This window comes from Camellia sinensis, chromosome 6 (assembly GCF_055761805.1).
Source record: "Camellia sinensis isolate YWXY chromosome 6, ASM5576180v1, whole genome shotgun sequence".
NCBI classification, from domain to species: domain Eukaryota; kingdom Viridiplantae; phylum Streptophyta; class Magnoliopsida; order Ericales; family Theaceae; genus Camellia; species Camellia sinensis.
The window spans coordinates 185,197,248-185,268,837 of record NC_138966.1 but is presented as its reverse complement, the minus strand read 5'-3'; the positions used below and the strand labels follow the sequence as shown (position 1 = coordinate 185,268,837).

General features: G+C 33.4%; 6 protein-coding genes across 8 annotated transcripts in view; 4 read left to right on the top strand and 2 right to left on the bottom strand.

Annotated features, from left to right (window-relative positions):
- Positions 1-5,807: 5,807 nt before the first annotated feature.
- On the top strand, positions 5,808-8,198 carry ARD4 (RmlC-like cupins superfamily protein). Its single transcript, XM_082875653.1, has 6 exons — positions 5,808-6,017; positions 6,106-6,193; positions 6,269-6,363; positions 6,474-6,713; positions 7,573-7,807; positions 8,060-8,198. The coding sequence occupies exons 1-5, from the start codon at positions 6,006-6,008 to the stop codon at positions 7,687-7,689; spliced, it is 552 nt and encodes a 183-aa protein (XP_082731779.1). The 5' UTR covers positions 5,808-6,005; the 3' UTR covers positions 7,690-7,807; positions 8,060-8,198.
- A 3,027-nt stretch (positions 8,199-11,225) lies between these two features.
- Positions 11,226-16,442, bottom strand: LOC145793905 (uncharacterized). The gene is made up of 8 exons (XM_082876799.1): positions 16,084-16,442; positions 15,895-15,994; positions 15,755-15,818; positions 12,225-12,254; positions 11,885-12,135; positions 11,598-11,804; positions 11,429-11,518; positions 11,226-11,333 (listed from the first exon to the last, which is right to left on the bottom strand). The coding sequence occupies exons 1-8, from the start codon at positions 16,440-16,442 to the stop codon at positions 11,226-11,228; spliced, it is 1,209 nt and encodes a 402-aa protein (XP_082732925.1).
- A 16,431-nt stretch (positions 16,443-32,873) lies between these two features.
- On the top strand, positions 32,874-37,558 carry LOC114315683 (acireductone dioxygenase 2). 2 transcript variants are annotated; one of them, XM_028262302.2, is made up of 7 exons: positions 32,874-33,131; positions 34,200-34,311; positions 34,405-34,499; positions 34,692-34,806; positions 34,889-35,013; positions 35,499-35,569; positions 35,691-36,128. In XM_028262302.2, exons 1-7 carry the CDS (start codon positions 33,114-33,116, stop codon positions 35,755-35,757), a joined length of 603 nt encoding a protein of 200 aa, XP_028118103.1. In that variant the 5' UTR covers positions 32,874-33,113; the 3' UTR covers positions 35,758-36,128. The 2 variants fall into 2 exon arrangements, with proteins under 2 accessions (XP_028118103.1, XP_028118104.1); XM_028262303.2 differs by lacking the exon at positions 35,691-36,128 and adding an exon at positions 37,315-37,558 and having other exon boundaries at positions 32,894-33,131.
- Positions 37,559-40,009: 2,451 nt separating this feature from the next.
- On the top strand, positions 40,010-42,745 carry LOC114315662 (heat stress transcription factor A-6b-like). The gene is made up of 2 exons (XM_028262273.2): positions 40,010-40,979; positions 41,511-42,745. The coding sequence occupies exons 1-2, from the start codon at positions 40,707-40,709 to the stop codon at positions 42,258-42,260; spliced, it is 1,023 nt and encodes a 340-aa protein (XP_028118074.2). The 5' UTR covers positions 40,010-40,706; the 3' UTR covers positions 42,261-42,745.
- A 6,809-nt stretch (positions 42,746-49,554) lies between these two features.
- Positions 49,555-63,833, top strand: LOC114315684 (uncharacterized). 2 transcript variants are annotated; one of them, XM_082875651.1, is made up of 18 exons: positions 49,555-50,123; positions 52,449-52,688; positions 55,284-55,347; positions 55,444-55,573; positions 55,667-55,811; positions 56,096-56,341; positions 56,425-56,509; positions 57,619-57,721; positions 58,009-58,134; positions 58,211-58,324; positions 59,555-59,673; positions 59,803-59,887; positions 59,989-60,081; positions 60,184-60,273; positions 60,361-60,480; positions 60,559-60,650; positions 61,074-61,131; positions 63,555-63,833. In XM_082875651.1, the coding sequence occupies exons 1-18, from the start codon at positions 49,931-49,933 to the stop codon at positions 63,633-63,635; spliced, it is 2,184 nt and encodes a 727-aa protein (XP_082731777.1). In that variant the 5' UTR covers positions 49,555-49,930; the 3' UTR covers positions 63,636-63,833. The 2 variants fall into 2 exon arrangements, with proteins under 2 accessions (XP_082731777.1, XP_082731778.1); XM_082875652.1 differs by having other exon boundaries at positions 49,672-50,123; positions 52,454-52,688.
- A 4,603-nt stretch (positions 63,834-68,436) lies between these two features.
- Positions 68,437-71,590, bottom strand: part of LOC145793904 (putative aldo-keto reductase 1) — an 8,726-nt gene continuing 5,572 nt past the window's right edge. The window contains exons 2-6 of the mRNA XM_082876798.1: positions 69,968-70,072; positions 69,401-69,571; positions 68,799-69,020; positions 68,605-68,679; positions 68,437-68,466 (exon numbers count right to left, since the gene is read on the bottom strand). Coding sequence (XP_082732924.1) covers positions 68,437-68,466; positions 68,605-68,679; positions 68,799-69,020; positions 69,401-69,571; positions 69,968-70,072 — 603 coding nt within the window. The remainder of the gene's footprint in view (positions 68,467-68,604; positions 68,680-68,798; positions 69,021-69,400; positions 69,572-69,967; positions 70,073-71,590) is intronic.

Genomic DNA, 71,590 nt, shown 5'->3' with positions numbered 1-71,590 from the left:
AAGATGATGATGATGAAAGTGAGAAAATGGGTTGACCATGGGGTTTAACATATGGCTAGTTACTGTTCGAGAAAGCTCATGCCCATAGGTGAGAATTATTTTTCTCCAACCACAGAGACAGAGAGCAAGGAAGGTACCCTGAATGAAACAGAAAAGGAATAGATGTATAAATGAAACTGAACTTACCATTAAATTTCACATTTGGCTGGACAAACTCTGGCCAGGTCATAGCAAATTGGATCAGTTAATAATATACATATTAACTGGAACCTGGATCTGGCTTAGACCCAAAATAATTAGGTTCTTTTCTCAGTATCTCAGCTTCTCTAGCTATCTGGATATCTGAAGGCCAAAAATTTTAATGTATAACTTTCCAAATAAAGCGAGGGAGTAATGCTAAGACTATTATAACCAAGATGGAGAGCCAATATGCAGATGACTTTGCCAGATGGTATAATAATCAATGACAGATACCAAGTTTAACATAGTAAGATCATTAAAAGCTTTTCCAGCTGTCCTAATTCAAAACTACTTCATGAAAAACCAGCAATAAAAAAAATAAAAACATTAGATGTAATATATGTCTTTCCTTAGATGGACAATAATATGGAAGTTTGACAAAATTCAACTAACTTTGCAACTTAAGACTTCAATATTCTTTTCCTCCCCTCTTTTCTTATCTTGGTTATGAAAAAGTTCTACACCCGAGATTATGAAACCACCTTAAAGCTCAAATGAACCAGAACTGAAATCTTTAACTGCAACTTCAGTCATTTTGCTTCTTACTGTCAAATCATTCTCAAGCGACAAAACAAATCTAAAAAAAGAAGAAAGTAGGTATAGACAATGAAAAGGACATGCCAAATATTGTAATTAAAACACATTATTCTAAAGAACGCAAACAAGCATGCATATTCAAGAGAGGAGGCAGAGATGATCAGGTTAAAGCTTGCACCTTGAAACAGGTGGGCGGTAGACATGAAGGAGGGTATCAATCTCCCAAAGAGAACTTCCTGTACACATGTTGTCAATTGTTAGGCATTTTTTTCTTCTGAAAGACATAAAATGCTAACAAGAAAAGAAGAAGAACAATCAAGAAGAATGAAAATCTATACATTAATCATATAGGATATTTGCAGACTGATGAAGGCAAGACAGTTTCCAACTAAATAGTGAAATCAAACGAATAACATGGTATAAAAGGTACAAATTTGTAGGCACATAATTATCAATAAGTAGGACTCCTGGATTTTATGTAATGAAAATTCATGATTGATACTTTCTTGAACAGCTTGGAAATGTGGTCATTTGAAATGATGGGTTCTGCTATCTGGTCTTCTTCCTAATCCTCAGTTAGAAACCTCGGTGCTATCTATCTGGTTAGGATTGCGTAATTTTCTTTTTGGAACTTTAGTGGGTTTCTTGAATTAAATCTTAAAAATTATCATCCATTACTAATATAAGTTTAATCCACAGCCTCAACACAGCTTCAACAGTTTGGATGATCCCATATGGACTCAGTAATGTAGTGAGGTCTGTTATACTTGTTTGAATTTTGTGGCTTCCCTTATTCATACTAAGGTTTCAAATTTTGGGCAATTTCTCAAATTTTTCGGTATTGTTTGTCACCATAGATTCATACTCTCTATTTCCCTCAAACAACACAAGGGTCTCAAATGAACTCGGGGCAGGGCACCCACAAACTGCACGTTTGGCAGTGTGTGTCGTCATGGTCATGGCCATTATTGAGAGCGTTTTGGTAGGAGCAATCCTTGTTCATCTTGTACCTCTATTCTCCTCTTCTTCAATGTGCAAGCAACCATGTAACTATGTGAGGCAGGCTTCACTACAAATTCCATTCATGTGAATAACCATGTAACCATGTAACTATGTGACGCAGGCTTCATTACACTCACAATTTTATTGTTTATAGGGGAGGGAAATTGTAGACCAGATTAGAAATAACAAAACTGTACATAATGTTATGAAAGAATAACTAAGAAAACAAAAGGTTGATGCCTGAATTTGAAAATTACTAACACTATTAACAAGTATGCAGAATAAGTAACAGAAATGTCTTTTGCCTCCAGAGTTCGAGCCAACTTTTCTACAGTGATGTAAGTAAAATAATTGTACCAATAAGGAATTATAGTATCCATCAACAAAATTTCATTTGGAAACTTATATATTTATAGGTACAATATTCCCCTAAAATTTATCCCAGACAATAATTAAATGCAAACACCAACACTGCAACTGCATGTATTACCCATCAAGTCCTCAAATGAATACACACACATAGATGTAATAGCAATTAAGATGTCTTGAACTGAACGCCAAACTAGGCCAGCAAATTTTTGTTGTGTCCATTTGTTCTAATATATTTTCAATCATATAATATTGAGAAGTAGAAAATCTGAAGACATTCGTACAACTAAATATACATTAGAATAAAGAGATTTGGAGACTGAATCTTAATGCTTCATTGTCTTCCAAAAGATTATTACATTCACAACTATTACTATTATTACTCCTATTAACACCCGTTTGACAAAAAATCCCAATGAGAATGGATCCATTAATAAGTGAAATATTTGCAACTCCAATTACATTAACATCTATTAAAAAGAAAAGAAAAGGCATTGTACAAAAATATGAAAAATGGAAAAAGAACCAAGTAAACGGCTTCTAAGCATATAAGCTACAAAATAGACATTGTCAATAAGTCAAAACTTGATAACAAAAAAAACATCACTTGCTTCACATGAACTCAATTCACTTGTTTTTTTTCCCTTGAGAACAAAGTAAACGAACCAAGTAAACGACTTCTAAGCATATAAAAAAAAAACACCATTTGAGGTGTAGTTGTTCAACACAATTGAAAAACTTGGCTCAAATTCTTAGGCTATTACATTATTCCCCTGCACATTTTTCATTTGTGCTTTTTTGTTTGTAATTTTATAGTTGTAATGTTATCATTTTAATTCTTCTAATTTATTTATTTATTTTTCTGTCTAAAAGTCATCACATATGCATCCATCTTTTCTGAATTACTAGGCTCCAGTTTTGGTTGTGGCTTGTAACAGTGCTAATTATCTTAAAAGGGCTCTCAAATGTATTCTAAAGTATGCTTAATATTTGTGAGCATTTTCTAGTGCTCCTGATTAATTTGCTCATTTTCCAATAAATAAATTTAAGGGTAAATTAACAATATCTCCTTACAATTTGCCTAATTACATATTAGGTTCTGTTTTTTATTTAATAATTACATCTTTTACTGTTGGTGAATGAGGGCTATTTCACAAGTACTTCCTACAAATTATCCCTTTCTTTCATTCCAGATCTGGTAAATTTCTAATTTCACAAGTTCTTCCTACAATTTGCCTAATTTACAGTTGGTAAATTTCTTTCATTTCAAATCTCAAACAAATATTTTTGAATGAGAAATCTTAGATCTAAAACATGTGTTTTTGAATAAGAAATCTCAAATCTCAAACATATTTTTGAATGAGAAATCTCAGATCTGAAACATATGTTTTTGGAAAAGAAATCGCAAATCTCAAATCTTAAACATATGTAAACCCTAGGAGAACAATCGACGGAAAGAAGAGCTTGAGAGAGAGAGAGAGAGAGAGAGAGAGCAAGAGAGAGAGAATACGAAATTGAGATTGTAGACGGTGGTGCTTACCTTAGTCAACGATGCAGATGTGGTGGCGGTGGAGCTTCGAAATCGAGAGAGAGAGAGAACTTCGAAATCGAAATCACTCTGAGATTGGATCTGAGATGAAATCGAGCTGAAGAAGGTTGAATCGTAATCTCTGAGACTGAAGGGTTTGGAGAGAGAGCGAGCGATCGGGTGAATGAGAGATTTGCGGGATTGGTTTCTCTGAGACTGAAGGTTTCCCAGATTCAAAATGAGGCTTGAAGAGAGAGAGAGAGAGAGAGCAGGGTCCTGATTCTCAGAGACTATAAGAGTGAGAGCGAGGAAAAACATATTATTCTAACACATGTGAAGGCGTTCAAAAAACGACTTCAATTCCTTAAACGGTACCGTTTTAGTCAAAATAAAATGCGACGTTTATAAAACGCCGTTAAATGTTAAAAACAGTGACGTTTAAAAAAACGCCGTTAAATAAACGTCGTTAAATACTATATTTCCTGTAGTGGTAACACAACCATTTAGACAAAGTGCCTTCCAACATAGTTCTTAATTGTATAAATGTCACTTTGATATTATTATTTCGGTGAAGAATTCTGTTTAAAACATTTTTAACAAAATAAAACGAAGAAGCAAACTTGTTCATGGGTTTGGGTTAAAAGAGTTTTGAACCCAGCAAGGATGGCCATAGTTGCTATGGGCTAATGTTATTCAGCTGAAGTTGTTCAAAAACATGAGCCCAAAATGAGCTAAATATATTCAAGGCCCAAATCTGTGTAGTAAATTTTGTAGATCGTCACCAAATTTTTTTTTTTTTGGTGTACAATTAGGTGTAATATTATGAGAAAATTATTTATAAGTCCTATTAAGGAGACTTATGCTACATATGTTCATATTAAAAAATTTATGTTCCCACAAGCCCTGTGGGAAGTTTGTTGATACATTTACCCTCAATATTAATTGTTAATATCATAAATAATAGTAAAACCATATATAGGAAATTGAATGTTACCAAAAACGTAACATAACGTGACACCTATATAAACGTAACATGACACCTACATAAACGTACGTTACGCTACGTACACGCGTTACGCTACGTTTATGTAGGTGTCATGTTACGTTTATGTAGGTGTCACGTTACGTTACGTTTATATAGGTGTCACGTTAGAGCATCTCCAATGCACTAGGCATATAATACTTGTTAGTTAAAATGCCTAGTGTGATTCACTTTTTTCAATTCCAATGCACTAGGCATATGATTAGGCATTTTGGCTCAACTCATATTCACTAGCTACATGTAGCTAGCCTTCAACGCTAGGCAAAAATGTATTCAATCATTAGGATTATTTCTCTCCATCTTTGTTGTTGACGTGACATTCTATAAAATTAATAGTATTTGGATAAATAGATAAAACAAAGAGTATGGTTGGAGTAAAAACATAAAACAGTTGATAGGCAAAATAAAATATATACTTTATAGTAATATTTAGATAGGTAAAATGCCTACTACGGTTGGAGATGCTCATGTAAGTGTCACATCACGTTACGTTTATGTAGGATATTGTGAAATACATTCTTATCTAAATAGGACTTGAGACTCTGTAAAAAATTACATATGACTTAACCTACTATAAGTGTTTGAAAAATGACTTATAAATAAGTGTGTCTAAACTTGTTTGAAAAGGTAAAATTCATTAAATTAATACATTGTTGATATTTTATAAAATGTATAAAATGTTTGATACCTAAATTTAAATAAATAAATAAATAAATTGTATTAACGCTTCACTTTTAACTCTAGTTTGACAAGTGAATTAGATTTGTAGTTTGATATTTTATAAAATGTATAAAATGTTTGATACCTAAATTTAAATAAATAAATAAATAATTGTATTAACGCTTCACTTTTAACTCTAGTTTGACAAGTGAATTAGATTTGTAGTCAAACTAGAAAAACACTAAAAGGTAAAATAGATTAATTAAGTCAATAAAATAAAAAGTCATATTAAATTTATAATTATATTAATTTTTCTCTTAAAAAAAAAAAAGTTAAAAAGTGTGTTCCAAAGAGAATTAATTTAGTCAAATTAAATTAATTCAAAAATCAGACTAAAAAAATAAAGAAGATATTTTACCAGAGGAGAGAGAGATAGGCATACAAAGAAACACATGCCACAAAATAGCAATTGAAATGAGCCGTACACGTGGTAAATCCCGAATCACAAACTGATTTTTGTGCAGCACCATCGAGATTAATAAGGTCCCTCCTTGACGTTTAATCAGCTTGCGCTCTTCTACACTCCAAATTCAGCTCAAGTTCTTGGAGGACTGCGTGTTTACTCTCATGGCGATTGAGGTCACTACTCCCTCTCTCAATCGATCAAAATTTTACTTCACAGTTTTATGTGTTACTAATAAATAAAATAAAAATCTATGTATAATAGGCATGGTTCATGGAAGAGAACGATGAGGATCGGAGGCTCCCTCATCATCGCAACCCTAAAGAGTTCGTTTCACTCCACCACTTAGCAGGTCTCTCTCTCTCTCTCTTTATCTCTCTCTCTCTAAGCGCATATACATCTGTCTGATGAATTAATTGTGGCACAGACCTGGGCGTGCTATACTGGCATTTAAACCCAAAGCACTACGAAAACGACGAGGAATTGAAGAAGATCAGAGAAGACAGAGGCTACAGTTACACAGTAGTACTCCCTTACTATTCAATTATTCCCCAAAATTTCCGATTCAGGACATGAATGAATTAGTAATATGCATATTGCTTTTTGTGTTGTTGTTTTGGTTTGAATTGAAGGATATGTTGGACCTGTGTCCTGAGAAAATGGAGAATTACGAAGAGAAGCTGAGGAACTTCTACACGGAGCACATCCATGGAGACGAAGAGATTCGGTACTGCTTGGAGGGGAGTGGGTATTTCGATGTGAGGGACAAGAACGACCGTTGGATTCGCATCTGGATTAAGGCCGGCGATCTCATTGTCTTGCCCGCTGGAATTTACCATCGCTTCACTCTCGATACCTCTAACTACGTCAAGGTCAAAAAAATAAAATAAAAAATACATAAACATTTGATTAAAAAAAAAAACATATGATTATCATAAAAAATTATTAAGTTATTATAACATATAATTTGTGTGTGCGTGTTTTTTTTAAATTTGTTAATATTTAATAATAAAAAATTGCTACTGATCCCTGAATGGATAATTGTTAGCCTTGATATATGTAAAAATGTAAAAAAATATTTAAAAATTACATTGAGATTCCTAATAATTTGGCACTATTTTTTAACTTAATGACAACTTAGTGAAATGTTTCATTTGTAGTAAGACCATTTTTGATGACGTCACTAGTAGATAATAAATATATAAATAAGATTTAATTATATTTTTTATTTTTAAAATATGAATATTGTGTTATTTTTTATTTTTGATGACCACTTTTAATATACATAATTTTTTTTAAAAACTTAGTGAAGTGAAAATGTTTTTAAGTTTAATTATTTAGTTTTTGATCGATCATAAGTGAATTTTGATTTAGTGCTTGTTTGTCATACATTAAAAAAGTTTTTTTTTTATATATATATACACTTATTTAGGTCACATCAATCAACATTTATCAATACTTCGTCTTTACTTTTCTACTTATTTTTTTATATATTTTTTTTTATAAAAATTTAAAAAATATACTTATTTAGAACATTCAAAACTACTCATTAGTTAAGGTCAAATGGTTTGATCAAAATCGTTAATTGATATAAAAAAAATTATCATTCAATTATAATTTCAGAAAATTATTACAAATTTATAAATAAAAAAATTATGATTCTAATCATTGATATTTATAAAATTTATGGTTATTTTTAAAAAATTTCCTTGATTATATTTATGGGTGCAGCTGATGAGGTTGTTTGTGGGAGAGCCGGTGTGGACGGCGTACAATCGTCCGCAGGAGGATCACCCGGCGAGGAAGAACTACATTGTGAAGATTGGGGTCCCACTTCAAGCTCATTGAATTTCGGGCCCACTGATGAGTGTATCGTTAGTATTTGTATTTAGGGTCTTGTATGTTGTGCGTTTAATGTCTTAAAATGCTATTCCTAAAAAAATAAAAATAAAAATAACATGTCTTAGCCTCCGTTTGGGAAGTGGGTTGGCTTTTTGGCTTTTTGACTTTTTTGGCTATTTTAGCCTGGGCTAAAAAGCTTGGTTTGGGAAGGGCTTTTTGGCTTTTTGGCTTTTTTGACTTTTTTTGTGAGAGAAGAATGTAATGATTATAGGTTGGATGTGATGTTTTGTTTGTTATGGCTAAAATAGCCTATTTTGTTTTTTGTGGCTAAAATAGCCAAAAAAGCCTGAAAAAGCCCTTGCCAAACACAGGCTTAATGTTATGTATGGTTCATGGAAGCATGATTAAAAGTTAACTTTTTATTTTATTTTTTATTTTTTATTTGTATAATACAGCCATATAACTCTTGCATGTTGTATGTGGATAAATAAAATTATTTTTAGTTGCTAGCATCAGTACTAAGGCCTCATTTGGGAACCTTCTTTTTTAATCAAAAAGTCAAAAAGTTATTAAATTAGTCAAAAAGTCAACAACCCATACCAAAAAGTGAAAGATTTTTTTCTCTCTTTACTTTTTGTACATCTTTTCGTAAAAAATTAAAAAGTCATTCCAAACATACTAGTTTTTTTAGTTCATATCACTACAAAATTTTTTTTTTTTTGCGACGGCAAAACGCCGTCGTAAATAATCCAAACGCCGTCTCAAAAGCTATTTGCGACGGTAAATTTTTTTTTTTTGCGACGGCAAGTGGGGGTCGCAACAAGGGGGGTTGCAAAAGACCTTTAGCGACGGCACTTGCTGTCGCTATTGTTTTTGCGACGGGAATATTTCTTTTTTGCGACGGCAAATATCTGTCGCCGATAGTGGATGAAGATCTGGGCTTTTTTGCGACGGCACAAGCTTTCCGTCGCTAATGAGATTTTGCCGACGGCAAAATTCCGTCGCAAAAAATGCCGCCGCAAAAAATGTGGCGTTTATGACTATTGGCGACGGAAATTTCACCGTCGCTAAAGCCTTGTTTCTCAAATAAATTCTACACCTTTTGCGATGGTATGGCTGCCGTCGCAAAAAAGCCTGGCACAGCCTTTTTTTTTTTTTTTTTTTTTTTTGCGACAGGGTGTTCTGCCGTCTCAAAAAAAATTACAAAAAAAAAAAAAAATCCCTATTTTACAATTATTTAAAATATAAAAATAACCTGTAATGTTGGCAAATGATATAATAATATAAATACATAAATAAAATAACTAACGTTGGCAAATGAAAAATAGCTTAAAAAAAATCAAAAAATGACATAATAATATAAATCTATACATAAACAAAAGTTGGCAAATGATAAAAATTCCTAATCTTGGTCACATAATACATACATAATGTTGGTCACAAATTTAAATAACATAAATCAAAATCAAAACCAAAAGTTTTCGTCTTGATTCATTCGCGAGTTACAAAAACAGAAGTTGGTCATAATCTTTACGCGCCCACATTCCACGCGAAGCAAACTGCTACTCAGGAAATATCTGAAAAAAACAAAATAAAAATAATTAATAACAATATAATGGTGGTAATATTTTAATTACAGAAAAATATAAAAAAATTAACTACCATATAATTAGAAAGATAGTTTAGTGAAATCCGGCTCAAACTCCCAAACCGGGAACCCGATTCGAGCCCCGTCTTCTCCCACAAGTCTCTCGTGCCTAGGCGGTCGTGTGTGCCAAGTTTCGTGCTAAACCGACGCCGTTTGGTGATTTTGGGGCGTTAACTCCTCGAATTCAAGTTTTTTAAAGAACTAGTTTGCCTAAAGTGAAATCCGGCTCAAACTCCCAAACCGGGAACCCGATTCGAGCCCCGTCTTCTCCCACAAGTCTCTCGTGCCTAGGCGGTCGTGTGTGCCAAGTTTCGTGCTAAACCGACGCCGTTTGGTGATTTTGGGGCGTTAACTCCTCGAATTCAAGTTTCTTAAGGAACTAGTTTGCCTAAAGTGAAATCCGGCTCTAACTCTCAAACCGGGAACCCGATTCGAGCCCCGTCTTCTCCCACAAGTCTCTCGTGCCTAGGCGGTCGTGTGTGCCAAGTTTCGTGCTAAACCGACGTTGTTTGGTGATTTTGGGGCGTTAACTCCTCGAATTCAAGTTTCTTAAGGAACTAGTTTGCCTAAAGTGAAATCCGGCTCTAACTCCCAAACCGAGAACCCGATTCGAGCCCCGTCTTCTCCCACAAGTCTCTCGTGCCTAGGCGGTCGTGTGTGCCAAGTTTCGTGCTAAACCGACGTCGTTTGGTGATTTTGGGGCGTTAACTCCTCGAATTCAAGTTTCTTAAGGAATTAGTTTGCCTAAAGTGAAATCTGGCTCTAACTCCCAAACCGGGAACCCGATTCGAGCCCCGTCTTCTCCCACAAGTCTCTCGTGCCTAGGCGGTCGTGTGTGCCAAGTTTCGTGCTAAACCAACGCCGTTTGGTGATTTTGGGGCGTTAACTCCTCGAATTCAAGTTTCTTAAGGAACTAGTTTGCCTAAAGTGAAATCCGGCTCAAACTCCCAAACCGGGAACCCGATTCGAGCCCCGTCTTCTTCCACAAGTCTCTCGTGCCTAGTCAGTCGTGTGTGCCAAGTTTCGTGCTAAACCGACGCCGTTTGGTGATTTTGGGGCGTTAACTCCTCGAGTTCAAGTTTCTTAAGGAACTAGTTTGCCTAAAGTGAAATCCGACTCTAACTCCCAAACCGGGAACCCGATTCGAGCCCCGTCTTCTCCCACAAGTCTCTCGTGCCTAGGCGGTCGTGTGTGCCAAGTTTCATGCTAAACCGATGCCGTTTGGTGATTTTGGGGTGTTAACTCAAAATTATGCAAAGATACATTTTAGCTTAGAATGCAAAGATACATTTTATACCTGATCTTCTGGTGGTGGTGTATATGGATTCTCGTCTTCTGCAGATTCCCTAAATGCCCGGTGGCCACTCGATGCATCAGGAACCTATGATAGTCAATACATAGTGTGGTAATCATATTCGAATTTTATACATAATCTTGTGTGAAAATTGAACTATCAAACAATTTAATTTATATCGAACCTGTCTGTTGGGATCCACACTTGCCCCCTATGACACTAAGGCCATCATCTCAGCTCTCATCTGCTATAAATGTGTAGAGAACTCTGCTCGCAGCTCCTCCCTCAACTCATCCCTTAGCTCTGCACGAACCTTCTGCGTGATCTGATCAATAGTCGATGGCTGGGGTGTTGATTGTGATGGCCCAGCACCATCTTTATACACCGCTCTCCGAGGCACAATTCGCCCGTATGTGCGACAATATCCATGTCCGTCATGACCTATCAACTCATGGAAAATGGCATTCCTAGCCTCCAAAGTCCGACCATCCTCAGGTAGCATAGAGAGTTGACGATTAAACTCATCCTGTATTGAATAAGACATACAAGTATATGCCAAATTAAGATGGTTGACACACAAAAAATAAACTTTAAATACAATCAAAGGTGTTTGGAAACTACCAAGGTTTGAATAACCTTTGGGTCATCTACTCTACGTGTCATAAGCCAAACATTCATCTTATCAGTAGACTCCTCCTTACTGGTCATCTGCAATTTTTTAGAAATATGAAAATTAGAATGTAAATAATTTGTAAATATACAATGTTTATTTATATACAAAAATAAAACAATAAAATGTAAACCTCATGCCGTATCTGAGAGAAAGTAGTACGCCCTGTGGTATGAGCTATGCCGTGAGCTCGCCGATTTTTAGCGTTCCTACTTGCGATTTTCTATAACAGGTTCGACAAATGTGAGTATGTAAATATGATTTGTATGTTTACATATCATAAATATAACTTATTTGTATACCTCAGCATCGGAAGTACGCCAATACTCCACAAGTTCTTCCCACTGGCTTGGCACAATGTGCATAGGAACATCATCCTTCAGATTAGGATCAGAACTTCTAGGCTTGAAATACTTAGCCTTAAGCTTGTTCTTGTGATCCTTCCATATGCTGTTGCAGTTTTTCATGCAGATTGGCTTGTACTCCTCTGGACATATATTCAAATTGTCCTATAAAACACAATTTCAAAGTTTAAATAATAATAACACAATTTTGGAATTCGAATTTGTGGACAAAAATATACTTTTACCTTCACATCCTTCCAGATAGCATCAATAATATCATCAGGCACATTGTTCCAGTCAAGAAAAGTAAGAGGAACAATGTTACCATTCCGCACAATAATGCCAAGTTGAGTAGTTAACTTAGCCACGTTATCCCCTATTGGGCAGTAATTTCCATCAAATTGTATGTCTAGCTTTTTACCAGTACCCCACTCTTTAATGCCCTTGGCACATCCTCTACCACGCCTAGTCGAGGTTGATGAAGAACTAACATGACCTGTGAGATACAATAACAATAAACAATATGCAATGGTAATAAACAAATGCAAATTTAAATAATGTGAATACAAATCATATCAAATAAACCTGAGGTGGGCTGTGAAGAAGTCGAAGGGTCTGTAAAATACAATGAGAATAAACAAGTTATATATTGTGACACCCCTGTTCCGTAGTATGTTAATTGGTCCTTAACATGATGTGATTATGTATTTTGATATGATTTTGTGTTCCACTATGTGAAAATATGTGGTTTGAAATTTTATCTGTTCATCGTAGGAATATCTGTTTGAGTAGTCTGTTTTGGAAATTTAATTGAGGGCCTTATCGGCCACGGAACCCGAAATTGATTACGCCATTGTGGTTGGCATAATTTTTAGGGCCTACGGTGAAATTTAATTGAAATTTGATTCTGGTCAATTTAAACTGATTAAATTGAGAAATTAAGTACCCCATTATTTTATATTAAAATATTTGTTAGTGGGGCTTGTTGTATATTTGTATTGCACTCTCCTTTAGCTCTCTTAAAACTCAAAATCTGAGTTAGACAATTGAGAGGGAGAGAGAGGCCGGCCATGGAGAGAAAAAGGGAGAGATTTGTGTAATTTGGGCTCAAGACTTGGGAATTTGAAGATCTAGCTCAAGATTTGGCTAGAGCTTGAGTGTTGAAGCTCTTAGGTAAGTGATTTCATGAACTCTTACTTGTAATTTGTAAGTTCAAGGGTTGTTTGTGATCAAGAACATGTAATGAGTTGATTTTTGTTGAGATTGAAGTCTTAGAACTCATGCATGTAAGAAATTACTTTGAAGTTGCATGTTTGAGCTTGAAACACATGATTCATGTGGAGTTTTGGGTAAAGCTCATATTGTAGTCGCCATTTGTACCATCTAAGTTGAGAATGATGAGCATCTCCCACATGCATGTACAAATCATGGGAGTATAAGTCTTGAATGTTGAATTTGAGCATGTTGATGATGGGTTTGAGACAATTTGGGACATGCATGTAGATAATTCATGTAATTGAGCTTCCTAATGTTGTAATCTGCATTAGTAGCATGTTAGCATGTGTAAATGTGTAATTTGAACCATTGCATGCAAGAAATGTAGATGGAAAACTGATTTGGAGCTCAAGAACACGATCTGGGAAACCCAGATTTTTGAGGTCCGCTCGAGCGGGGTAATGGCCGCTCGAGCGGGAAAATCGTGCTCCCAGCATTTTTGCAGAGTTGGATGCCCGCTCGAGCGGGACATTTCACGCTCGAGCGTGGATTTTTGTAGACGGACCTTCAGCTCGAGCGCATCTTTTGTGCAACCAGTACCTTGCAGGCCTTAAGGGTCCGCTCGAGCGGAGAATCTTACGCTCGAGCGGGGACCCTGTTTCCTGGAATTTTGTTCATGCATTCTGTGATTCGTTTTCCGTTCTCTTTCACTTGTAAGCACTCTTAGGCATGTGTTAAGCATTGTAAATGAGTTAATGAGATAAGAACAAAGCCTAAAGAGGAATATGTGAATTAAAGAACGGATTGAACTGTTAGTGACCCTTTTGTATTCATGAAATGTGTAGGGTCAAGCTCCAGGGCGCATCCACAAGCCGATCACTGTGAGTAATATCAATATTTGAAAACTTGTCAATACCCAATTGTTGTTCCCCTATAAATATTATGAGTTGTTAATTGGGATTGTGGACAAAAGTCTGACAAGAATAAATAAATGAATGGGCCAAAGGCCGTTTGACATGAATGAATGGGCCAAAGGCCGTTTGACATGAATGAATGGGCCCAAGGCCGTTTGACATGAATGAATGGGCCAAAGGCCGTTTGACATGAATGAATGGGCCAAAGGCCGTTTGACATGAATGAATGGGCCAAAGGCCGTTTGACATGAATGAATGGGCCGAAGGCCGTTTTGCCATGAATGGAAACCCGGATGGGCCAAAGGCCAGAATGTTTGGAACTACAGCTACTTGACTTGCATTACGTATAGTTATATATATGTTGCTGTTAAACAGAAGTATGAATTGGGCCCAAGGCCGTTTGGAGCATGTTGATCTACATATTGTTATGTAACTGTTATATTTGATATTATTCACTGGGCTATCGCTCACGCTCATTCATGTATTTGTAGGCGAGCCAAGGGAAGTCCAAACCCAGCCCCAGTGAAGTCTGCTAGGAACAACAGGAGTTTTGGGAGAGTCAGCCTTGTGCCTCGCGCATGAGACCATCCTTGCCCTTTTACTATGTACCTATGTTTTGTCTTGTTGGCAAGGACCCAGTGCATGTCTGTACATAGTCTGTTATAGGTTGACTCGTTTTGGACGATCCTGTCTGTAATGAATTTTATGAAGCTGTACTTTTGATGTGAGTTATTAACATATCTGAGTATGGTTTGTTTGATGTGCATATAAGCACGGCTCTATGGACAAAGTTTTTAATTTTGCTTCCGTTTGGCCCCCATTAACTCTGTTAAAATACATTTAGAACAGTTTGAGGCCGTAGGTAATCTCATGATTACGGGCCGGTTACGTCCTTAACCCACGGGGGCGGGTTCGGGTCGTGACATATATAATGAGCATAAATAAATGTATGTTTAAATAATTTTCATACAAATCAAAGCAAATTTATATACCTGCGGATGGCTCATAAGCTGATGATGATAGTTGTTGTGGTGGCACTGATGGTGGACGCACCGATGGTAGGCGTGGAGGCTGAGTACATGGTAGCTGCTGTGGTGCCACTAAAGGCCCTTCCGATAGTGGCCAATGTGATGCCTCCTCTGATGGTGGTGCTACTGATGTCCTGTTATGTAGCACATCAGACATCATGCGCCGGGGATGATCAGGCTTCCTCTTCCTTCCCATAATAATCTGCAAGCAATATAACATTAATTGACATTAGAAACATAGACAATGGTTTGTTATCAACTATAATATGACATTAATTGAACTAATACAATTACAAAGACAAAGTAAATTAAGAAATTGATGATTAACTACAACCTTGGCTTTAATTGAATTATTAATGTTTCCACCACTATCAGCCTATTTGAACATCAACTGTTTCCCCTTCTGCGGCTTCCCTCACCCAACCAACTTCTTCATCACGAAGCATTATATTTTCTTCCAATTGTTGGCTCATGTATGGCTCGATTTGTGGATCAGTCGAACTCATATCAAATAAACCTCTTTGAGACATCTTCACCACGACTTGCCAGTCCGGTTGTAACGGGTCTGCAACATACCAAACTTGCTCTGCTTGGGATGCCAAGATGAAAGGTTCATTGGTAATTCGATCATCTCGGTACAACAAATGATTGAAGTTCACCAACGTGAAATTGAAGACATCTTCTTTCTTTCCGTGAATGTTGTCAATCCAATCACACTTAAACAACACATGTTTCTTCTCATTGGAATATCGAATCTCAACAATATCTGTCAATTGTCCATAATAGTACACAGACCCCACACGAGGATTCTTGTCTTTTCGACTAGCATAACTTATGGTATCTGCCTTCAAAGCTACACCACAATTTTGTGTGGCTCGACGATCATCCATGGCCTTTACTCAATACCGAAACCCATTCAGTATATACCCGTTGAACCTCCTTGCCAAGTTATGAAGACAATTTGCCAATAGAATAATCTCTTCAGAAAATATGACATCAGTAGTCCTTCGCAAAGTTTGGACCTATTTTACACGAAAATGTAAAATTTAAAATGTAGTTCAACTTAAGTAACTAGAATCTATAGAGTTAAATACATACATGTTCCTTGAACCAAATGTGAAAAGTTTCAAAATGTTCACGCCGAAGCTGATGATCGTCAACACGAGGCATTTTGAGCTTAAGTACTTCAAGGTGTTCGCTGTGTAAATTGAAATTTTAGCAATACAAAAATTTTTGTAGAAAATTCAATAAAACATAATAAAATATTGAGTGAGTGACTTAACCTACTTTATGAATGGTTGAACCGCGCTTGTATTGAATAAGATGTACCGATGAGCTTGTACCCAAGAAGTATTATCAAGATAAAAGCTTGTGTTTTCACCAATAGCATGACCCAAATTATCAGCACCACTATAGTTCCTCATGGGTCGACTAGATTTGGTTTCCACATCATTGAGATATTGTGCACAAAAATTCATGCATTCTTCCATAAGATATCCTTTAGCAATTGATCCTTCAGGATGAGCTCTATTACGCACGTATTGCTTCAAAGTAAGAAGATACCTCTCAATTGGATACATCCATCGAAACTGAATCGCTCCATCCAATAAGGCTTCATCAGCTAGATGTATAGGCAAGTGCTTCATTATATCAAAAAAACTCGGAGGAAATATTTTCTCTAGATGACAAAGTGTTATAGCGATACGATCTTGAATATATTGCAAATCCGTCGCACGATTCACTTTTGAAGACAATTGTCTAAAGAAATTGCTCAATTCAATCAAGGGTTCAATTACATTCTTCGGTAACGATCTTCGAATAGCCAATGGAATAAGTTGTTGCATCAGAATATGACTATCGTGGCTCTTAAGACCCCTAATACTTCTATCATGTGAGCGCACACGACGTAATATATTGGATGAATACCCGTCGGGAACTCTTACTTCCTTCAACACTTTCAAGAACAAATCTTTCTCATCCTTGGTCATCGTGAATTGTGCTGCTGGTAAATAGGCTTTATTCGACCCTCTTAACTGCAAATGTAGGGGTTTTCTAATATTCATATCTTGTAAATCACGCCGAGCATTAACGCCATCCTTCGATTTTCCTGCAACCCCTAATATTGTCCACAACACATTGTCACAAACATTCTTCTCTATATGCATCACATCGAGGTTGTGTCTTATTAGATTGTGCTCCCAATATGGCAATTCATAAAAGATACTCTTTTTCTTCCAACTGTGGGTGCGATGTCCAGCTTTCTCCTTCTCTACCTGTCTCCTATGCCTCTCCTTAAGGTCATCCCTCTTGTATTGGGTTAAAATACCCTCAGATTCTAATTGTAGCAACATCTCAGTTCCAAACAACAATTTAGGTTTGAGTCGGACTTCCCGAGTACCATCAAATGATACTTTATCCTTCCGGAATTTATGGCCAGTAGGTAAAAATCTGCGATGACTCAAGTATGATTGTTTCCTACTATGCTTCAACCAACACGATGTAGTTTCCTTATTGCAACAAGGGCATGCATATTCGCCTTTAGTGCTCCATCTTGACAAGTTTGCGTATACAGGAAAAGCACTAATTGTCCACAGTAAAGTTGCATGCATTTGAAACATTTGATTTTTTGATGCATCAAATGTTGACACACCCTCATTCCATAGTTCTTTCAACTCCTCAATCAATGGTTGCATGTACACATCAATCTTGTCACCAGGTCCTTTTGGGCCGTCAATAAGCACGGCTAAAATTAGAAATGGTTGCTTCATGCACATCCATAGCGGCAAGTTGTATGGAACGAGCACAACAGGCCAAGTGCTATGAACTATGTTCATCGTTCTGAATGGGTTAAAACCATCAGATGCTAAGCCAAGCCTTACACTTCGGCAATCATTACTAAAGTCAATATTCCAACGGTCAAAATCTTTCCATGCAAGGGAGTCAGCAGGATGCCTGAAGACACCATCATCAGTTCGTTCCTCTGCATGCCATCTCATTAGCTTGGCCGTCTTGGATGACATAAACAACCTCTGCAACCTTGGCTTTAAAGGAAAATACATCATCTGTTTTGCAGCTATTCGTTTGCCACCTTTGTTAGGACCATTTGAACCACCATCACCATTTGATTTCCATCTACAACTGTTGCATATGACACATTTATCAAGATTGGCGTCCTCGTTTCGAAACAACATGTAACTGTTGGGACATGCATCCCACGTCTCATACGTGAAGCCCAAATCTATTGTGACCTTTTGAGCTTTATAATATGAGTCCGGGAGTTTCACACCCAACGGGAACGCCTCATGCAATAACTCAAGCAGCATGTCAACAGACTTGTCTGTCCACTGATTAAGCACCTTCAAATGTAAAAGTCGAACAATGAATGACAAAGATGTGAACTTCTGACAACCCGGATACAATTCACTTTGTGCATCTTGAAGAAGTTTGAAATATTTTGCAGTCTCTGCATTTGGACCGAGCTGGGGTTCAAATGCATGGGGATCAGGCCCCTGTGGTTCATCACCCTCAACACTTGTATCGGCATGTGGATTTCCCATAGCCCCTTGTATCATTCCAATCATATCATCCCCAATGTCTGAATTAGCTAATGTTTCATTCTCTCAATTACCATGCAGAGATACGTAAGATTCCCCATGATTAATCCAATGTTTGTATTTTTTTAAAAAACCATTCAAAATCAGATGCTCCCGTACACCCTCTCGTACAAAATAGTATCGATTCTCACACTTCCTACACGGACAACTGATCATCGAACCTTTAACCCTATTGGTGTAGGCAAACACAAGGAATTCATCAATCCCATTAATGTATTCGCTCGACATCCTATTTGGAAAATCGATCCAACTCTTATCCATCATCTGTACACATCCACAAAAATATCTCATCAAAGTAACTCTAAATATAATACCTACGTATTCATGTACCATGATACCTATCCATCCAATTTCTCTCAAATAGGTAGGTAGTCTTATCCTAGTTAGTTATTTACCGATTTAATAGGAGAACATAAAAAATGAAATACTTATACAACAACACGTGAGATCAATTAATTGAAGAAAAAAATGATATAATTTCATACTTTCTGAGTCATAACTTAAAAAATAAATAAATCATAACCAAACACCACATGAGGCACAACCAAAGATCTTATAAGTCTTAACTAAAACAATATCATAATTAACGAAGATAATTCATCATAACTAAAGAAAAAAAAATGACATAACTAATGATGCATATGATAAATGGATGTGTATGGTAGAATTCTCCAAATTATTAGTATTCCATAATACTATGCGGCATTATTTATGAACTTGATAGATGAGTTATACAAAAACACACTAATCAAGTATATTGTCTCAAACATTATTTAATAAAAATGGATCATTATTCTGTATATTATAATTTTGAACATCACATACATAATCTTATGTAACAAAGTAGAATAAGAAAGCCCAGTCCAAGTTTCTTTTCTATCTATATATATGGAGGCCCAATTACTTTCCATACTACAAATTACTTCCACAAACACACCAGCAAAGATCAACCAGGTAACGTAAATACTTAAATGCCTTGCACGCTACATGTTGGGAACATTGTAAGATATGCTCTCCTTGAAAGAAAATGCAAAAACTACATATAATGAAATGATAGCAGAACTGCATTAGCTATGGTTATGAAGTTCATAGACTAGATAGATATACAGTATAACCAAATTAAGCACAGAACCATTACATGTCGATAGAGTGGTGACTGGAACTTAAAATCTACCAAAAAATAAAGGCTTCAAGTTCCTGGATCAAGTCCCGGCCTAAATTCTCAAAAGTTTATCAAATGATCAAAAAGACTACTTTTCGATATAGTTGCCTGGAAGAAAAACAGAACAAATGATAGGTACATCAATAACAGTATCAGCAAAATTAAACTCATGATTTATTTTATTATAAGACTTAAACTTTGAGTTTTTTTTTTTTCCTAATTTTTCATATTATTTTTTATTGGACACTTCTTATATTATTGAGAATTGCATTACTTTAGTGATTAAGTAGTGTATATAATATGAGAAATTTGTTGGGTTATATTATGAAATTTGAAGTATACCAATGAAATTTTTTGAAACTCTTCAATCGTGGAACTAAACTGGATTTGAACAAATTTTGCAGTTTGGTTTTGGTTCGATTTCTAAAATTTCAGAATTTATGATTCCAAAATTTCTCTAAGGATAGGTTTAGTACTTGGATCATCTCATAAACAAATTAAACTAGTATGTAAACACCCCTACTAAAACAATTGATTAATCAGGCTAAAAATGATTATACATCATTCACTTTTATAAGTCATGTATATTTTCATTTCCAACATTTTTAGCAAGTGGCCACAAATAAGAGACCCGTTAACAATTTTTTTTTTTAAATATATAAAAATAGGTTGTGAATTTTTAAAAGTTTATTATTTTTCAAAAAAATAAAATGATTGGAAATAATGAGTGTTTCCATAAATGTTATTATTATTTATTTAAATATACAAATTAAGTGTTATTATTTATTTTCAAAAAAATAAAATGATTGGAAAACAATGAAAACATATTTTAGTTTTATAATGTATATATATATTTATATATAATAATGAAAACAGATTTCCATAAATGTTATTATTATTTATTTAAATATACAGATTTTATAATATCAATGTAATTAGAATTATAATGTATATATATATTTATATATAATTTACATATTTTTATATATATATCAATATATATATATAGATGATACAGATTTATCAATATATATACAGATTTATATATATATATACATATTTAATAATGTATATATTATCAATATATATATATATATATATAAATGATACAGATCTGTATATATATATACACAGAGAGAGAGAGAGCATACCTGTCGTCCTCGCCGCAGCAGCACCGCATCACCGCACCACCGTTCGCCGTTCACCGTTCGCTGTTCGGCTTCGTAGGGATTTGGGGGAAAGAAATTGGTTTCAAACATTTAGGGATTTGGATTATGTTTTGATCGAGCGGCAAGATGAATAGGGAAGAGCGGGGGCAAAAAAAATTTCACTTTTTGCGACGGTAGGTTTTACACCGTCGTAAATGGCAAGTATTTTATTCATAAAACGGCGCCGTTTAAATTAGACTTTTTTGCGACAGACAATTGCCGTCGCAATAAGTAAACTATTTGCGACAGCAAACGTACGCCGTCTCAAAACATTTCTTTTGGCGACGGTAAAAACATCTGTCACTAATACTGATGCATTTACTCCCTATCCGCGCATTTTTTATTACCGACGGGGAAAACGCCGTCGCTAAATCCTTCATTTGCGACGGTTTATGCTGCCGTCGCAAAAAACCATTTTTTGTGACGGGACAAGCGTCGTCGCTAATGCTTCCGTGTTTTTTACCCCCTTTTCTTGTAGTGTATTTTAGCCAAATAGTCAAAAAGTTACTAAATTAACTTGTTCCCAAACGAGACCTAAATTTTATTTACATAAATTAAGAAAGAACTCAAAATAATGAAATCTGGTCTTGTTCTTTCATTCCAAAGTTCCATTTATAAAAAAATATATCAAACAAAATTTGATCAAGTTATGAAATGTTAGTTGAATATTCTTCTTGATGAATTTTTAGTTGTAAAATTATTAATTAACTTTGCATAATTTAGCTTATTTATAATTAGATAAAATATAAATATACCTCTTGAAATTTGTTTAAAATACGGATTACTCCCTGTGGTTTGAAAAATTATAAATACTTCTCTGTTAGAATTTTTTATTTAACAGAATTAACTGAAAAAATAAAATTTCTAACTGTCTCTTATACAATAATAAAATTATTTAAATTATTAATTGAAATAAAATTTTAACAACATTAAAAACTGCTAATTACCTTGATAATTTATTAATAAAATGATTTATTCGTTGTGAAATTAGAAATTTCAGAAGGCATAATTTAATTTTTAGAATTACAAGAAATAATTCATAATTTAAATAAACTACAGAAAATATATTTATAATTTACCCTTTTATAATTTGTTTTTAATGGACATTATAGGTAATTAATTCTGTGTTTCGTATCGCATTGTTAACCCAAAAAAAAAAAAAAAAAACGATCAACCTTATAAAAATAAAAATAAAATTATTGCACTCAGCAAATTGTTTGTTAGTTGATAAATTATGTTACTATAATGAGGGCTTGACACTTCTCAAGTTGGATCTGCAAATTGACTTTTAAAACTTAAAAGTATAATCACTTGGGCCATGTTCAAATTTAATTTGATAAATTTTCAAAGAAAAATTACTATGTAGTCTTATGTAGGGGATCTATTTCTCTTCTAATTCTAATATATTTTTAATAGATTAATAGGTCCACAGTTTTTTAAGTTTTATACCCAGAGGTCCTGTTTCTTATTTTCGTATTTTGTAAATGACTGTATTACCCTTTGTTTTTAGATGTATATATACGTGAAAAATCAAATATTTGCTCCGTTCAAAAAAAAAAAATCAAATCTTCGCCTCTGCAATCTCGATTTCTCTTCGCTATGGCGATCTCATTGTGCTGTGTGGTCGATCTCATTGTGCTGTGAGGTGGATCTGATTGTGCGATCTGAATCTCTGTGTACAGGCGATCTCTGCGTACGTTATCTCTCTCTCTCTCTCTCTCTCTCTGTGTATCTGGTTTGCATATGTCGATACATATATGTATGTGCGTGTATGTATCCATATATATATCTCTGTGTGTGTATGTGGTTTGTATCTATCGATACATATATGCATGTATATATAGATAAGCAAATTTGCGTGATATTTGGTTTGTGTTTGGCAATGTTGTTTTAGTTCTTTGTTTTGTGATAAATTTTGTTTGTTTAATACTTATTTATTTGATTTTTGTATGTGATATAGTATAATGATTTTGATTTTGTTGATTTTGTTTGTTGTATAGTGTAATGTGTTTTGAAGTTGTAGTTTGGAATTATGAATTCTGGTGTTTTGATACTGATATGTTGTAAGTGTATAATTTTGCAGTTTGGAATTGTGAATTGTGCGCTGTTGGTACTGATATGTTGTAACTGTATAATTTTGCAGTTTGGAATCGGTGAACAATTGTTTGTTGGTTTGTGATTTTGTAGTATGGAGAGGTGTTTCATGTTAATGTGCAAATACAGTAATTCTTGTGCTGCTATTAAAATTAGTGAGAGATGTAATTATCATGAAGTTGTTGAGAAAATATGTACGAAGTTCAAGGAGTTGAGTGTTGGTAACTTTTGTTTGTTTTTCTCTATTTCCGGATATTCTAATTGTATTGTTAAATGTGATGATGATTTAGGGAATATGCTGTCAATGGTAGGTGGTAGTGGTTGTCGTGTTGTTGATGTTGTTGTGGGTAATAAGAGAATTGTGGAGGTTGATGATGATAATTCTTGTAGGATTGATTCTGTAATTTGTGAGAGTTCTTTGGTTAACGATTGTGATGATTTTGATGGTTTGTTGCCTAGTTTTTATCCAGAATTAGAGAGAGTTTTGTTGTCTGCTAGTTGGAAAGGGATTATACATAGTGTTGGTCAAGAATTTGAAGGTGGAGTGCCGGTGTTCCGCATTGCATTGGCTAAGTATGCAGTTGAGTGTGGTTTTGCAGTGAATTATTTGAAAAACGATGCAACAAGAGTAACTGCTGAATGTATGATGAAATCGTCTACGGGTTGTAAATGGTTTGTGCATGGAATGGTGTTGATGAATTCTGGTATCTTTTTTATAATGAAGCTAATGTGCATACTTGTGGGGTTGTTGCTCGTAGATCTTGTAGCAAAATGGTTGGTTCTAGACTTGTGTCTGATATTGTGCAAAATGATATTAGTGATAATCCGTTGACTCGTCCTATTGAAGTTAAAAAAAAGAGTTAATTATACTAATAGTCCTTATAGTTTGGGACTTGTGTCACTTTGGTCCCTGACTTTCCAATTGTGACACATTTGATCTTGAATTTTGAATATTATTCCAAATAAGGACAATTGAAAATATTATTAGATTTTTCAAGGGTAAAATCGTTAATTTGATAAAATATAAACTAATTTGATAAAAATAAATGTCAAAAAAATATTTTTAATTTTTTTAAAATTATTTTTATCCACCAATGATAAAATTGTGTAAAATTAATAAAAATTACATGATTAATTTTTTAAAAATAATTTTACATGATCATCATTCAAACACATAATAAAAATTATTTTGGTAAAAAAAAAATAAATGTCTAAAAGATTTATCAATTTTACATAATTTTATTTTTAGTAGGTAGAAATAATTTTTAAAAATTTAAAAATATTTGTTTGACATTTATTTTTGTCAAATTAGTTTATATTTTATCAAATTGACAATTTTACCCTTGAAAAATCTAATTATATATTCAATTGTCCTTATTTGGAATAAGATTTAAAATTCATAGTCAAATGTGTCACAATTGAAAAGTCAGGGACCAAAGTGATACAAGCTCCAAACTATAGAGACTATTTGTGTAATTTGCCCTTAAAAAAAAGTTGAAGAAGCAATATGGTATAGATGTTTCTTATCGGGTTGCATGGTTAGGAGTTGATAAGGCAAGAGGTGGGTTGTTTGGTGATTTTGTAACTTCTTTTGACCAACTTCGATGGTACCTTGAGACGACTATGAGAACGAATCCTGGAAGTGTGCTTGAATTAGATGTGGATGAAAGTAGTGGGTGTTTTTGGAGGTTGTTTGCGGCATTTCATGGATGTTTGAATGGCTTTCAATTTTGTCGTCCGTTGTTATTTGTTGATAGTACATTCTTGAAGGGGCGTTACAAGGGGCATTTTCTTGCAGCAACATCAAAGGATGGTAATCAATGTGTGTATTTATTTGCAGTTAGTATAGGTTTGGTTTGTCAGTGTGTTATTGTATTATGAGTCTGTTAATTTTTGCAGTTTCATGTTATTTTGTTTGCAGGTCTGTTTCCTTTGGCTGTTGCGATTGTTGACGCTGAAAATCAAGATAATTGGATGTGGTTCTTAAGTCAGTTGTTAAAAGCTGTTGGTTCAGGCCGGAGATTGACCTTTGTGTCAGACCGTCAACATGGATTGCTAGATGCTTTTTCGGTGGTTTTTCCCAATGCACATCATGCATATTGCTTGAATCATTTTAAGAAAAATTTGATTGACAAATTGGTGGGACTTCGTACTAACTATAAACTGAGTTTGATGAAAATATTAGTTAAATGTGCTTATGCGCCAACGGTTGCTTCTTTCCAATATTATATGGAGAAATTGAGGGGTATTGCTGGAAATGGTAGAGTTGATAGTATGTTGGATGGTTTGCAAAATGATGAGTGAGCGAATGCATTTTTTAGAGGGAAACGATATGGTGAGATGTCATCTAATGCTATCGAGTCTGACAATAATTGGATTGGTGGGGCCCGTGAGTTACCTATTACTTGTATGGTTGATATGATTAGGGTTCAAATCATGACTCAATTGTCGAATAGAAGAGCTGAATCTAGAAGATGGACTATGAAATTGTGTCCAGTTATGGAAAAGAAGTTGGTGGGCTCTTTGGAGCTAGCTAAGTCTTGGGATGTGATTGTTGTTAGTGATACTATGCTTGAGGTTCATTCTTCTATTTCTTTTTATGTTGATATTGGTAGACAGACTTGTTCTTGCCATGAATGGCAATTGAATTGTTTTCTTTGTTGTCATGTTGTGCATGCTTTGCGTAGTAGTGGTAGAGATGCGTATGATTTCATTGATCCCTTTTTTCGTGTAGATTGTTTTAGAGAGTCATACAAGGAATCTGTTTATCCAGTACCTTCAAGTGAGCGATTTGACTTTGATAGTGCCGGTAATTCGATTATCAAACCTTCTATAACGAAGAAGTAGCCTGGGCGGAACAAGAAGAAGAGGATACCTTCTAAGGGTGAGAATGTAAACCAATTCAAGTGTGGGAGGTGCTTGAAATATGGGAATCACAATAAGAAAACGTGCAAGGCTGCTATTTGAAGCCATAGTCTATTCTTTTGGATTTGTATTTGAAATTGAGGAATTATGATAATAAAAAATGTGATACTTGGTATTATGGAAGTAATGAATAAAGTTAGTTGAATTGTTTTTTGTTTTTTGATGTGTTTTTTAGTTATTGAAGTTGTTTTGTAACAATCTTGTTTTGTTTTTTATTTTTATTTTTTTTTGTGGGTTTGGTTGGTTTTATTTTTATGGAATGCTGAGAAGGTTGTTGAAAATTTCTTATTGAAACTGTATAATATTGAAATGCAGTTTTACTACATGATTCATTTATTTCATATTTCATAGCGACAAAACTGTAAACTTTTGCAGTTTTATTTTCAATTTTGAAATGTAGTTCATCTATTTGTTGAGTCATGAAATTAGATGCATAATTGTGTAGCATAATTTTTTTTTGAGTAATGAAACCGTATAATTTTGCAGTTTTAAGAATTATTAGAAACAACCTGATGAAATTGCATAATTTTACAGTTTTAAGAATTATTAGAAATAACCTGGTGAAACTGCATAATTTTGCAGTTTTAAGAATTATTAGAAACAAACTTTACCGTATGAAAATATATACAACCACAAACAAATACACAAACAATCAGAAGAACAACCACAATAATAACAACAAGAAGAATAGCAACAACAACATTAATGACAACAATCATTTTCACCATAATAACCAGAAGAAGATCATTCCCAAAAGTATATAAAGTACTTGTCATATGTTAAAAAAAAAAAAAGTACAAAAATATGTTCACTTGAATATTTGTATTGTCAAAAAGTTTGTTCATTGTTTCTATGGTTTGGTATATTTTGTCAATATTTGGTAGTGCTCGAGTTTCCAAGATCGGTTCTCATCATTGAGGAATTGACTGATGATTTCTGCTCGAAATTTGACCCACTCAGTTGGTCGAAGTGATTTCTGCACAAGTTGTCAGTTGATATATGGGTTGATAACATTACAGACGACGATTGCACAATCATTCCTACAAAGTTTTAGATGAAGTTAATTAGTTAGGTAAAACTATAAAATTTAGCATATTGGAAGATTAGTTTATTGATTTTGTATCTTATGATTGTGGGGTTTGTTGTGGACATTCCTCAATTGATGCAATTATTGTCTCGCACTCTTGAGATGATAACATGTTTCCTTGATTTCTGAGTAATGCTTTATTCCATCTCAATTGATATTGTTACTACAAAATAGTTAGTGAGTATTTTTGTTAGTTATAGTGATGAGTTGAGATGTTTTTAAAGGAATGGAACTAAGTAGAAAATTTTATCTAACTTTCAATTTCCTTTGCAATTTTAAAGTGCTTGTTGTGGCAATCTTTTGCTGGTCTCAAAGAGTCATAGTGTCTCCATATCCCATCATCATTGTCAAAAACCACAATTGTCCAATGGTTGTCGTGGTTGATTGAGAAATGGATATATCTGTTTTTCATTGCTTCTGGAAAATGGTTGTCCATCATTTTTTCTCTCAGTGCTTGATCTTGGTTTTGTAGTAGAGTCTGTAAGTCATATATATGTTTGAAATATGTTATAAAACTATGTAGTAAGACATGTTAAGAAAGTATAAAATTTTACAGTTTGAATAATATTGAAAGGTATGTTAAGTTTTGCTTACATTGATGAGTGTTGAGAAAACGTAAAATCTTCCCGCGTATAGATTTCTTGCAAAGGCTAGATCATTCTTCTCAAATTCTTCAATGGTTGGTTGGAGTGCCAATTTCTTTTATGAGAATGCGTCAATGACTTGAAACATGTTATATATGAGAATGTGTTAGGTTTATGGAATAGGTTATTGAATATGAACAGAAACTGTAAAATTGTGCAGTTGGAGACCTACATTCCCATATAAGGGTTCCCTGTTGGTCAATCTGTATATATCTGAAAAGTATATGCAATTTATCTTCACTGCCAGACCAGACACAAGCACTTGATTGTGTGTTGTTGATGAGTTGAATTTGGTCTTGGTCTTTTTTGGATAGGCTATGCCAAACTTTGTTTGTTTTGCGGCATGAAATGGCGAGTGGCTGGTTTTGGATTGATTCTTCCTTGAAATCATTATCACTTTCCAATACTTGAAGTTGTGTCTTCTCTTGATTGGCATCCTCTTTTGGGTTCGTTTCAACAGCAACTACTTTCTGTTGGCCAATATCTTCTTGCATTTTTTCTTTCTATTGTTGTTTTGCTTCATTAGCACCTTCTTTTTGCTCGGGTTCAGTAGGAGGTTTTGTCTCTGTTTCGATTTCTTCTTTTTTCTTTTTATTCTCAATCTCTTTTTCTTTATCGGTACCCTCTGTTGGTTTGGATACATCAGCAACAGTTTGTGTCTTGTTCCTTGTATCTTTTTTGGCTTTTGTCATTGGTTGGTATTCAAAATATGGGTCATGTGCTTGTTTTCTTGATTTTTGTTTGATTCTTTTAACCATTGATCTTTGTTGGGGACTGCCAGTTTTTTTGGTGGACATTTCTTTCAATTGATCTTCTTTTTTACGCAATTCAGCCATGAATTTTTGTTCTATATCTTGCATTTGTGCTCTCATGGCTGATTTAAGCTTGTCCTTGTCGTCCTTTTTGGTTGGTGTTTGTGCTTGGTCATGACCTATAAAAATGTTGGATTGTGTTTTGGTTAGTTTAATTAAATTTTGCAGTTTGCTTTAGTATTAGACAATCGTTTACCTTGTGCATGAAATATGTCAGATTTCTCTTGGAGTTCTTGTTAGTTTGTCAATTCTTGTTCATTGACTTCTTGTTCTTGGTTTGTTTGTTCTTCTTCTTGTTCTTGTTGTTGGTATTCTTTTTCATCAGTGTCTTCTTGTTGATCACCTTTTGCTTCTTGTCTTTCTTCTACTTCATCATTGTGTTGTTGTTCATCAGGTTCTTCTTCTTCTTCTTCTTCAATTTCTTCTCCATCAGCTTCTTCTTCATCAGTCACTTGTTTTTTTTCATCATCACTCTCTTCTTCTTGTTCATCACTTTCTGGTTTTTCTTGTGGTTTTTGTTTTGTTTTCTTTTTTTGTTGTTGTTCTTCTTGTTCTGATTCTGATTCTGATTGATGTTCTTCTTCGAGAAAGTCATCCTCATCACTGTCTAGAAGTTTTTTTTTTTTTTTGATTTTTTTTTTTTTTGCTTATTGCCCTTTTTTTGGTCATGTTTCTTTGCTGAAAAGTCTATTTATATGCTTTGATTGATATGTAATAACTATATTTCTTGTTCAGTTGGGGTTAAAGCACTTTGGTTAACCTGCATTGGAACAATGTGGCATATATCAGTAATCATAAGATGAGTTGTACTGTGAGTAATGTGGGTTAAGTGTCGAAATATGTTTCTTGAAACTGAAAAATTTTACAGTTTCATAATATGAGTGATGTGAAATAGATTTGTGCGTTTAAACTATAAACTTTTGCAGTTTCATAACATGAGTGATGTTAAATAAATGTGTGCTTTGAAACTGCAAACTTTTACAGTTTCATAATATGATTTGTATTGTGAATAATGTGAGTCAAGTGTTGAATACATGTTGTTTGAAACTGAAGAATTTGACAGTTTCATAACATGATTTTTACTATAATGACTGTGAAAGTGGTGTTGAATATATTTGTGCTATGATAGTATAGAAGAGTTTGAATAACTTTTCAAAGTGAGCAAGGCTGATGTGTTTCTACTTAGAGTACATTTTGCCAAGGTTCTATTTCATAAACCTTGGGAAGCCTTCTTTGTTAGATGGTCGGAGGAGTTTACTGTGTCATAGTACCAGTACTGTAAAAAAAAAAAATTGAAATATGTTAGATAGTTAGAAATAGGTGGATGTCTAATATTTTTGTGTGAAGTAGTTGAGTAATGTGTTTACCAAGAGTAACATAACGCATCCAGTGACATGCCTTCGGTTGTTGTTTGCATTTGCCATTGAATTCATCAGTGTGTCTTTTATTGCCTCAACCCAATTGTACTTCTTGATGTTGTTGAGATTGTCAACATAGTTGAGAAAACTCCAACTGAGTATATGGCATGTTGTAGGCATGAGAAATTTCAAACACAAGTAAAAAGTGATGACCCTTGCAAGATCTTGATGATCATTGGTTGATTTTCCTTTTTTTGTTTATTGAAACCTTTTGGTCAAAGACTTGCCATCCAATCTCTTTACTGATTTGCATCTTCGTTTGTAAAATAGAAGCTCAAAATCCTTTGGTCTTGCATAGGATTTGGTGGTGATGCTGTCTTCTCCACAGTCGATACCAAAAATAAGCTTGACATCACTATTTCTGAGTTTCCTTTCCTTTTTTCCAAGTATAAATGCTCTTTTTCTTTTGTTGTAGAGTGTTGTCATTTCTGCTACAATGGAATTGTAGCATCTGCACCAAGAGACCTTCAGTTGTGTTGAGGAGAGAACATTTATAATGGGCCAAAAAGGAGTTTTTTCCAGCTCTGTCTGTTAGGCTTTTGTGAATTTGACCCCCTTCAACAGTTTGATTACTGTTCCGATGTTGGAACGGTAATTAAATTGTTGGATTCTCTTTGCAGGGCCTGCTGCTTTTTTCTCTTTTGATGCCTTGGTTTTTGTTTTGGGAGTTGATTGGCTTTCTTGGAACTTTCTTTTTTTGGTTGTAGGAGCTTCTTGTTTTTTTGTTGGCTTTCTTTTGTTTGTTTTTGTTGTGGTTGGAGGTGTGGTTGGTGTTTGTTGTGTGGGTGGGGTCTGTGGTGTAGTTTTTGGGCTTTTTCTTGTAAGTAGTGTGGTTGTTTTGTGGGTTTTTTGGTAGGGTCTGTGGTGTTTGGTTGTTTTTGGTTGTGGTGGTTGAGTTTTTTGTGGAGGGGGAGATATTGGTGGCATTTCAGTGGATACAGGAGAAGGACTTTCAAAATGGGAGATACTTAAATCCCTGATTGGATTTTTGGGCATATGGGTTTGTTTCTTCCAATATCTTCCAACAATTATTTCTGAAAAAATGTAAACGACAGCAGGGTATGAATAATATAGTGACAAAACTGTATAATTTTGAAGTTTTATATTCAGTTTAATATGAAGTTATATGTATTTGTTAGTAACAGTTACGAAACTATATAATTTGACAGTTTGATTTGCACTTTATAATAAGTTACCTATTTGTTTTGAGTAATGATTAAACTGTGTAATTTTGCAGTTTCATTTGCAGTTTGAATAAATTTAGATATGTTACTTGTAGAGTGATGAAATGAAACTGTATGATGTTACAGTTTTTATAAACAGTATCAACAATAAGAACAACCCATTGTATTTTGTAAACAGCAACAATAACAACGAAAAGATTAAGTATTCAACAATAACAATAAGAAAAGCCAATATTGAACAACAAGAATAAGAATAAGGTGTTGAATGTGTAAAAACAGGGATTTATGTATAAAAACAGTGGATTAGAATGTTTAAAAACAGGAGATTAGAATGTTTTAAAATAGGGGATTATATATAAAAGAGGGTTTATACATTTTGAAGTATGTAAAATGTGTATATACGAAATATGAAAGAATAATGTACAAATTTGAATAAAAAAATAATGAATAGGTGAAGAGAGATGTTACTTTTTTTCCCCATTTCTGTGAATCGGAAATCAGGAACTATGAAATTTCTTCAGAGTGGTGATGGTTTTTCGTGTTGTTGAGAGTCGCCGATTGGAGAATATGAACGACTTGGTGTTGTGTTTGAAGATGAACAGTTTCGTTTTGTGGTTAGGGTAGGGTTTTAGAGGGAATGGAGTCGAACGGAGGAGAGATGGATGACTGAGAATGCGATTTCGAGCAGCGGAGATGTAACAGTGTACTGATCAGACTGAGATGATCGTCGGTAATGGAGATAAACGGTTTCGTTTTGTGGTTAGGGTAAGGTTTCAGAGGAAATGGAGTCGAACGGAAGAGAGATGGAGGACTGAGAATTCGATTTCGAGCGGCGGAGATGTGACAGTGTACTAATCAGACTGAGATGATCGTGAGTGATGGTTGCGCGCGTGTAAATTGTATGATATATTGTGGGTATTTTTGTCTTATAGATAATTTGAGGACTTAATGGAGTATTAAATTTGTTTTGGACCTAAATGGGGTATGATATGTTGGGCTTGGACCTTTGGGTCAGTTCTCCAATTTTTAACTTTGAAAAACTTATCTACAAACAATTGTAATACACATTAAATTTAGACTTGAAATTTGGGAGAGTACTATTTGATTGAGGTTTAATAATAATCAATTTGCTTATTTTCATTTTTCAGAAAATATTTTTTAGAAAATTTTACTTTCTTATTTTTCGTATTTTTTTGTTTTTACTGAATTTTTAAAAATATTTTAAGTAATTTTTTTACTTTTTAGACACACTTAACATAAATACACCTAAAAAGTAAAAAAAATTGTAAAAAAAATCTTTTAAAAATTTACTAAATACCAAAAATACAAAAAAAAATACAAGAATTCAGTACATTTTTTATATTTCTATGTAGTTATTAATTTTTTAAAATATTTTTTCACAAATTTTTTACTTTTTAAATACATCTAACTAAGGTGCATATAAAAAAGTAAAAAAAAATGTTTATAATTTACAAAATATTCACTAAAAATAAAAGAATACGAAAATAAAAAAATTTAATTTTTAAAAAATTTAATTTAAAAAATTCAAACCAAATACACTGAATAATTTTGTTAGTTAGTATAGGTTTGAACCAATAGTAGCTCTTACTTTTTTTAAATTTGAGTGTCTTACACAATGATTTTATCGGAATGTACACATGACTAATTTTAATGAAATAATTTCATTTTAAATGTTGGTGCAACTTCAATTCGTACAACTTCACCAATAACACTTGCACAAAATAAAAAAAGTTACTTTCATAAAAAAAAAGATTATCACGAATTACATTCTCATTCCTCTACTAATTTATAATTTGTCCTCAAAAAGAAAAATAAAAAAATAAAAAAAACAATCAACATGTCGTCATGCATTACCTATTATTTCTGAAGTGAAATGACCAAAAGAACCTTGATTCCGTTCCATTGGTTTGGGTGGGTCAAAGGTCGATGAATCTGGACAGAGGTAGATGGATAGTCAAAATATAGAAAGGGCGTCGCCTTTCTACATAGTGTCATTATTATGTTATGTTTATTCTGGTAACTGATATTCAATTATTCACACGACACGAGTTACATTATATAGCGTTGCTTCAAAGCTCACAACATTCAGAGACAGACAGAGTTAGCTAGAGATTTCTAGAGAGAGAGAAAGAAAGCCAGATCACAGACATGGGGTCTTCATGCAAGGTAATTGCTAAATCTTTCACATATTTCATCTCCCCATTATGGTTTTGTGATTGCTATAATGATCGACAATCTGTTGAATCCCAATTCTGTGAGTTTGACTTCTACATATACGTATTGAGATAGTTAGTAATATGCTAATTGATTCAAATTTGTTAGGATTTGGGTAATTCAATAATAACCCATTTGATACCATGGATTTGAATCTGTTTGTTAGTTGGTTTTTGAAATTTTCTTCTTCTTCTTCTTCTTCTTCTTCTTCTTCTTCTTCTGCGTATTGGGTTGTTGCGATTACAGGCTTCTACTTCACGAATAAATCAAGTGGTTTGTTAGATTTGCTTGATTGTGGTGGTGGGGTTGTGTGCATTTAGATTGGATTGGTGCAATTTTGTTTTGCCACGGTTAGCAAGGTGGACCTAATTGTCCTTGATAAAGTACGAATTCAAAGTTATCTATAAAAATTGAACTTTTCATAGTGAAAGCAAGAATCAAAATTTTGTTTCGGTGATGTGTTGTTTCAAATTTCAATACAAAATAATTTGAAAATACATAAAAATATTTGGAAAGATAAATTGAAATCAATCTAAATTTATAAAAGTCTAATAATTGATTATCAAGATTCATATAAAATGGCATTGGTTTAGTGTGGTTAAATATCGGCCCACTAACCTTGACATTGTGGGTTTGAACCTGAGAGTTAGGTTTGTACCGATTTTACTCCTCACCTCCATCTAATGGGCTGGTGGTTGAACTTAAATTGGACTGTAAAAGCTATTGTGCTATCTTATAAAAAATGAGTTGTTTCTTACTTCCACCTTTTGAGATGAAAATCCATATGCTAATTGTTACTTGCTTTTATAGAGAAAATCTACCAAACAACAAGCAGATGTTGAAATTTATAACGCAGAAAGTTCTTAGAAATTTATATGGTGTTTTAATGTTGTTTAGACAGCAGCCCATTGCCTGTGCTGTTGGTCTGTTGCTCGCTCTCTCTCTCTCTAGGGAAAAGAATGTGTAAACCAAACAGGATAATCCTGTAATGCTCTTTCTTAACATTCTTGTTTCCTACAGGATGATAGAGAGGAAGTCATACAAGCATGGTATATGGATGATAGTGATGAAGACCAGAGGCTCCACCATCACCGCAGTCCCAAAGAATATGTATCGCTGGACCAACTTGCTGGTACTACTCACATTTAGGTTAAATATTTAAGATCATCACCAAATGTATGAAACTTTACCTTCTTACACCATGAACTTTTGTTCTAACTTGTAGAATTGGGAGTACTTAGCTGGCAATTGGACGCTGATAACTATGAAAATGATGATAAGTTGAAAACAATTCGTGAAGATCGTGGATATTCCTACACGGTTTGTTAAGAAACTCTTTTATTTTTTATTTTTTCCATCTATATTCCACTCTTTTCTGTGGAGTGAGTAGTTTATTATCTTCATATTTTAAATCAAGGGTTTTGTTTATACGAGTTTTGTGCCCTTAAAATACAACATAGATGATTCTGCATGCCTACTACATCTTTTAACAAGATGCGGACTTTTCCTCAGGACATAATTGAGGTTTGCCCGGAGAAGTTGCCAAATTATGAAGAAAAGATTAAAAGCTTCTTTGAGGAACATCTCCACACAGATGAGGAGATCCGTTACTGTCTTGCAGGAAGTGGTAGGATAAGTTAGATTTATTTAAATATATCTCCCACTCTGTATGCCAAGTTCAAAGTTCTAATTTGTATTTCATGGTGAAGGATATTTTGATGTGAGGGATTGCAATGAATCTTGGATCCGTGTTTGGCTAAAGAAAGGGGGACTGATTGTCCTACCTGCAGGAATTTATCATCGCTTCACACTTGATTCAAACAACTACATTAAGGTACAAACAATACAAGCATAGTTTTTTTGATTTCTTGATGATACATAAAAACTTACCTCTGTCGCTGTCTGTTAGGAACCTAGCTGTTGTCAGAGGCACAAATTTGATTATGATTTTTATATATTAATTACTTACATCATGGTTAATTTTGAAGGGTGTCTAACTGGAAAGAAATACCGAACTTGTAGTGCTGAGATATGGGAGTATCATACTCTCGATAGAATTAGATTAAATAATCTTTTACTTGTCTTTTTATGCTGTCTTTGTTTACAAATCAATGGTGGAGGAGTTGGGATTGAATAAGGGCTGTGATACCAGAACGACAGAGATCTCAACTGAACTCAAATTTAAGAAACCTTAATCCCGTTACTTGGGATCTGCCGACATTTATATCTGATACTTAATATATAACAGATCATTGCTGGTGAAAATTTTTGGGTCTATGATTTTAATCAAGCGTTTTTAATGGAATATGTTCTTTGTAGGCAATGCGTTTGTTTGTTGGTGAGCCAGTTTGGACTCCATATAATCGACCTCATGATCATTTACCTGCAAGGTATGATTTTTCTTATGGTTTTTGTTTTTCTTCTTTTTTATGGTTGTGTTAATTCTTTAAAAAACCATTGACAATTAGACATATTAGTGTTTTACTCAAGTCATGAGGACTGTACTTGCAGGAAAGAGTATCTTGAAAATTTTGTGCAAAAGGGAGAAGCTAATCACGCTATTGATGCTTCAGCTTGAAATATATTCTGCTTCTCAAAACTGTATCTGTGGCGGTGCTGTTTAGTTTGCTTTCTTGGACATACGTGAAACTACTACAAAAGCTTTTATAAATTTTTTGTCTAGTGTTATTTACTGAATATAGTTCGTACTTTGTATTGGAAATAAAGGTCATAAGTGTCCTTGATTGATTTGTTGTGTGATGCGGTTTGCATTCGATGAAATTGTCGGTGGGTGGGAATGTCATTGAAGCTCAGTTTGTGTATGAAATGTACTTATGTCATGTCTAATGTTATATTTTATCATTATGTATGTAATGCCATAATGTCACTCTAATACAACCTCTTTTGATGATGTATCAATAAAATTGTTACTCCTTGTGTTTTATTTAATCTAATAGTGCTCCGTAGATAGGTATTTCTAGGCCGATATAAGACCATAAAGCAGTGGAGGGTTTTTTGTAGATCGTAAGTTGAAAAGAGCCCTCAATTCAAGGGAATAAACAAGTTTTTATGTCCTTAATTTGGCTTCAGATCTACTTAATTGAGAATGCCAAAGTCAACTTTTGTCATGCCTGTTAAAGAGAGATGTGTTAATGCCAACTTTTGGGACAAAGATGCAATGTGGCTTTGGCATGTAAATCCAAATTCTTTTGCGACTCTTAACATTTAAACACAAGAGGTTCGGGTTTGAGCTTGTGGAGAGAAGTATGAATGTCTATCAATAATAATTTAATCTCCTATCTTTAGCCAAAAAAATAAAATAATTTTTTTTTTTTTGTATAAACTTGAAAATTCTATGTGACTTTGATACGTAAGCTTGAGATTTTACCTTCTAGTATATAATTCTATGTAACTTGACAAATAAAATGGAAGATCCCATTAAACTTGACAAGTAAAACTATCCATTTTGGACTCATTTCAATTGTTCTCATGATCATTTTATCCTATGTTATCTGAAATGTGGATCGTTTCAGTACATGGAACGGAAATGGGAACGCAACACACCACATGTTCTAAAATGTAGTATGATAAGGGGTAGATCTGTATGCATTATACTTAAGAATTTATGGTACTTCTAGAATAATTTTTTTTTAAACTATTAGACATCCAATAAAATGTAATATTTTTTATGAGCATTATGACATTTTTTTTGATGTTTTCGTCTCGTCAAAACTTTACCTCATCTTAGATTTTAGTTCAATATATTTGATTTTTTTCCTCCTAAGGTAACATTTAAGGACATATATTGAAAGGAAAAAAAAAAAATTAGAATCGCTTTGGATCACTAAATTTACCGTTTTGGAATAGAAATATACCATATTTCGGAACGTGCGTACCTATACGTAATTTGTTAGGGTATTAGCGTTTTCTGATAACATAGATTTTTTTTGGGTAAGTCTCTGGTAACATAGATTTACCTGCAAGGTATGTCTTGACCTTTGTTTTCTGTTGCTGATCATCGTGGACTCTGTTTTTTTATTGTTCTCATGATCATTTTATTTCCTTTTTCCATCAATAATAATTCAATATTTTGGATTCTTCCTTTAGTCTAAATAAGTTGGCTTGTTATTTGCAGGAAAGAGTATCTTGAAACCTTTGTGCAGAAGGAAGCTGCCAGTCCTGCTGTTGCTGCAGCTTGAATTCTGTTTTTTTGTTTTAAAAACTTAGGAACTGTTGTGACTTCTTATTAAAAAAATAAGGAAAAATAATAGGGAAGGGAACATACCTTTTATCTATGGAATTGTATGCTTGTCTAACTTACATGTCCAGAATATGTTCTAGGAATGATGGTTATAAATATGAAAGTAACATCATGTAAATCTGCTTATATGAGTTTGTGAGAGCATGTGCTTATTGAATGGCTTCTTTTTTAAGTTTTTTGAGGTGGTATTGTTAGTTACAGTTTAAATAAAATGTTTATGGTTATTTTCTTGCTTCTTTTTTTTTTTTTTTCTTTCTTGAGATTTTGTGTTATGGTTATAAATTCTTCTTATAGTTTATAGGGTAAAAATAACATAAATACATATTTTTTAAAATTACTCATGTTTTTTTTATTTTTAATTTTATTTACAAATTATTAACATTCAATATGCATATCTTGGAGGCAATAATTTGTTCCAGGAGTCATAATACCCCCCCCCCCCCCCCCCCCCCAAAAAAAAAAGGGAGAGAAATATTAATTAAAGGTAGATATGTAGCAGACCTTTCTTTAAAGTCCAACTTTGCTTTTGAAATTCTCCATTGGATTTGGTGCCTCTTGTGATCTCATCTTCTACAACCATCTTGAAGCTCCATATTCCTTATTAGTTTAATATTTTTATTTGGTTTTGTCTAATTTGGTTTGTTTTTGTCTAATTTGGTTTATGCTATTCCTCCTTTTTTCCATGTTAGTCACTGTTCTAAATTATGACCTGTCTTGTTTTGTCTGAATATATGGGATTTGGTAACTATTGTGCGGTTCACATAACATCAACTAATTAAAATTAAATACGAATACGATGAATATGTTTGTGTCAATTTTTAATTTTAATATAGTGATTTTTAGTGTTATTTTTGTAATATGCTATTATGCTTATGGTGGTGCCTCGCTTCAAAAAGTTTCACAATATTATATTTCACAAAAAATTTTACAATATTAATTATATTTTACAACATGAAATTTGTTAATTGAATCTGAAATTGGATCTATTATAATATAATTTTTAAACTAGAAAGGATTCAAATTTCAAAAATGAACCAACTATTAAAAAATTAATATTAAGATGCATATTGCAAGTGTGAACCAATCAAAATTGTCCACCTGTTGAACACCATTGGATTTTAAGAATCCTCGGATGAATTATTTCACCAAACAATAGCAGACAAAATTTAAAGCAATGTAATTCGAGGTAAAATCTCTATTAAGTCCTACATTTTCACCTTGGTTTGTGCTTTAATGCTTGACATTTTTTTTCTCTAAAAATTGTATATTGAATATGAAAAACAGGATCAAAACTCGGGATTAACTTGGTGAATGAGTTACATCTTTACTAAGTATGATTTTTAAATCCAAGTCTTATCGTTGAGGTATGCAACTTATCATTCTCTTAAATTATAAAATAAAATAAAATAATAAGAAAAATGACAACGATGAATAAATCCTTTTAAGTCCAATAATGATTGTAAACTCCTTTTACGCAAGAGAAATACTATCTATTTTTGTAATGAAACTTTATTTGACTAATGCATATAATAATATTAAGATGGCAAGATATTTTCTCCCAACCAACTAAAACTATTTCAGCTACAAAGCTTACAATAGTTTAATTTAATGTGGCTCAACTCAACACAATAAGGCAGTTTTTCTTTCATGTCAAGTAAGTAAAGAATTCACCAACATTATTGACCTAAAATCTGGTATGGTCCACTTTTTACTTGCAAAAGAGAAAAAGAAACTAAAAATAATACAACTAGACACAAAGGCACCATGAATGCTTCAAACATCACTCCTCCCCTAGTGGAAATTCCAGACAATTCTGGAGCACAATCCACAAGCCCGTTTGAACTCATTCAAATTCAAAATAAATTTAAATGAGTTATATTACTGTATTTTTCAAAACTTCAAAAGGAAGTCATTATAATTTTTTTTTTTTTGATAAACAAAAGGAATTGATCAAGTTTAGGTAATAAAGACTTTATTTTTTTTAACAAATAAAAAATTCTGCTTTAGTATTGATAGTTTATATACACATAATTTAATCATAAAAATATATATATGACTACTAAAAATAAAGAGGATATCAACAGCATCTTTGATGAGCTTCTGCTGTATATTATTTAATTCTGTCTTTGGATGGAGACAGAGGCCTGTTTTGGGCACTTGGCTTTTAGCCACGTTTGTGCGTTTGTAACAAAAGTTAAAAGTTGGCTTTTTTGTATTTAGACATTTGAGAAGTTGGATTTCAGTCACTGGTGAAATTACAATTCTACCTCTCATGAGCCAAAATATGCTACATGAGTGAAATTATAAATATTTTAAATTGCATAGGGATAATTTAATCATTTTATTGCGATTTAACATCATAAATAAATATTAATCAAAGAGCAAAGAGCAAAAAGGTTTGAATGGGGGTAGTACACGCGAGCTCATCCTACACCTATTATTACCTGTCTTTTGGCTGTGCAAAGAACAAAAAAAAAAAAAAAGAATTGTTTTTTTGTTGTTGCCAAACGACCTTCCCAAAAGGAGTAAGAAGTGGGGCATTAAAAATAGCTAAAGAGTCAAACAGTCCAATTTTGGTTCTCTTTTCCATCATCAGCTTCCCATCTATTCATTTCTAGCACAAAGCATGTACACCTATATACATGCATCATCATCACATGTATATGAATCAATGACATTGACATTCAGTTCCTATTTAGTCTTTTTGTTTCTCAGTTTCTCAAATTTTCTCTGTGTTTCTTGATTTCCATTTCAGATGATTCTTATCTATATTGCCAGAAAACCACTTCCAGATTCTCAAACTTCTACTTTTTTTTTTTTTACCTTCTATATGTTGATCTCAATCTCCACCAGGACCCATTTTTGTTTCCATGTCTCTTCTCCAAGAAAACTTCTCATAGGCAGTGATAAGACTCAAACTCAGATACCACGCTTCGTAATATATCACCTCATTTAGTAGGCTAACCCTTTGATCTTGATCGATCGTTCATTTTAATCTTGGGTTTTTTTTGTGTATGTATGTATGTATAGTGTTTAATTTTTAAAACCCATCAAGAAAAACTCATTACCCATTTCAGGAAAGATTTACATAGAACTGCATTCTTGTTATTAGGACTGAAGATCCATAAGGCTTCTACATATCTAGGACTGGAGACTTGTTGTTAGGACTGAAGATCCATTAGGCTTCTTCGTATCTACCCAACAACCAAACCACATTCTAATAGGCAAACCTCATAGATCTCCTTCTCATTTGATCAATCTCCATCATGAATCCTCCTGGATTGAGTTCATCGTACCCCGGTGAGCCGTCCACAGTTGTTCCTCGACCAATGGAGGGACTTCATGGCACAGGCCCTCCACCTTTCCTCTCCAAAACTTATGACTTAGTTGAAGATCCAAACACCAATCATGTAATTTCTTGGAGCAAAGGCAACAACAGTTTTGTTGTTTGGGACCATCGGGCTTTTTCCATGAATCTTCTTCCTAGGTACTTCAAGCATTGCAATTTCTCAAGCTTTGTTAGGCAACTCAACACTTACGTAAGTATATCTACTCCCTTCAACAAAAACTCAAACACCTCCTTCTCATCTTTTTAGTTACAATCAATAAATGGGAAGTTTGTCTTGATTTAATATCATAATCTGATGTGGGTGGTTCAGATTTGGCATCTTTCATGTTCATTCAAGAAACGGCTAGAAAGTTCATGTTTATTTTTCAGTTATGATAGATTGATTTGGTACTTCTTTTCTTTGTTTAATGAGTTTCTCATCAATGTAGACATCCTGTTTGTTTGTTGGTTTAATAAAGCAAGTGGAGGGATGAGTAAAATAAACTATAAATGTCACACTATCTAATTCATGGTTTTAAATAACAATACCAGTCGGTATCGACAATACAGTGATATATAGATCAGACAGCCTGATCAAATCTGTTATTCACCATTTGCAATATTGTTACATAGAAGGTTTCATTATTCATCAAACTTAGATATATCTTTTATACAATTCTCAATGCTACCTATGTAGATTTCATTGGTGTATGATCATGGCCAAGTAATATGAAATGTGCAGGGCTTTAAAAAGGTTGATCCAGACAGATGGGAATTTGCTAATGAAGGGTTCTTGAGAGGACAAAAGCATCTTCTGAGGAACATTAGGAGGAGAAAAACATCTTCTCATTCTCAGACTTCAAGGGGACAAGGCCTAGAGCCTTGTGTCGAAGTGGGTACGTTTGGATTGGATATAGAGGTTGATCGGTTGAGGCGTGACAAGCAGGTTTTAATGGCGGAGTTGGTGAAACTCAGACAGCAACAGCAGAATACTAGAGCTTACCTTGAAGCAATGGAGGAAAGACTAATTGGGACAGAGACGAAACAGCAACAAATGATCGGTTTCTTGGCAAAGGCAATACAGAATCCAAGTTTTATGCAACAATTGATGCAAAAGGAGAGACGAAAAGAGCTTGAGGAAGCGATTTGTAGGAAGAGAAGGAGGTCAATTGATCAAGGTCCTGTCAATGTTGATGTTGGAGTTTGTGAAAAAGGCCTTGATATTAAGCAAGAAAATCAAGACTACGACATATCTGGGTTCAGTGATTTGGAGCTAGAGCAACTTGCGGGGGACATACAGGGATTAAGTGGATCATCACAGAACGTAGAGGAAGAACATGTGGGGAATGAAGAAATGCAGGAGAGAGGAGACAAAGGAGTTGATGAAGGGTTTTGGGAGGACTTGTTGAATGAAGGGATTGAAGAAGAAGATGAAGAGAATGTAGATGTGTTGGCAGAGCAGCTTGGTTTCTTGGGTTCTAGCCCAAACTAGTAAAATTATCAGGTGAGTCGGGAATTCTAACATAGCAATGTTAGGTATCATGAAAAATGTTTCATGAAAATAATCATGAAAGTTTTGTGACCCTTGGATTACACTTAAAATAAAACACTACACACTAATCAAAGTAATCCAAGGATCATAAATCTTTCATGATCATTTTCATGAAAAAAAATTTCATAATCCTGACTTTTCTCATTCCCACATGATCATCCCCCTTGCTAATGGCATGCGGTCATGTGGTCACTTTGTCCTTAGTTTCCCTAAAAAATGGTCAAATATTGGTCACATGATGTTCCCGGAATATTATATAACTTCTCTCAAAATGGAGTCTGGCTTGTCTACTTCTGTACCTATGTCTGCTTCAACAATCTATAAATTCATATGGTTTTTACAGCATTGAGAAGTGGGAGGGAACTGAGTAACCAATATGGAGTATTGATTGTCATTTGGAGGTTCAATGAAATTGAATTCTATTACGATTGCAAAGCACTACTTGCAATGGTATGTTCATGAACCCAAAATTTGGTGTAACTATCACAGACTAATTCTTATTTATTTTATAAGTAGTTGGTCTCGAATTGTTTGGACTACGGAAATTCAAAATCCATAAATTGGCGTAACATCTTCGAAGTTATTTTTGTTTTTATTTTTTTTTTCTCTTTAGCAAGATCACAGGATTTACTGTCTTCCTATCCTAAAATATTCTTTCAACCAAAGAATCAAAACATAAGAAAGAATCAAAACATAAGAGATTGGTCGTGTAGTATAGAGAGAATGTACGTTGTTGTGACATGGAAGATTTGGGACAAAAAAAGATTGGAGTACAAAATCCTCTAACTGAAAGATTAGAAATAAGAAATTTAAGATACGAGATCTTTTGTTCATAAAATTTACGTCTTAATATATTTTCAGTTGTATAATCGTATCTCAATATTCTTGTATTTGAGATTTTTTATTGAAAATGCATTTGAGACGAAAATATATATATTTTGGGCCCAAAAAATAATTTGTATATTGTTAATGTGTTGTCGGCAACAAAAACTAGTCCTCATGCCACAGTTGCTACAGTAATTTTTGATCTAAAACATATTTTCATAAAGTGTTGATTTAACAATTGTTGTCCATTCATATTTTGTCGGGAAATTATTAAATATTTCCGAAATGTCACGTGTTTGTATTCTCTAATAAATCATCATTTAATAGGTTTCTTCATATTTTCTAATCATCCAACATAATACCTCACCTACTTACTTTCTCCACCAATTATTATACTATGAAATATCACGTGTCTATATTTCGAAATTATAGAATAATTAACTTATTTTGTCTGTTTGGTCACAAACATGTCTCCTTATGCCGTAATTCGAACAGGTGACACTAGCAATTTTTATCTCAACTCAACACAAAGACCAAGGTAAGATGTCATTGTACTTAATCAATAATGTTGTGTATTAAAAAATAATTAAAAAAAAGAGCCTAACAAGTGAAATGGGTAGATCATATAAGTACGGTGCATAGCATTTTTTGTACTTAATTCACTAAAAACTATTCTATGTTTAATCTGAATAATGTTTATATGATTAAATTTGTGCACTAAATATACTTGCCATATGATGTAACACTGACATGCATGTCATTCATGTCATGTATAGGGTTTGGAAATACTTTTCACTCATAAAAATATACTCAAAATAAAATATATAGACCTAATTTATTAAAAACATACATAATTTACCCTCCCATTTGTGGAGATTGTAAAAACTATTTTTATGATTTGAATCCACGCTATTAAAATATCAATAAAAAATTTCATCGTTGAATTAAATCGACTTTTATACTCTAGTCATATAACATATAATCTTGTAATCCATCAACATAAATTGTGAGGATTTTTGTCACTCAAAAAAAGCCAACGCAACTTAATAATTAAACTTAATATTAAAAGAGTGATATAACATATAATCTTGTAATTCATCAACATAAATTGTGAGAATTTTTGTCACTTAAAAAAAAGGCAATGCAACCTAATAATTAAACTTAATATTATACAATCTTCTTCAACTTTAACATTCTTTAAATGCATATTTCATCATGATTTATGTTTGTCTATCTCAAATCAATGAACCCAAAACCGAACAAGATCATTTATGGTAGTGTTAACTGGCCCTTGGGACCTATGGGGAGGCCAACACTGATTCAGTGCTCTAAATTTGCATCACTAATGTCATCTCTAATGAGCTGGCAATGCAAAAAAAAAAAAAAAAAAAAAGAAGCCAAACTATCACATCAATAGTGAGTCCACATTAGTGTCACATCATTAGTGATCTATTAGTGATCTTTAATTAATGGACTGAAACATTTTTGCTGGGAGGCACAGCAAAAGCAAAGAGTGTGTCATCATTATATATATGATATATTCGGGTGCAAGTATTAAAGGAAATGGGCAAAAGCTGGGGTGCTCATTTGCTTCCTGAGAGCATCCACAATGGAGACTCTTCAATGAATTTAATGTCAGATTTTATCATAGAATTAAGTAATTCTTGCATTTCATCCTTCAACAGAACTGTTCAGTTTTAAGTTTGGAATTGTTTTAGTTATCATATGTTAAACTTTTTATTAACTATAAAATCTGAGTTAACAAGTAATTGTTAATCCTATTGTAATAAAATAATATTTGTTTATCGTTTTTTTTTTTTTAAGTGAACTTTGAAAAATGGTTACTTGTCACATTTTTTTTTTTTCAAGTTCTATTAATGGGTTGGTAGGGGTAGGATGGGTCAATTAATGAGTTACGTAACATCTTCATTGTAGTGCCTCTAAACTCGTCAAGTAAGTTTCTCCTTAACAAACAAAGTTAACATCTCTATGCACAAAGTAAGTTAAGCATAGAAAATTGTTGATGGGTTGCATCGCTGGAATTGAGAATTGGGTTTTGGATCACAAAAGATGTTGCCATTCATATATTGCCAGTCTGTGCAAGAGACGGGGCGAATGCTGTTCACAGTTCATGAGCTAAGTGTAGTTGGCATGTACAAAGAGAATTGGCTTGGGTGTCAAACTTCTTTCTCAATTTTCTTCCCCCAAATAGTTGATATTAGTTTCACTGTTTTCCACTCTGGGCTTTGTTTATTTTTATTTATTTTAGTTGTTTATAATTTTAATCAGTGTATTTGATTTGAGTTTTCTGGATTAATTTTTTTAAAAATTCAGTTTTTTAGTTTTCATATTCTTTTGTTTTTAGTGAATACTTTTTAAATTTGAAACATTTTTTTTACTTTTTTAGATACACCTTAGTTAGATGTATCTAAAAAGTAAAAAATCTGTGAAAAAATATTTTAAAAAATTAATAAATACATAAAAATATAAAAAAAATGTACTGAATTCTTGTATTTTTTTTTTTTTGTATTTTTGGTATTTAGTGAATTTTTAAAAGATTTTTTTTACAATTTTTTTACTTTTAGGTGTATTTATGTTAGGTATGTCTAAAAAGTAAAAAAATTGCTTAAAATATTAAAAAATTCAGTAAAAACAAAAAAATACGAAAAATAAGAAAGTAGAATTTTCTGAAAAATATTTTTTGAAAAATAAAAACAAACAAACTTATTCATATTTTTCAATTTGTTGTCATATATTCAAAATTAGATAAAAAATAATACGTTAACAACTAGATGACATAATAATAAATAGATTCAAAAATTCAAATTTCAAAGGGGTATGTGTTGGTCGGCTGGATTTGACTTATTTATCAAAAATAAATTATTTTTTTTAAAAAAATACAATTCAACTATTTACACTTCTTACATTATATTTAAATATAAATTAACATAAATAAATTAAAATTCAGAAACAAAAGTCAAAATGTCTCAGTCATTTATCACGTTGATAAATTTATCAGTATTATTACTAGTTTACAAATGATCATTCCAATAACACAAAATACATCTAAAAAGTTAAAATTTTTCTTATTATCAAACCGAGAGATAAATACGTAAAATAATTCACTCAAGACTTGTGAACAAATAAATCCAAAAATAAAAAATACATCTAAAAAGTTTAAAATTTTTCTTATTATCAAAACGAGAGATAAATATGTAAAATAATTCACTCAAGGCTTGTGAATAAATAAATCAAGTCAATATGACCTGTTAAAAATTATTCCAAATTCTTCAAATTACAAAACATTAAAATAATTTTTATTTTAAAATTATACTTGTCATTTATTTATTTTAAAAATTATATAATTATAACTATTAAATTATTTATTTATTTATTATGTACACACAAAAACACATAAAATTTGAGTGCAAATAGAATCAGCCCCAGTTATGGGTCATGACAAGCCCTCTTCGTTATAAAATTTGGGCCTCGCGTTTTTCCCGAATTGGGCCGATAATCAAATCCAAAGATTAGGAAAAGACGCAAATATTAAAATGTCAACGGTGATGAAACCCGTGGTACAGAATAATACAATAGATCGCGAAGCACAAGATCAAAATCAAAGGTCCTAATAAAAATACGAGCAATAACACAATAAGTGGCGCGTGTATGACAATATCGATTCTCAGTCGTCGATTTGCAACCCATCATCGCGGATGGGAAAGTTATATTGACGATCTTTAAGGCGAGTGGGCCCGGTAAATGAGAGAATTGACAATGCAATGGCGGTCGCCACGTGGCCTCTCACCGACGAGGCAACAAAACCAGCTGCTAATGACTTAAAAAAAATGGAAGGAAAATGAGAGAGCACTAACGGGCTCCATCGTAGATGATTTAATGTTTTAGTTTTAGTGTTGTATTTTTTTTTTTTTTTATTGAGTGTTATGTTATTAGTAGTCTTTTTAGAGTTTTAAAATTAATGGTCTCTATCATTGTTGTTACAAAAAATCGCAATTAGTGAGAATCTACCCCGATTAAGATGTTTGAATACCTAAAATACCCTTTCTTTTATGTAATTCAATTTTTGTCTTTTTAAGTTTTTTTTTTTTTTTCTTTCTTTTTTAAATGTTTGGAAGGAGAGAAAAGGAAAAGGGAAAGTAACATTATTTAAGGATGTGTTTGAATCATAAATTTTAATAGGCATTTTAAAAATAAAAGAGAAAAATAAAAATTTATAATCTAAACACAATCTAAGATAGGAAAAAAGAGGTTCGAAAAAAAGAAAAAAAAAAAAAGAAGAAAAATAGTATTATTTACAAGAAAAACAGAAAAAGGGAAAACTATAATATTTTATTAGTATATGTAGGGTATATTAAAATTATTTGTTTATCATAAGTGGTGGCAATTCACTTTTTCTCAAAAAAAATTCTGGATTTTGGAAGTGATCAAGAAATATAAAAAGAAAAAAGAAAATAATCTTTTTACATGTTTCTCACGTTTCTTCCATTATCCAACTAATTATTTATTTATTTTTGTTTGTTTAAACATATAGTCCAACATAAAAATAAAAAAAGGTCATGAATCTCATCTCACATCTCTTCAATCTCAACATAATCATATTACTATAGTCCCGAGTGGTATAATTTCTTGTGTAGTACCAACAAATCTATATTTAAATCTTGATTATATTTGAGTTAAGATTTATGAGTTAAAAATTTGTTGTAGTACATTCATAATAATTGACGTTTCAAATAATAATTATTGATTGGTTAAATATGATTTTCTATATAAACTCATAAAATTTAAAGATTTTTAATACGTACTTTTAAGAGGTGTTTTGAGAGGTTAGTTAATTTTTTTTAGTTTTTTGTGACTTTTTTTGTTTAAAAAGCTAACTTTTTTGTGATTTTTTTTTTTGTGATTTTTTTTTTGGCTAAAAGAGCTAAAAAGCTAGTTTTTTTATGAAGCTTCCGAAACACCCCTAAATATTCATGTAATTTAATAGAATTATAATTTGATTGGACCTAAAATGGTAATAAAGTTTGGAAAATTCTTAGCATGCACACTCTTAAAACGATGCATCATATACCTCTCTAATTATATCATTTTCTTCTTTAATTATGATTAATTTTTTTAATTATGACTCATGAATTATTTAGTTATGTCGCATGTTGTATTTAATTATGATAATTTTTTTAATTATAATTAAAAAAATATCAAATTATACAAATTTTTCTTTAATTATACTTTTAAGATATATATAAAAGACAGTTTTTGACAGATGTGTGTCATAATATTTTCTAGGGAAAATTGGTCTAGGGTCCCTCTCCCACTTTTCATAATGGAAGAGATCCACAAAATTATTTTTTAATGTCTAAGGTCCCTAAACATATCACAGAGAAATTTGACCTTACCAAATCAAAACTCATCTCTCTCTCTCTCTCTAAACTTCTCCATTCTCATACCTGTCCAGATCAACTCTTGTTCCTCACCCCTAACTTCATTCTCCAACCGATTGAGCTCCAGCTTCACTGGATCCGGCCTTCAATGGCGTCGCCGAGAAACAAACAGTCAGTAGGAGACTTCAATTTCTCGAAACCAGATCTAAGGTGCCTTCGTCACTTGTTGAACTGGGTATTTGGGTTCTTGTCTCCACATTGATGATGTGATTGTTGTTGTTGTCTAGGGTTTTGTGGTGGTTTTTCAACCATAATCAAACAGTCACTCTTAGTTATCTTATCTATGGTTGCAAACGTATATATATATATATATACGATACATACATATATATATACAATGTCAGCACATATATATATATATATATATATCCAGTGTTGAATATAATATCTTCAGGTTCAGAGAAATTTGAATTTTCTCTGGATTCAACCCAGAGAAATTCAACCCAGAGAAAGTGATCCAGAGAAATTTGAATTTTCTCTGGATTCAACCCAGAGAAATTCAACCCAGAGAAAGTGATCCAGAGAAATTTGAATTTTCTCTGGATTCAACCCAGAGAAATTCATACCATTAAGTTTAAAGAAAATCTATCACAAACTCATAGAAGAACTATTAATTGCCCAACTATTGTAACATACAACACGTACATTCATGGGCTTTGTAGAGTTGGATGTGTTGAATTTGCTTTGAACCTCATTCTCTGGATTTTTCAAATTTCTCTGGTTTTTAACTGAATTTTCTCTGGGTTAAAACCAGAGAAATTTTCTGGTTTTGAACTAAATTTTCTCTGGGTTGGTCCAGAGAAATTCTTCCCAGAATTTCTCTGGACCAATTTTCTCTGGGACTGAAATTTCTCTGGATTGATGTTGAGGGACCTTAGACATCATGAAAATATTTGATGTCCTTTTTACTATAAAATCATAATATCAGGGACCTTAAAAAAAATACCCCAATTTTCTATAATTTTGATGTCAAATTGGAATAAAGTTTGGATCAAAGTTTCAAGGGTACTTTAGTCAATTTATAATTTGAGGAAATTTATATCGATTTTTCACCATCCGGAACCAAAAATGTCGATTCGCTTTCACACACCTGTTACAACCTTCGTTTCGAAGCGTCTCTCTTCCTGACTTCTTTCGTACTCGAAGAGTGTCAAACAATCATAGATCCACAAAGCTCCGATCACCATCTCTTACGTCTCAGTTGCTTCGTTTTGGCAATGACATTTGCTGTGATCGATTGAGTGTTGAATCGTTGACTCGATCGAATTCGACTCCGATACTAGAGAGAGAGAGAGAGAGAGAGAGAGTGAGCTTCGCTGGTTGTTCATGGGGGCCGTGCCTTCAACGCCGCGCCGGAGCAGTGCTGCGCGGCCGCAAGACACGGAAGAGTATCTAATTGGGACGTTCGTCGGCGAGAAATCGTTTCCTCTCGCCTCCGATTTCTGGCAGAAATTGCTCGAGCTTCCTCTCAGCCTCCAATGGCCGCCCCAGCGTGTTTCTGAAGCTTGCGAGGTTTTTGGTTAGTAGTTTTTGTTTATTCATGATATTGCATTCATATATAGGTCATAATGAGTATTCAGATTCTTGGCTACATTCAATTTTGAATCAGTTGCAATATCATTGTGAAACTGTGCTTACAAACTGAATAACTTTGGTAGATTCTTTTTGATGCAAGGGTTTGAAGCTTCATTGCAATTCCTCATTTGATATTTTCAATTGTTAATTGGAGAATTCAAAGGTTTATGGAAGTCTATAGGCTCACGATTTTAGGAGAAATGCTGTGCATTATGAAATTCTTGAACTCACTATCTCGTTGTGTGGTGAGCTTGTCGGCAGTCTGCATGAAATTCTCACTTTGAATTTTGAGTATATTTGATAGAGTTTCTAATAAGCTTTTGATGCTATAGTTTGGGTAGTTGGCTTGGGGTGGGTTGGGGTTAAAATAGACCCAAAAAAAAAAAAAGAAGTTTTTTTGTCCAATAAAACAAAATGACACATCCAAACCATAATCATTTCATTTTTTCTCACAAAAGTCAAAAAGCTTATCCCAAACAAGACTTTTTGGCCTAGGCTAAAAAAGTAAAAAAGCCAACACACATCCTAAACGAAGCCAGGGTGATGGCTCATGCTATTGTTGCCTTCTTTGATATATGAAATAGTCTATAATAATAGACATAAAAGCAAAGCAAGCAGACTTGGAGCTATTCATTGCTAATATACACACGGCTATAAAAATTGTGATACAAAAGTTTTGATTATTAAAAAGAATAGAGAGATTGGGTGTGATGTGGCTTGTAGAATTAAAGTAGGTTGGCTAAAATAGAGGAGTGTTTATGGCATATTATGTGATCAATGTATACTGATAAAATTGAAAGGAAAATTTTATAGGACATTTATAAGGCTAGCAATGTTTTACCATACAAAATGTTAAGCAACTAAGAAACATGTAAGCAAGATGAGTGTAGTTGAAATCACAATGTTGGGTTGGACGTGTGGTAACACATGGAAACATAGAATTAGAAGTGAATACATTCCTAAAATGGTTGGAATAACACTAATTGAAGGCAAGTGTGAGAAATAGATTAAGATGATTTGGTCATATACAATAAAAATTGGTAAGAGGCAATGGTGAGGAAGTGTGATAGGATCATGGCTAATGATATGCTAGATGGAGGGAAAGCCCTAGATTGACATGGAATATTATAGTAAATTTTTGTATGTATTTAATTTAACTAAACATGTGGCCCCTGATAGAGCATAATGGAGATATCTATATATATTTCTTTTTTTTGAAAAAAAATCTTATGACACTAAATCTTGACCCCTTGACCTGAGGTTCAAGGAATCATACTCAAGCCCAACAAGCTCAAGGAGAGCAAAAGAGATGAAGGATTCAAGTAGACAACCCTAATTGATTGGGGACACAAGGCTTGTTTTGGTGTGTTGAAATTATGTAACAAAACATTGAAATCATTAACATTGGAGAGGAAATAATTGTCAATTTTTCATTCTTCGTTTAGATATTACTTGGAGGCAGTAGGTGGAAATTGCTAGTGAATGTGGATCTGGGTTTACATTTAGAAATCTCTAGTTAGAACAGAAAATATGCACTAACAAATGGCACATATAATGATCAAATTCATTTCTAAGTGTAAAGAGAACAAATATAATAGTTTTTACGATGATTCAAAAACATTTCAGCATCTTTTTCAACCATGCAATGCTGTGAAATGCCGTATTTTGTGAAAAGACTTCTTATTAAATTTTGAATCTGATCATCATTGATAGATAAATGAATTGTTGAGTCTTAGTTTGTCATGTAAAGGATTGGTTTTTAACTTTTTGTTTTCGATGTACCAAGTAAGTTTAGCATATTTCTGATTGTGGGGGATGCTGCAAAAAAATGCTGAAATCAGTAGATGATAGCATAGACAGTGGACACAACTGTGTATGTCTTAGACCCCTGGTAGTGTAATGTGTTCTAAAAACATTTAGGGTGTGTTTGGTTTGTGTTTGTAGAGTAGTTTTTGAGATAAAAAGTATGAAAACTTGTTTGGTTTGCCTTTTTTCAGAAATGGTTTTGGAAAATTGTTTTGGAGAGAGAGTTTTGAAAAAAGTGATTGATTTGATGTGTATAAGAGAGAGAGAGTGATTTTGGAAAGTAAGTAACCAAACAAAATTTTGAAATTTTTTTTAGAAAAATTTGTTTGGTTTGATTACTCTTGAAAATTTGTTTGTAGAGAATTTTTTCCAAAAATTTTTCTGAGAAACAAACCAAACAAGGCCTTAATTACTCAACTCTTTTTGCTTTGTTAATCTATCTGATATGTATCACCTTGTGCAGCACAGAACAACTATTACACAAGGCATATGGCAAAAATTTTAATTCACTTAGCATGGTGTTTGCAAGAGTGTGTTTCTACTTCTGGTGTGTCGCCATCTGCTCATATGAAGGCTATTAATGCAACGTACATTTCATCTGTATTTCTGAAGTACTTGATTGAAAATGCCAAAAATGATAATTTTGAGGAATTATACCTGTGTCTAGAAGAGAGTGAAGCAGTATCGAATGATTTCTCCAGAGGTAATTCACTTGCACCTTATAATTGTGTGTTCATATTTTCATTGATGTCACTTTCATCAAGTGTGTGTGTGTGTGTGTGTTTATTACTGCCAAATGATTGAGCAAGAATATCAGTCTGCATAGCTAGCTTGCCTTTGTTAAGGCCTTGTGGAACACAGTGACGGTTTAGGTGTATAATTTTCAATGGGTTTCTTTTCTGCTGTTTGAAATACGGGATTACTTGATCTGGGAAGGTGAATATTCTTTTCATATATCCTGCCACAATTAACATAATAGTAGAAAAAACTTTTGATCGTGCATTTAAGCTCTAGGTGAAGTGAGGTTGATTGTTGCACCATTTGTCCTTATGCTTCATGGTGTTATTTGTTTTGGTGAAGCAAGGATGGTGTTGCCCATTCGTTCTCATACTTCATGGTGTTATTTATTTTGGTGCACTTCCTTAGTGCTTGCTGGGAATCATTGTCAAAACCATGCTTCTGAAAACAGTTTTTTTGTGTGTGTGTGTGTGTGTAAATGAAAAAGATCCAAACTTTGAAATTGCTACTGAGGTTCCAGTTTCTGATCAGTGTGAATGCTTAAAATCAAAGTTTTTAAAGGCGAATGCATAATGTGAGGCGTTTTACCTCTCATGAGACAAGGCGTTGGCCTTAAGGCGTTGAGGCGTAAGCATTTCAAATTCTGAATTTTTATATTTAGTAAATGTTTTAAAACAATAAATAAATACATCAAAATGTAAAGGTGTAAATACTTTTATGCTCAAGGTTCACTACAAGAAGGAAGTTTTCCTTTATTGAAAGTGAAATTAGTATTCTTAGTTTTAGTGATTGAGCTTCTCACTGAGCATTAATTTTGTTTTTTTTCTTAATTGGTCAATTACTTAATTTTTCCTATAGAATATAGTTTTAAAAGGGGTTCTTTTTTCTATTTTATTTTTAAACCATCTACTAGAGTAAGTTTAACAAGACCCTAAGACAAACTTCATATGCGTACTCCTCACATGCTTATGCATAAAAGGTGTACAAGACGCACCTAAGGCGCATGTCTTAGACTATGTGTGCAAGCCTTTGGGGAGTAAAGCCTAAATATCAAAGCCTTGAGGCATTTTGCCTTAGCCGTGCCTCGAGGCGAGTCTCAGTAAAGCCTTTTAAAACTTTAGTTAAAATTGCAGAAGGTGCTTCCTTAAGTTTCCTGAAACGACCTGTTTCTGGAAATTTTTTGAAACACCTGCTGATTACCGCCCCCCCCCTCCCCCCCCGGGTGTCATTTCGCCAATTTTATTTTCAAACAGACCCTTAAAGTTTGCATTGAATTCTGTAATTTAGAGACAGACCTAATATTTTGATGTTGCTTGAAGTTGACGCAAACAAATAACTTTAAATTAAGAACTAGTGTACATTCTCAAATTTTGCTTCCATAAACTTCAATTCAGAAATTATTTATCATAAAAAAAAAAAAGTATTCAATTCAGAAATTAATTCTTGACAGCTAAATAGAGGCTTAAAGAAAGTTCAGGGCTCACTTTGATTTGTCAACTCTAATTTCATGACAGATTTCAGTTGTTAAAAGGCTCTTAATATTTGATGGCAACCAGATTGGGGATTTCTTGGCTTTCTTGACATTTGAACTCCATCCAAGGTTTTAAAAAGCGGCCGCACCGTTACGTAACGCCGTTACGTAACGGTTGTGGTAGTTACCGCCACCCGTTACGGCCGCTTTTGCAATGTGATTAAGGTTCACAGGTATGTCGGCCTTAGTGGCTGCTATAGCGGTCGTAATGGTGCTATAACGGCCTGTTATGCACCGTTACGTAATGGTTCCGAATTGCTTCTTTCAAAAAAATACACACACAAAAAAAAAAAAAGAGTTGAAAATGGGGAAAGAGAGATAGAGAGAGAAGAGGGAAGATGAAGAACATATTATTGATTTGTTGAAGCTGTAAGACCTATACTATTTTATTCAGCTACTATCACTCACATTTTGTTTGTGTGTGTCTATCTATATATTGTTTGAAAATAATAATGATAATAATAATAAGTGTAGTCATTATTTATTTGGCTTGATTAAAATATATATATATATATTTAGATTTTTATTTATTCTCTTACTTTTGTGATTGTTTATCTTATATATAATAGTTAGTGATTGATTTTTTGTATAATATAAAGTCATTAATTATTAAAAGAAAATGTAAAAAACTCAATTTATAGTGATTTAAAAATATGAAATATATTGGATCAAACTTAAAAATTTATAAAAATTGATCAATATTTATTTTAAAACCCAATAAATATGATCATAGAAAAAAATGTGCGTATCGGTAAGTTTTTTTCAAATTGTGCGAAAAATAAAAAAATTCACGGTTTCGGTTAACGCAACCGTTACGCTACGACCTTTACACTCTGCAACCACAACCACGCCACCGCCACCGCCACCGCCACCGTTACGGCGAGCGCAACCGCTTTTCAGAACCTTGACTCCATCTTTTTAGAGATCTTTTTATATTTTCTTCCAACTTTCAGTTTACAAGTTTGTTGTAAATGTTTTTTATGATTTTCATTTCCATCGCCTTAAGAGACCTTGGGTTTTGCACTGCAGGTCGAAATATTGAAAATCTTGTTATGCATAGTGTGCTTAGCTTTATTGGCAAAGTAGATGTAAGGTATGTGATAGACTATCCTCTATGTTTATTAGTGCTGCGATTTTGTATTTATCATCTTCCTAATTTTATTTAATTTTCTTATAAATTTTTGGCAAGTCCCAATACATATCTCCTACACCAAGAGCTGCTTAACTTCATGCTTGTAGCCATGTCAACTCAGCTTCTTTCTGGACCATCACCAGGACCCAAGGATATTCACCCATTCATTGATATGGCAATGGTCCAGGTGACCAGAACTTCTGACTTTTTTTAGCTCATCCAAAATCAGCAGTTCTTTTAACGGTATTGTTGGCCTGTCAATTTGCTCTTACATTTTCAGGAAAGCTCTTTTGTTGGTTTGGTTGTTCGCAAACTGCTACTTAATTACATCATGCGACCTCACTTCGCCTTAAATACTGCATCTTATGACATGTTTTCTGAAGGAAATCAGCCCGGTGTTTTACAGAGAGTTGGTTCTGCAGCTGGTATGGTGATATATTTGATAATGCTCATTTTTTACAAGTAATCAGCTGGTATGGTTTTATTCTGTTAATATGCCGTATGCACCATAGCTATGCCATTTGTCATCAAAATAGCATAGTGTTGTTCGGAGTTATTTGGATGCAATGTTTCATAAATTTCACTAGATTGTTGTTGTTTGTTTCTATTTTTTTTCCCCTTTTACCATTGGAGTCTTTTTCTTCTGTTTATTTATTATTTTGACTTATTTTACTGACAGAAGTTTGTGAATTTTATGATTGTCTTGCAGCAAGTTTTGTGCTATCGCCATTTAATTTCTTTGTCAGTTCAAGTGGTGAAGCTACCAGAAGGCCTTTGGCAGACAGCAGTCTTCATGTGTTACTTATTCTCATTTATTATCGTAAATGTGTTATGGAGGAGACTGTGAAAGATAAAAGCGATGACAGTCCCACTTCAGATTTTCTTCTCAAAGAAAATGCATATTTTTCTGAAAACTCTTACTGCAAGGCCTTAGAGAATGTTAGGGATATTGAATGTAAGGTTCTCAAAATTGTAATCGTTTGATTGTTATGGGGCTTATTTTGTGCACTGCTAAGTAAACCAGTCCCCTGCTTGCAGTTGATCGTGTTGATATTGAGGGGAATGCACACTGTGGTCCACTTGTGAGATTACCTTTTGCTTCCCTCTTTGATACTCTTGGCATGTGAGTATCTGTATTATGATTATTTTAGTATATGAAAAATAGATCCAAAATCTAAATGCTAGAGTTTTTATTTGGTTGCTTACCTTTTTAATCCTTTGTTGGCATCCTTGGATTACATTCACAGATTTTCTTTTCTTTCTTTAATAAACTAGATTAGAATCTTGGTTGTAATTCAAGTTACAGATTCCTTAATAGAATCCTCTTGTTTTATGCCTGTTGGTGCAAGTAATGCAAGTAATATGATACTGTGATGTCCTGTGGTGCCCCGTAGTATTACTAATGTTAAGCATTTTGTAGTAATGGATAATATGTATGAGACCATGTTAGCTTTAAATGTTTTTGAAATGTCTTTTTTATGCTCCATATTGCCTCATACACTATATTAATCATTTCCCCTTTTAATTCCTTAGATAAATTCTTTCTTGACAATTGCTAAGAGTGTTTTTTTTATTAACTGAGGTTGGTCTTTGAGCAGCATGAACTGACCTATCTCATCCATCTAAAAGAAATGAAAAAACGTAGAAAATGGTATTGCTCTATTTCTCTCTCATACAAAGTTTTAAAACGCATTATCGAGGCTTGCCTTGCCTTGAGGCTTTATTTTTAGGCGACACTCCTCAAAGGCTTATGCATATGGAGATCTTGATCTTGGATTGTTGTTAAACTTAGTCTAATACATTATTTAAACATAAAAAGAACTCCTTTTGTAACTATATTCATGAGAAAAATCAAGTAAATTATTGACCAAGAAAAAACACAAAGCTAAGGCTTGAAAACTGAAGCTAAGAATGTTGATTTCACGTGTAAAGAGTGCAAGCTTCCTTCTCTGGAGTGAAATGTTTGATGCTTTGAGACAAAATGTATTTGCACTTTTATATTTAATTTACAATATTTTAACATATTTTAGTTGTTTACTAAATATAAGAATTCAAAATGTTTACGCCTTGAGGCTTATAGCTTGTATCACAAGGGGTTTGTATCACAAGGGGTAAAGTGCCTAGCATTATGCATTCACCATTAAAAACTTTATGTGCATATCATCAAATTGTATTATCTATTTGTTTATCCTTTAAGTAAATTTATTGGTTTTGTGACTACTGTCTCCTCAGGTACTTGGCTGATGAAACTGCTATCTTACTGCTTTACTCATTAGTGCATGGGAACTCAGATTTTCTGGAGTATGTTTTGGTGCGAACAGATTTGGATACACTGGTATGGAGTGGCAGCTATCATTCCCATCTTATTTGTATTTAGTTAGCCCACCTATTGTTGTGTGGTAACCTTGGCAAAAGATAAAATAATTTTTTTAGAAAAAAAAGAAGAAAAAAAAGAACAATGGTTATTACTTGTCAGATAAGTGATGTTATGGACACAATTTACAAGATTTTGTGTACAATGGTTACTACAAAATCTTATGAGCAGTCATCATTTTAGTAGTTTACGTAACATAAATGCCACATATCCTAATTTGATTTGCATTTATGCAATGAAATCAACAGTTGATGCCCATGCTGGAAACACTGTATAATGCTTCAAAAGGGACATCCAATCAAATCTACATGGTGCTGATTATCCTGCTAATACTTAGTCAAGATTCTTCTTTCAATGCCAGTATTCACAAGCTGGTGAGCACTGCCTCTTTAGGCTAGCATTTAACTGGATTATATAAAGATCATATTAACATCTTATTTATTTGAACAGATGCTGCCCAGTGTTTCATGGTACCAAGAACGCTTGCTCCATCAAACTTCTCTTGGTTCCTTGATGATCATAATTCTGATAAGGACTGTGAATTACAACCTATCTAAGCTACGGGTATGGCTTGGTGCCCATGTCTGCTGATTATTTATATTTTAATACTTTGTTATGTGTTCTCTTGGTATTGCTGTGATAGATTCCTTGTTTCAGTTCAGAAATTGAGATTGATTTGTATGACCCGTGAAAAGAAGATTGTCTACGTGCTTGTTGTCAAAATTTGTCAATGCTTACAATATGAATTTTTGGAGATACGTTGAGATCATAAAATTCAGATATATCAATTTCAATGTTGATGCTAAGTAAAGATATATATATATATATATATATTTTAATTTCTTAAATATATATATATATATTTTGTGCGTGGAAAATTTGTGAGTTCAGGCAATTTCCCTTTTAAGACTTACATGAACACACATTAATAGAAGAACAAAATCATGTGGTATACTGATAGAGAATTTATTAGTTATGCCATGGGAAAATAATCACAGTCCACACATAAAACATTCTGATATATTAACAATTCTAAAATACAAGAATTACCTCTGATGGAAATGTAGTATCTTTTCACCATGGGCAGAATTTCTTTGACTATCTTTATTTGTAGTTATCTAGTTGATGCGCCCCTTCACTCAAAAAAAATTTTTAAAAAAAAGTACTACAAATTAATGATGAAAATTACAGTACTGTTAGAATATTATTAACTCTTCTTGTTAGTCCATTGCTTATTAACATTTTCATATATCTCTAACTTGTATAAAATTAATGGCAAATCATCATAACAATAATGAACATTTATTATATAAACCTTAAATGCAAAAGGACAAAGGACAATCTCTTCCTACATAGTTGCTCATATTTGGGCTAATAACTTTAGTTGTCTCTCACATGTCATGTAACTTATCCTAATTCTAATTACACAGACAGATCTCTTTTGAAGGGTGCAACATCCCCAACTTCGTCACATTAAAAATACAGTCTAAATGATGGCAAGAGAAAAATGAACTTTTTCCATAGGATATAGAGCCTCAGTTCTTAGCATCTTTAGGGCCATTCAATATATTTATGGATGTGTCTATATCTATATGGTCAATAGACATTGTAACCTTCAGAAAATACATTGGAAAGTAAGTTTTTACCAAACATTTGTAAATACACTGGAAAGTAAGTCTTTACCCTGCATATGGGATATATTGATGGATGTGTTGAGATCTAGATAAGTATCTGAAACAGTTGGTTTTACAGAGGCTTCCCTACTGTAGTGTTTGACATATTTAATTGGTGCAGGATATTTACCTCCACACAAACTGTCTTGCAATTTTGGCCAACATGGCACCCCATGTCCACCGTTTGAGTGCATATGCATCACAGAGACTCGTTAGCCTCTTTGATATGCTCTCACGCAAGTATGTCTCTTATTGTTTCCATAGAGCAGTCTGATCAATTTTCTTACGTGGAATACTTGATAACTTTAATAGAATCTTTACTTTTATGGGATTTTGATTTGGTCATCTTTTTAAAACGTTGTGTGTTAGGTACACCAAATTAGCAGAGCTAAAAAATGATGAGATGCGTATAGGGAATGGTGAATCAAGAGGAGACAGCCTTCCAGAAGAGATGGTTGTCACCATAATCGATACCTTTAGCTTCATTACTATTTAGATCTTATCTTACATTTCCAAATTATTTTTCTTCTAAATACACACATATATTTCTTGCAGTCGACAGAATTGCATATTTATACTGATTTCCTGAGGATTGTTCTGGAAATATTAAATGCAATACTGACTTACGCTCTTCCACGTAATCCTGAGGTATCATCATCATTGTCACTGAGACCATATGCATCTGGATTTGGTTCCCCCACCTCTCTCCTCTCATATTGTGGGTATTTTTCATTGTATGCATTGGAGCAGGTTGTATATGCGATTATGCACAGGCAGGAGGTCTTTCAGCCTTTCAGGAATCATCCTCGCTTTAATGAGCTGCTTGAGAACATTTTTACTGTATGTGCTTGAGAACATTCTTACTGTAGGTTGTATATACGTCTTTTTCCCTTTATTTTCTTCCCTCATAATCTTTAATTTTTGTAGGTCTTAGATTTTTTCAATAGCCGCATGGATGCCCAAAGAATGAATGGTGAATGGTCGGTGGAGAGAGTCCTCGAAGTCATAATCATAAATTGTCGTTCTTGGCGTGGTGATGGCATGAAGGTACAAAGCAAATGGTTGTGTTAGTAGGTTTATCCAATAGTGGGATCCTTTTTTATGGTTTTTTTATCCAATTAACAGATGTTTACTCAATTACGCTTTACATATGAACAAGAGAGCCATCCTGAGGAGTTCTTTATTCCTTATGTGTGGCAGCTAGTTATATCTCGCAGGTATGTTTCCTGCACGTGATGCACATTTTTTTTGTAGGATCTATGCTTCTGCCTTAAAAGATGTTATAAAAATATATACAATGTAACAAACTGCATTTTACATTTTAAAGTTAGTACCTGTTTTTTCTCACTTTAGAACATTATTTTCCTGTTAAAAAGACGGAAATAAAGATATGCATGCTGTGGATGGATTAGTTTTTATTATGTTGCCGTCTGTAATTTCTAGCATGATGCACTTATTTGTAGATTTTAGTTGATTAAGAATAGCTTTGATTGAATTTTTAAGCATGATTGGGTCTATTAACTAAATATTAGCAACTGAATGGAGCCATCTTGAATCTCGTTATTTATTCAACCTTTTCATTCATATTTGCATACCACTAAGGCACTAATTTCTTTTTCTTGTCACATTCCTTTCTGCAGCTCATTCAGTTTTAATCCCAGTAGCCTAAATCTGTTTCCAGTTGATTTGCCTGTAAAAGTAAGTATATTGTTTCCTCAAATGTTTTAAAGATGTCAATCATGAATCCAAGAATTTTCTTTTCTTTTATTTTCTTTTTTATTTTTATTTTTATTTTTATTTTTGGCTTCATTGATTTTTATGGGCCTGACTGATTGTTCCTCACCCCTTCATACTCTGCTAGTATTTGTGTTATTCTTTCTAGCTATGAAGCACGGGTACGGGTATGGGTACGAGTACGAGTATTGGTACTAATACGATACGGATACGTTAATACGGTAAAATTAAAAAAATAATATGTTAATACGGTACGGGTACGACTTGGTACACTTGTAAAATTTATTTTTAATTTAGATAATGCAATAATTAATTAAATGGTTTAATTTGTTAAGGTCCAACCTATAATTAATATTTAATGCCAAAACTAAAGATATAAATCAAAATTAAATGTCAATATATTAAATAACTTAGAAACCATAGTTTAATTTTAAAATCATGCTAAGCATAAAACAAAAAATAAAAAAGAAAGTCTAGTGAAAGGAGTTTTATCTCTGTGGTAGAAGAAAATATTGTTTCAATTGAGGTACGGTACGGCTTGGGTATATACTAGGTACGTCTGGGTACGTCAAAAATTAAGAAGAAAAAATTTGGATACGTGTTTCATGCGCCCAGTACGTACGCAGAAGTATCATACGAGGTACCATAAGCCGGTAAGTACTCAGTACGGGTACGGCATATTTTTTGAAGTACCCATGCTTCATAGCTTTCTAGATATTAGTGCTGTGAAAATGTTGTGTGCTGTGAAAATGAGTTAACTCATAAAGAAAGAGTTAACTCTCAAAGAGATATTTTTTGTTTGATTCAATATTGATGTACTATATTGCTTTTAGGTGGTTGCTTACCTTGCTCTCTTTTTATTTTTATTTTTTTTATTAATTTTTTTTTTTTTTTTCTGGAGTTATGTTCTATTTTGCATAATTTTGTTAGGATGTTTTTAGAAGAAATTGGAAGAAGTGCTTCTATGATATGCGTCATATTTAACAGATGGATATATTTTCCCTTAGCAGACTACGTTGTGCAGCCAGCACCAATTGTTGGTAGTAAGTCACAACTGTGATGAAGAATATGTTTCTGTTATATTTTTCTATAATACATATGGAACAGGAGCTGGAAATAGACCAGCTCATGAGTTGTTGCGGGGGTATGGGGTGGATTTTGTAGTGTGGGATGTTTGGACGTCTAAAGGTGTCTTCTCAGTGGCTTCATTTTATGGGGCGCTTGAAGGGGATGCTATCGGTGTGTTTCCTTGGCAGTGTGTCTGGGCGACGGGTTGTCCAACGAAGGTGGCTTTTTTCTTTTGCAGGGGATGCTTTGGGTCGTGTTCTTACTATTGATAATTTGATTCGGCGGCGACTTTGTAGGGATGCGGAAACGGTGGATCACTTGCTTCTTCATTGCCCGTTTGTGTCTAGACTTTGGAATTTTGTGGTTGCTTTGTTTGGCTTGGTGTGGGTGCAACCGGTCTCTGTGTTGGGAGTATTACAGAGTTGGGGTAGGGCTAGGGTGGGGAAGAAGCGCCGCAAGGCTTGGGTGCTTTCTTCCCATTGTTTGCTCTGGTTGGTTTGGTTGAAACGGAATGGGCGCGTGTTTCAGGATGAGTGTCATCTCATTTCATGGTTAAAAAGTTGATTGTTGATGGTGTTGCATAGTTGGGTTAAGGGTACAGTTGATCCAAATGTTTTAATTTTTGTTAATTTTGTGGAGAATTTGATTAGTTAGTTTTGTTTAGCCTTTGGTGGGCTTCTTTTTATATTCTTTGCATCGTCTTGATACTTTTTAATAAAATTTGATTATTTATCCAAAAAAATAAATAAATAAATAAATAAAATAAAAATAAAAGTAGACTAGCTCATGACAGTAGACCAAGTCAATAGCTTGTGTGGAACTAAGTTTTTATTTCATAAAAATGATTGACGTGTAGTAAATATTTTGTATTGGGTCTGACAAGTGTATGCCTGTTTTGCTTTTCCTAGACATGATAAGCAAGCATCCACATTGATTCTGTTGTGGCTCCCAGTTTCAAAATTTACGACTAATGTTAACTCTAGAAAATCATAATTAAAATTAAAAAAATAAAAAAAAACTATTGGATTAGAATGGCATTCTTGTTGTCTGTTGGTTGAGTTTTTTCATCTTTGTTGAGTGAAATTATCATTTGTAGAAGCAGAAAGAGTTCTGGCTTCGTTTATCAGAACTTGTTTGATGGAATTTGGTCAAGGGATTATATGATATTTTAGGGATTATATGATATTTTGTTATGGTTATTGTTTTTATTTCTTTTCAGTGGTATATACAAGTTAATTTATATTCGACAGACCACTCTTAACTTAAATGTGATTACAACTTCACAAGTTGACATGATTGTTCAATTTGGCTGCAAACAGGATAGTTATGCAGTAGAAGAAGTCAATGACCCGCATCAAAACAGTGAAGTGAATAGGCACACTGTTCAGGTGGACCTATGAAAGGTGCAATGGAGTACACCCATTCAGAAAATGATCATGTTTCACCGTGAATACGTATATATATAAATGGTTAAAACAAATGTATTCTTCTCATTCTTTTATATTTATATGTCTAAGAGACTGACCGATGAAGGCCTTTTTGTGTACAGTTGAATTTGAGATTTCACAAAGGTAATGAATAAGAGAGTTTTGCTCAAAGTCAGCTTTCATAATATAGTTGCTCAAAAACTTTCCTTGTTTAAACATAAAAGAACATGGATAAATGGCCTATCAAATTTGTAATTTTGTTGTTAATGGTAATTGTGTTTGAATGTAAAATTGTTTAAAAAATAAATTGTTTGAGGGTGGAAAGAAAAAAATGTTTGTGTATTTACAAGCTGCCTAAGAGAAGGTAATGGTTCGGTCATATGGAATTGAACAGATCCGTCTAGGGATTGGTTAGTTTGTACTCTTCATGACCTTATTACCGGAAAGTGCATAGAAGAGAGTTGGGATAGCTAATTTGATTATTTTCATCCAAATTAAAATTAATAAAGTGAACGTTATTAAATTACTTAGTGGAGTAGTGAACGTTATTAGTGTATATGCCTTCCAAGTAGGATTAGATGATTAGACTAAAAGAGATTTTTAAAACCAAATGGATGAGGTATTATAGGAAATACTCGGTGGAGAGAATTTTGTCATAGATAGAGATTTCACCGGATGGTGGGTATGGTTTTGGTGATAGAAATGAGACTGGAGAGAGTATTTTAGGCTCTGTTTGGTAGAGGTTTTAAAGTTTAATTCTATCCCTTAGTTTGAGTATGTTGTTTGGTTACAACTTTAAAAAATTAATTTCACACCCACTTTTCAAAACACTCACTTTTTAATATTATATGTCACATCACTCAATTCAAACTCTTTTTAAAATTCATAACCAAACAAATTTTTCACACTCAAATCACAATTGCAAAATTCACAAACTCAAAATACAACTCTATTATCAAATTATAATTTTAAAACTCTACCAAACTCAACCTTAGATTTTGCATTGGTTTTTGACCTAGTGGTGGCCAATACTATGTATAAGAAAAAAAGAACATTTGATAACTTTTAAGAGTGGATCAATTATGAGTTAAATAAATTATTTTCTAGTAAGAAAAGTGGACTATTTAAAATGTAACGACTGTAAAGTGAATCCTGAAGAGAGCTTGACGTCTCAACATAGGATTTTGGAATTAGATTTATGCTTTAAAAGGCAACACTAAGCTAGGAAGGATAGTGGGTGTTGTAAGACGAGATGATGGGAACTAAAAGGGGATAAACTAGAAGTATTTAGAATAAAATAGATGAAGAAGGTACTTGGGGCTTGGAAGATGATGTTAACACTATGTGGAACTCGATAGCCAATTGTATGAGGAGAATGTCAAGGAAAATCCTTAGAGAGTCGAAAGGAAAGGGACCCAACTCTAAAAACGAAAAAAGAGTGTTTTAAAAAGTGACAGAAGAATAGAACTGATGAAAACTTTAAGAGATACATATTGGCTAATAAGGAGGTCAAAAAAGTAGTGAGAGAGATTAAGTTGAAAGTCTATGATGACTTGTACACTAAACTAGATAGTAAGGAGGGAGTGAAGAGAATATACAAATTTGCTAAGATAAGAGAGAAAAAAACAAGATATTTTAATCAAGTTAAGTGCATTAAGAGTGAGGACTCTAAGGTATTGGTGAAAGATGAAGAGATTAAGTATAAGTGGTAGAACTATTTTGAGAAATTGTTAAATGAGGAACATGGATGAAGGTCAAAAGAGGAGGAAATAGCCCGTAATAAGGAAAACCAAGACTACAGGTTCTATCGCCGGATTAAGAACTTTAAAGTGGAGATTACACTTAAAAATATGAAATCGAATAAAGTTTTAGGACCTGATGATATTCCTATGAAACTTGGAAATGTTTAGGTAAGAAAGGGTTGCTTGGTTAACTAGGTTATTGAACAAGATTTTGTTAACTAGTAAAATATCAGAGGAGTGGAGGAAGAGTATTTTGGTGCCAATCTATACAAATAAAGGAGATGTCAAGAATTGCAACAACTATAAAAGAATCAACCTAATGTGTCGTATAATGAAAGTGTGGGAAAGAGTGATGGAACGTCGTTTGTGAGATATAATAGAGGTGTCAGTGAATCAATTTGGATTTATGCCCGGTAGGTCAACAATGGAAGCGATCTATCTTATAAGGAGAGTAATAGAAAAGTGTAAAAAGAAGAAAAGAGACATTCATATGGTTTTTATCAATCTTAACAAAGCATATGATAGAGTGTCTCGGGATATAATCTGGTGGGTGTCAGAGAAGAAAGGGGTGACAAAAGGCTACATTGATAGGACTAGAGACATGTATGAAGGCATGGTAACCACTATTAGATCGTTGGCTGGAGAAACAAGTGAATTTTCAATTACTGTGAGGGTATACCAAGGATCAACATTAAGCTCTTATCTTTTTATTTTGGCTATGAATTAGTTGACGAAAAATATTCAGGGTGATGTGCCATGGTGTATACTTTTTGCAGATGATATCATGTTAGTAGATGAGACTAGAGAAAGAATTAACACTAAATTGGAGACTTGGATAAAAGTACTTGAATCTAAAGGATTTAAGATAAACAAAACTAATACAGAGTAAATGGAGTGTAATTTTAGTAATAGTAATAATGAAAATCGAGGATAAGTGGGGATTAAAAACCAAGAACTACCTAAGAGTGAATTTTTTCGTTATTTAGGATCAATTATCACAACGGCTGGGGAGATTTAAGCAAATGTGGTCTATAAAATTAAGGCGGGGTGGCTTAAGTAGAAGAGTGCGTCTAGGGTACTATGTGATAAACGAGTACCCACTAAATTAAAAGGAAAGTTCTATAGAACGGCTATTAGACCAACAATGTTGTATGGGACGAAATGTTGGGGAACTAAAAAATAACATATAGATAAAATGAATATTGATGAGACGAGGATACTAAAGTAGATGCGTGGTAAGATTAGAAAAAGCAGAGTTAGAAATGAGTATATTCGTGAATGGGTATGAGTAGCACCGATAGAAGATAAGTTAAGAAAGAATAGATTGAGATGGTTTGGCCATATACAACGGAGACCAATAGAGGCAGTAGTGAAGAGATGCAATACAGTGACAGTAGAGGAAAATGTTAGGGGAAGAGGCAAACCTAGATTGATGCGAACTGGTGTAGTAAATAGATATATAAATCTCCTTAATTTGACTAAACCAATAGCCTTTGATAGAGTCAAATGAACAAGAAGGATTCATATAGCTGATCCCATTTGATAGGACTTAAATTTTAGTTTAGTTTGGTTTAAATAAAAATAACTTGAGATCGAGACAGATTGATACGCTATTTGGTTCTTTGAAATGAGAGAATGAGAGGGAAAAGAATGCAATGAAATGGTGATTCCTTAGGCTTTTTTATAGAATGACCATTCTTTTAAAATGGTGAAACTTTATTCCATTTATAATGCATTAGTCATTATTTTTTTTAATCTAACAAAACATGAGAATAAATATTTTGATGAAATGATCATTCCATTTTATTCTAATGAACCAAACGCTACCTGAGATTATTTATTCCAAAAAAATCACACAAAGATGTATACGTAGAATTCAAGCAGGATAGTATACCATCCTCTTATTTATCAGCATTACAAGTTTGTAACTAAAAAGAATCACTTTCAGAAACAAAACCATTAGGAAGTGGATAAATATGAGCTCCACATAGTTTATTATGTAGTTTTTACTCATGATTTTGCTGGTGTGTTCGCTAATGTCCGAGAGAATTTTACAAGGGATTTCAGATCTCTGTCACCAGCCACTTCATCCATGGGAACTGCATCAGAAATTTCTTTCAAATCCTTTTTCAGTAAACTTCAGTGCTAATGATCCAATCCCACTATGAAGATTATTAACCTTGGTTGTCCTTGTTTAATAAATAGGCCGAGAAAATTTGGAACCATCCAGTTAATCAAAATCTCAGATTATGCTCAAAACCATAAACTACGTATATGGATTTCTGCTGAAAGTTTTCTAATAGTGAACTGAAAAAGATTTGGGGGAGTGGGGGATGGTGGAAGTATATGGGATTTAGGGATAGAAATTGAGTTAATCTTGACCTGGTTAATATGCATAGACATGTTTTATGAATTGAAACTCAACAATGCAAAACAATGGGCTAAAGTAGATGTGAGGGCATAATTTACTCGGGATTGGGACAACATTGTCTTCTTGATGAAGCAGCCGTGCCAAAGCCAGTTGAGGAGGGGTGTAATTATGCTTTGCAGCAATGTTGGCTAGACGGGAATATAGTTATTTGTTCTTCTCCAGATTCTCTGCGGTATACCTTGGAAAGTGAGCCTACAACAGATCAACTTGAGTTCAGAATTTAATGAATATGCTCACCAATGTCTGGTATGGGCAGCAACATCTCACAATGGGTCACATTGGCCAGTTTAAGAATGAGCCCTGTGAAGTACCCGGTGTGCAAGTGATCATGCCATCCAGTGATAAAAATCATATTCATGTCTTTACGTTTACTAATATGCAAGAAACAGAGATTTGCAATTACTTATTTCTGATATGTTGTCACATACCAATATACTATCGGTGTGCATGCTCTCAACAACTCCCTTCCCACCAAAGAAGCCACGACCAAGAGGACTATACGCCACAATCCCAATACCTAGCTCTTTGTTCATGAGCAGGGTGCAAAGTTTATAAGCTTGGTGTGATTAAAATAGAGGGTGGTAATTGCTCTTCTGATCTTTTAAACAAGCCTAAGAGCTTCCAGTTTTAACTTTTGACACAAAATATAAAAATTAACAGCATTAAATAACCGGCAAAGTGGAATTATATCCCCTTCAATGTCACGAGTCCATAGAGAATATTCCACTTGGACTGCGGTGATGGGATGAAATGCATGGGCTCTTCTTACTGTTTCTGTACTAGCTTTGGATAGTCCAATGTACTTTATCTTTCCCTCCTCTACTAGTTTCTTGAGCTCTGCCATCTATGCCAAAATAAGTCAAAATCATTAAGCGATCTATCATGTAAACACAATTCTTCATAAAGAAAAAATTAACACAATTAGTTCTAATACTAACTTAAATGAAAAGTGGTGACACTTACAGTGTCCTCTATAGGCACTGAAACATCCACAATAGGCACTGAAACATCCACATGGTGCTGATAGTACATATCAATATAGTCTAGGTCAAGCCGTTTAAGACTAGCTTCACAGGACTGCCATACATATTCAGGAGTTCCATTGACACCATATTCACGACCCTCTGATTTGATCCCAAGCTTCGTAGCTAAATGAACCTTTTCTCGTGGAAATTGCTTCAGAGCCTAAAATGCCCAAAATAATAATAAAATAAACTGTCTAACAATCAACAATATGAATCTAACCAGGGATGCTCAAGGAAAAGATAACATTTTACTGAAACTATCAAACTTCAGAACTACACCATAATGAAAATGTTGCAAACCTATGATACTTCTCGCCACATAAATGAAGCATAAGCTAAACCATTATTCTAATTTCAATTTTCTTTTCTATGCTTTTTAATTTTTCTTTCTTTTTTTATTGGATTTTACATTGTTATTCTGCTACAATACAATGAATCTTCTATGTAAATCAACAGAGAAGAGAATAAGATGTAATACTCGAAATTATAATCTGTTGCAATACTCATTTGCAGGTCAATTTTAAAGATTTTAAGCAGCACCTTGTCAAGCATGATCTCATTGTCATAATTTTGTCCATAGTGGTCAGAGGTATCAAAGAAGGTGACACCCTTGCTAAAAGCTTCCTTTATAATTGAACATCCAGCCTCATGTGAGAGAGGATCATTGTATACTCCAAAAAGTCCCGCACATCCAAAGCCTAATCTGGAAACCTGCATGACAAAAGAACACCATCACTTGAAAATGGTAGTTTTTTTTTTTTGATAATGTAATTTTAAACTAATTAATGTATAATACAATTGAACTACCCCACTATTCTTCTGAATTTCATTTCAAATTTTCTCTAATAAAATCATTTTCACCTTGATTTCATCATAAAATATACTTGCCATGGAAAAAGGAATGATACCTAGACCTCACACAGAGCTACAAGATAACTAAAAGCATTACTGCTAATAAAATGGAAGTTAAAAAAGCCAAAACTGATCTGATATTCAACAAAAGCCCACTTTGTCAAGGGAAATAGACCTATTTGGATTGGGTCTCGATGAAACAATACATCAATGATAAGTTAATTCGATAATTTCCGAATTCTTTTTTTAACTGACCCTACACCAATTTGCTCTTTTGATTGAATTAGATTTCACAAGGGAGACTATTTCAGCATTTGGAAAATTTGTCAGTTCATTGCAAGTGGTACCAGAACTGTCATGCTAAGGACAACAATTGACATTAAATTCAAATTCATATTGTGATGAAGGCATGAAGCTAGCAAACCCAGTTAAATTGTCAAGATATTTTCATTTATGAAAGAAATGAAAATCAATAACCAAGACAACTCCACAAAACTCTTCATAAATTCATGATCCAAATATTGCCCAAAACAATTAACAAAAAAAAATGGATACATGTTGAAGAACTGGTAACAATTATGTGAACTTGACTTTCTTGAGATGGGGTGTGAGAGAGAAGAAGAAGAAGGTTTACCTCAAGTCCTTGTGAGCCTAGTTTCAGTCTTGGGATCTGGATATGGTGGTTGTCTTCCATTTCTCTTCAACAAAAGAGAGCTTTGTATTTTCAAAGAAGCAAAACAAGAAAGAATACTATACTATTTTAGACCACTATATATCCTTTGAGAGTAAGGTAGGAAAGGTTGAGCGATTCAATTTCATTTTGGAGAGGACAACTTCCTACCCATTGGAAAAGTTGATTCCAAATTCTAATTTGTTTGTGTTTTGTGTGTATACATATAATTTAATATTAAAAATATTGTAAATAAATATAATTAGATACATACAATTACATTGCTAGAATGAATTATGTGGTAATCCGTGTTAAAAGATTATATTTAAATTTTAGAGCACGTTTGTTAAAAGGATCGAATTTCTCTCCCATTCATGAATTAGATTCAACCATCTAGATTGACAATTTTCTCATTTCACATTGTTTTTATTTTTAGTTATTTCTCTTTGGAAGTTGAAAAATGGATTTTTTGGTAAAAGTTCTTGATTAGGGGTTAATTTATTATATTATATAGTAGTACGAAATAAATAAGTTATTGAAGGTGAGTGACCATTTCGAACAAGACTAACTAAGAAGTAAAAGGAGGCTTTTCCACAAATACTCGATGGGAGATTAATTTACTATATAATAAAACCAAGTAAAGAAGTAAAAAGAGACTTGTCCATAAGAATTCTTGATGCCTACTAATTTTGAATTGAAACTTCTTTTCCTAGACGTGATAAAAACTTCATACAGTGGAATAAACAAGAATAAAATTTTCTGTTATGTTCCTTCTTTTTTCCTGGCATTACAAATCAATTACTGAGCACCATATCCAATTGGCATCAAAGCAATTGGTGTAACCTTCTGTTAATACAGTAAATATTTTAATAATTCATTCAATAAAATTCTAAAACATACTTCCTCTCCAAAACCCACAAGGCAAATGTCCCACAATCACAACTCAGGATAAATGGCCTATCAAGTTTGTAATTTTGTCTTTAATGGTAATTGTGTTGTTGAGGGTAAAATCATTTAAAACATATTTTTTGTTGAGTGTGGAAAGGAAAAAAAATGTTGTATTTATGAGCTCCCCTAAGAGAAGGCAAAGGTGCAGTCATATGGAATTCAACAGACCCCTCTATGGATTGGTTAGTTTGTACTCTTCATGACCTTATTACCAGAAAGTGGATAGAGAGTTGGGATAGCTAATTAGAATATTTTCACCT

Coding starts and splice junctions, on each gene's coding strand:
- LOC114315662 (XM_028262273.2), top strand. CDS start 40,707: ATGAATCCTCCTGGATTGAGTTCATCGTACCCCGGTGAGCCGTCCACA. Junction 40,980..41,510: donor TTAGGCAACTCAACACTTAC/GTAAGTATATCT, acceptor TGAAATGTGCAG/GGCTTTAAAAAGGTTGATCC.
- LOC114315684 (XM_082875651.1), top strand. CDS start 49,931: ATGGGGGCCGTGCCTTCAACGCCGCGCCGGAGCAGTGCTGCGCGGCCG. Junction 55,348..55,443: donor ATTGGCAAAGTAGATGTAAG/GTATGTGATAGA, acceptor ATTTTTGGCAAG/TCCCAATACATATCTCCTAC. Junction 57,722..58,008: donor GAACAGATTTGGATACACTG/GTATGGAGTGGC, acceptor TGAAATCAACAG/TTGATGCCCATGCTGGAAAC.
- LOC145793905 (XM_082876799.1), bottom strand. CDS start 16,442: ATGAAGCACTTGCCTATACATCTAGCTGATGAAGCCTTATTGGATGGA. Junction 11,519..11,597: donor GGCGTACTTCCGATGCTGAG/GTATACAAATAA, acceptor AACCTGTTATAG/AAAATCGCAAGTAGGAACGC. Junction 11,334..11,428: donor TCTCTCAGATACGGCATGAG/GTTTACATTTTA, acceptor AAAAAATTGCAG/ATGACCAGTAAGGAGGAGTC.
- ARD4 (XM_082875653.1), top strand. Junction 6,194..6,268: donor TTCACTCCACCACTTAGCAG/GTCTCTCTCTCT, acceptor ATTGTGGCACAG/ACCTGGGCGTGCTATACTGG. Junction 6,364..6,473: donor ACAGAGGCTACAGTTACACA/GTAGTACTCCCT, acceptor TTTGAATTGAAG/GATATGTTGGACCTGTGTCC.
- LOC114315683 (XM_028262302.2), top strand. Junction 34,312..34,404: donor ATCGCTGGACCAACTTGCTG/GTACTACTCACA, acceptor TCTAACTTGTAG/AATTGGGAGTACTTAGCTGG. Junction 35,570..35,690: donor CATGATCATTTACCTGCAAG/GTATGATTTTTC, acceptor CTGTACTTGCAG/GAAAGAGTATCTTGAAAATT.